We start from the raw sequence: 72,089 nt of genomic DNA, 5'->3' as shown, positions 1-72,089 counted from the left end.
ACGGGGTAACCCCTCAGCCTCACTCTAATCAGGCCCGAGTCTCGCAAGGCAGTGATTTGCACCGCCTTGTGTTACTTGGATCTATCCAGCCGTGCAGGGCCATGCAAGGTGGCCTTGCACGGCTGGATAAATTTCTGTTAGGTTTTGCATTACCCTTGACTCCCCTCGCGTAGCGCATGGGTGAGACAAAACCTTGATAAATATGCCTGGTTTTCCTTCCTTTGGGTGATCTTTTTAAAAGAAACGTAAGTGAGGTGGTACTCACTAGTTTTATTGTTTTGAAGTTTGTTAATGTTCGCTGAATTTAGTGATTGCCATATTCCTGACAATGTAGTCGCATCGATTAAGGCAATATGGGGACCACAAAAGGATGCTTGCTTCGGGTGTGCTCCATATATGAACAAAAGCATTGGATATTGGGTCAGTCAGGGTGGGAGGACCCGGACACTACAATCGTGATGTCTGTGGGCACCACACAGGGGAAGGATAGCACCCGTTTTTATATACAATCCTGCTGTCGGTCACCGGTGCTTATTTTGTAAAGGAGTACGCGCTGCTGCCCAGAGTTCTGCTGAGAAGGCAGAAGCCAGCTCTACTGAACGTCACGGGAGTGAATATCAAGACTGCACAGTCTTGAGTCCACCTGATGCCTCTTTCAACCACCACCAGACCCCCCAGCCCCTTCATCCCACTGTTTCAGGGTCTCCCTTTATCACCATTTCTGTTTGTCTCTCCTTTCTTCCCTCTTTTATTTTATTTTATTTTCAGCTCTGGAACAATGTCCGGTGAAGACAAATAAGTGCCTGTCCCCAAATATGAGTGTTTGTGGGCCCCACCTGCTACCACTGGCTCAAATTAAGCACTGCCTGCAGGGCACGAGCTAATGTGCAAACTCTGCCTTCCACCACATGCAGCGGCATCCCAGCGACTCAGCCTTTCAACGCATGTAGCAGCAGCCCAACGACTCAGACTTTCAACCCATGCCGCAGCAGCCCAGCGACTCAGCCTTTTAATGCATGCAGCACCAGCCCAGCGACTCTGCCTTCTCACCACATGCAGCACCAGCCCAGCGACTCAGCCTTTCAAACCCATGCAGCACCAGCCCAGCGACTCAGCATTTCAATGCATAAAGCAGCAACCCAGCAACTCAGCCTTTCAACGCATGCAGCAGCAGCCCAGCGACTCTGGGTTTCAAACCCATGCAGCAGCAGTCCGGTGACTCAGCCTTTCCACCCATGCAGCAGCAGCCCAGTGACTCAGGCTTTCAACGTATGCAAGAGCAGCCCAGCCACTCAGCCTTTCAACGCATGCAGCAGCACACAGTGGTGGCAGCTGCGCTGTGTTTTCATGGTGCGCTGTCTGCGGCACAATCACAGTATTTTCTCGATAGATAGAGCCTGCAATGTAAGAGCATGGCTGCACTTCTCCGACGTCAGTGCAGCGCTGTGCACAGGGTGTGAAGCGCCCCAGGTGTGTGCCGCATGCTACTGGTTGAAAGGCGGATAATGGCACCGTGGTCCAGTGGTTCATCTACCTGCAGCAGAGATCACAAAACACCTCAAAATAAGGGGAAACTCATCAACAAATCACTTCACAGATTTTAAGTGGTATCCACAATTCGAACCATACCTAGACAATATTCCTGACATTCTAGGCAAAAGCTTATACGCCAGATTCCGTTTTGGGTCGTTGCCGCTGAAGTCATTGGTGTGTAGATGGGGTACAAAAAAAGATACAGATATATGTCCAGCTTGTGGTGCAAAATCCGAAACAGCCGAACATTTTATGTTCTTTTGCCCTGCTTACTCCCTTCCCAGGTCTAAGTGGATCCGTAATATCTGTCGCGAAATGGGGATACGAGATTGTGCCTCTGCTTTGAGGATTTTAAAAAGCCACCACTCCACGGTTTTAATACATGCTGTTAGTAAATATTTATTAGTAGCATGGCGTATACGCAATTCCATTGCTAGGACTGTGTTTTAACTATAAGTGCCCTACATTTTTACTCCTTATAGAACTGCAGGAGGGGGGTTGCAGTCGTATTATGTGTACTGAGAATTTTAACTGAATCATGTTCTTAGGTATTTATGTTTTATATTTTATATATTATTATTATTACTATTATCATTATTGGTTTTATTCTTCTATCACTATTGTATATTCGCTTTGATGATAGATTGATCGAATAAAGCATGTGTTAAATCAAATCTAGGGGAAACTCAATAACGCAAACGAAATGTGTACTGCTCTGAGATATCACCACACACCATGATATAAGGCTTATATCGCATATTAAAGCACTGTCAAGCAGACAGTGTAAAATATGTGCAAGATCTAATATTACAAATAGAAATGATAAACAGTGAATTTTACCCATTCAAAAGGCACTAACTTGTTAGTCCCAAATATTGAAACAAAGAATATAAAATGACAATGGCATTAAAGTAAAGTTTTCATCTATTTTCTTAGCCTTCTCAAAGTTCTTGTTGCCATGACATCCCACCATTAAGAGGCCAACTGTTTTGATTTCCTTATTGATACATGTTATAAAAGTGAGCTTATTGTGCCTTTCGTCTCTGTGCGTTAAAACATCTTTCACACGTGGTCTCCAGGACCACAACAGACGCGCCACTAAAATCCCTGCTGTGTAACTTCACCTGGACCGAGGGAACCACAGAGCTAACGCATGAAAAGCAGCAGAGGTTTGTATGAAGCTGTTCTGCAGGACACGTGTTGCCCCCAGGTAAACACTTCCCGGTGCCCCCCGTTGTGCGTTCTCCACCTGACCTCCCCCAGGTGATCTGTGCGGAGACGGGGAGGGCGCCGGGACCTGCCGCCCCACTGGTTCCAGAGCAGCTGTCTCTGAACACAAAACAACTGTTTATCCACCTCATATAGACCTTCATCAGCTCTGCCTCTCAGCAGTTACCTGGTGCAGTAACACCCCAGGGGTCTTCACCAGGGGTCTTCACCGTCAGGGTACACACCGGCCGGGAGCGTCACCAGCACAGAGAGTCTTCACTCCACCACTTACAATCCCTGTCAAGGTTACATGCCCCAGGGGTCTGACGCTCAGATTAGGAGAGATCCCTTTAAACCGAAGGTCCATGGTGACTGCCGCCCCGTCGCCATGATTCCTGCATGGTCAGTGCTGGACAGAGTGAATCACGCCTAAGGCACCCAGAGTCCTCCGCCCTTAGCCTCAGTCATCCCAGGCGTGTCACGATAGCCTGGACCTAGTTCACACAGGAGGCTGGGACGGCTCCAAGGCCTGACATTGCACAGAGCTGTCAGTGGCCGCCATAATGGCCTCATTGACAGCAGCACTTACTGGGGAGCCCCAGGGGAATCATGGACAACGGGGTCCACATATCAATGCTAGATAAAACCCATAGGAGCAAGAAACCGATGGTCTGCATGAACACTGAACCTGAGATTCTGCTATATGCATAAAAACTAGGCAAGGTACCGCCTCATTACTTTGTTCGCGCATTTTGTAAAGCCGGACACTGAACATTGCAAGCACAATGCGCCCCATCTCGCAGTTCAGCGACACACTGCCTGCTGCCAAGAAGCCTACTCCAGGGATGTAACGGACGCCCCTGAACCCCCTGTGGTGCAGGGTGGTCACAAAACCTTTAGGGGTCTTCTCAGCTCTTCAGGAGGGCCCCGTTCAGCCCAAGGCCGATGAATATTGGTGAGATATGGCAGACTCAAGGCCCCACCTCACACTGTCCACTGGGGACTCATTATTTTGCATTACACCCAGTGCTTAATTTGAGCCGGTTGCTGCCCGTGTGAGTCAATGTCACTCACGTTTGGGAAATCAAAGTGTAACGCCAAAGAAGCGAAAGACGGAAAAGCGACACAAAGAGCGAGAGCAGGCGCTCTCAATGGTGCTACAACGAGCATCTGGTGATGGAAGGCAGAAGGGTGGGGTGAACCTAAGGGCACGCACTCTTAGCATGCTGCACCCCGACATTTTATTTAACTGGCTTTGGGCTTCTGAGCAGAGCTTCGGGTATCTGCACTCCTTCTTTGACAAACCAAGCACTGATTGTGCCTTGGCTCCTACAAGTGAAAATCAAATGAAAAGCAGAATTAGAAAAAAGTCATGTAAAATGTACAAAACTCACGGGGATGTTCACAAGATTATGCACACATAAGTAGATTTCAGGCATGCCTCAAACAGTACAACTACAGTAACGGAATTCGCAGCACCCCTGACTGTTAACTGACATCCCACTGGAATGAAGAAACGTGCATGACGACAGTCATCCTGCAGGGGACCCCTGGCGGCGAGCATTAGGGCCTCTCTGAGCTCAGCTCCTTGGGTGAGCTGCCCTCTCTGGACCCTGCACCAATGATGCTGCGTAACCCCGAGAGCAGCGGGGAGGATAACTGCATATATGAGCAGTGCTTAATTTGTGAAATACTTGGTACACCCCAAAGCCTCTCTCAGAAGCCCACGGCGGGCGCTTTTGTATGTTGGGGTGTAAAATACCAGGGCCTTGTAGTTTCTACAACACCGCATGCGTCCTCCATCGTTCGGTCTTTCTCTTCCTTCTTTGCCCTTTTTGTGTTTTTCTCTCTCTTGTTCGGGATCAAAGTCAGTTGAGGAAAGTAAGTTCTGAGTGCCGGTGGGCCCCACCCAGAGCACCGGGTCAAATTAAGCTATGGGACTGGGATGTCCATTGTCTGACCCTCACACCCCACTTCATTCAGACTGTGACCTACATCTGTGAGATCCTGCAGATTGGTGCCAGCACCCCGAGGAGCCCTGGGCTAACTGCCAAAGAGGGTTCAGGGTATACCCACCCCATCCCTACCCAGTGTTCATTCTTTGGGATTGGGGTGCAGAGGAGACCAGCGGACATTGGAAGACCCCCACATACCAGAGGCGACAGTGCATCATTGAGCACTGTGGGGGACTGGAGAGGAATTTTTGGTCTCCGCACTCTTTTCTCAATCTTTTGTCTCAGAGAGCTGTCTCTTATGTCTGGGCTGTGTCTACCGGAGTCTGTCAGACACCCTCGATTAATTCAGACACCAGAGACCGCTGTCTCCATATCCTGATGCTGATAATATGTGCTCTTACAAGTGGCGTTTCATCAATGATCAATACACTTGTCCAGTCACTGGTGCTGTCAGGGATTTACGTTTCCATCTCTGTCCTGATGCCTCCAGCCCTCTGACAGCAGAGCGCCACCCGCAGGACGGGCTATTTCTGGCATCAAAGGGCCACATCCCAGCGCCAGAGCTCACGCGTTCATTTACGTCCTCTGGAGGAACAGCACTTCAGTTTTATCACACCTGCTTTTCCTCGATGGGGAAGATTCCGAGCAGATTTTTTTGGCCGGTAAAACTCTTAGATAAATCGCATGAGGCTTTGGCTGCAGCAGCAACCAGGTCTCATGTTTTTCTAATGACGCTTCTCTCCGCTAGATAAATGTTTCCCCTTCTCTCGAGGCCACGCGCACCCCCACAGCTCCCGGCCGCCGAGGTAAGGGATTGCATCAGAGCTTCACACGGAGCCTCTTGAACCCCTGGCTTCCAAGCAGGACCACGCCACGGCGCAAGCCTTTCCTGCAGGGGCCCTAACGCAAGCTGTGATTAAACCACGGCCACGGGCGTCATGCAGCCGCCCTCCTGCCCCTGGGCACCAGTGCCACAGACCATCCTGCACTAATGAAAGCTAAACCCCCACTTGAGGGTCTCCACGTTCCTCATTCGACCACCCTGCCCACCTCCAACCTATCCCACTCCCACGGTCCACCCGCTCTCCTCTCACTGCCTGCCCTTCCCGGCCTCCAGATCTGCTCCTCATATCAGCCACTCGCACAATCATTTCATTCTTTTCTTTTTCATGTTTTCTCCTCTCTTTGTTTCCTTTTTCACCTTCTTTACCATTTCTTCTCAGTCCCATATTCTTCACCCTCCGCGTACTCTTCTGTCCTATTGCTCTCCTTCAGTCTTCCTCTAATCTCCCTGCCCTCTCGTTCCTTGTGAGAAAACAGGGCTGATTGCAGAGGCCCCCTAACCTTTGCCCCCATTTTCCACTTTTTGCTGGTGTTTTCCTGACTCTGATGGTGCCCTGGGTACTGCTAACCAGCCCCAGGGCCTGTGCTCTGTGTAAAATCAGTAAGCAAATTAGGCTAATTATAATTGGCTAAGTTAACCTACCTATAAGTCCCTAGTATATGGTAGGGCATGTAGGTTTAGGGACCACAGCATAGGTAGTGCACCCATAGGTGCACTGCTGAGGTGCCCAGTGTCATTTTAAAGGCAGGCCTGCCTTGCTGGCTGCTTTTAAATTAAAGTTATATGCAAATTAGACTTTGGAATTAAAAGTGGTTCCAAAGTCTTAAACGACCTTATTTTTACATATAAGTCAACCCTAAGTTGTGCACTATGTACCCCGAGGGCTGGGTGCCATGTAACTACAAGCAGGAACCTTATAAAATAGTTTTATAAGCCCTGGTGAGGTACAACAGCCACATTTGTTTTTCCCTCATTGTAGTGAATGGCCTCCATAGGCTAGAATGGGGAGACTCTATTTGAATTTTAAAAGTCCCCTTAAGTAACAGATAACAGAAGTTTTGTATCAAATTAATTGTTATAATAAATTCCACAACTTCCAGTTGTTGGATTTAATATAACTTGTTCAGGTAAAGAGTTTTAAACTTTACCTGAAAAGTTACCAATTTCAGCCCTACATTGTTTTTGCTGCTGTGCTCTGATTGGCCAGCCTCTGGCAGCCTAGCCAGGCTGCCTTGATGAGGTGTGAAGTGGCCTGGCTTCACACAAAGAGATGTGCCTGGGGGAGGAGATCTCCCCTCAGCAGATGGTGAAGCAGGAAGGGGGAGGGCTGCCAAACTGGTCTTCAAAGGCAGAGAAGGACATTTGGAGCAACCCAGCAACACCCTCACATCCTGCAAACACAGACAATTAGATGCCCCCTTGATTAGATTAGGATTGTTTAGGATTTTTAGCCACACCAGTGGGTGGGCTGAACCAGATGTAACCTCCAAAAATCACTTTCAGCCATGATGGATTTTTGAGGAATGTTGCTCCCTGGGATTGATTTTTGCCACACTTCCCAGGAAGTGGTCATCCCAGGGGGAAGGACCCTGCACCTGATTGGAGAACCAGGACCCCCTGTGTTTCACCCAGGAGCAAGGATAAAACTGGCAGACCTGCACCCACACCTCAGATCCCTATCAGATTTCTACAAGGAAGATCTACAGGAGAAGAAGGACTGCCCTGCTGGACCCCTGACCTGCACCTGGGCACTGCACTCTGGAGGACTGTACCAGCTGCACACTTGGGCTTCACCACTAAAAGGACTTTACCTGTCTTCTATTGCTTCAAGGAGGGACTCCCTGTTTGCTACAGGTACAAAGGAGCTGCCCAGAGTCCCCTGCATCAAGTCCTGCAAGGAGAGCCCAGCTGACCAGCGTCCAGTGGCCATTTGAGGATTCTGACCAGGTGCATTCTGGGAATTGTAGTCCCAACTCCCAAGGAGCAAATCAGAGCTTCTGGAACCTTGGATCAAGTTGTGGACACTTCAAGGACACAAAAAGGACCTCTGGAAGAAGATCCAGAAGTTTGGAAATGTTTGGAGCAACTCCATAAGTTGAAGAGGTGCATTGTGGGAGTTGTAGTCCCAGGCCCCAATAGGCACACCAGAGCGTCTGAACCTTGGCTGGTGCTGTGGACCACTTTCCTGAATCAAACACTTCTGAAAGTAAGTGTGACAGTGTTACCTCGTGGTTGGCCTGAACTCTGGACTTTATTCCTTTCCAGTGTGACCTTTTTTAACCCTTTGAGCGCTAGTTGCTTCTATTCGCTAGAAAGCATTAATTCTTTAAAAAATCATATCTCCGGTTCCCCTTCTCTGATTGTATTTGTTTTGGTGTCATTTTAAAGATAAAGATATAATCTATTTTTATAAATCGATTTTGGATTTTTAAACCATTTCCTGTGTTTTATTTAATTACTGTTTTGTGATATTTGAATGCTTTACGCTTTGTCTCCTAAGTTAAGCCTTGTCGCTCGTTGCCAAGCTACCAAGGGTTGAGCTAGGTTTAATTTACTGAGACCTAACTGGACCTAAGTGGAGCGTGGAAAACTAACTCCCGTAACAAATGCACTGACCACTAACTCCAGGCTCCCGGGTTGTGTGGTACTTGCCATAAAGCACTTCAACGCCTCGGCAAGGATAGTAATTACTATAGTAATACAGTGTAAATATTTGAATAATCATTTAAGCATGGGGTCAATCCTTTTCCAGTCCGTGTTTTTTTTTCTAAACTTTCATGCAGTCTATGCACTGACAAAGTATAAAAATTCAAGCCATGAGTGTCACCACTCCTGTCATTTTTTCCTTGGTCACTTAGAGATTCCTGGGGAATCTTAGCTTTATTTTAGAAACCCTTAATACATCCCTTCACTCCTTCCTGCTATCTGCGACAGCATTGTTTGTCACTAACAGCTTCTACTTTAACTGCTTGGACAAACTCGGCATAACCATTTGGTACTTTAGTTTGGTACTTGATCCTGACCCAGTCACCTACCTTTAGTTTAGATATACAGTTTCTCACATTGTTCTTAACATTAAACATTTATGTAGAATTAGTTTGATATTCTTCTACTTGTGGTCTTATTTCATGTTCAATATTTTTCTCATGACATAGTCTCAAACCACTTTTTTCCATCCATGCAGGACACATCTGGAATGAAGCTATTCACCCTTATACTTCCTTATTTAGACTACATAAATCAATGCACACTCCTGAAGATCCTTTTTTGTGCAATAACAAGTGGTGATAAACACAAACATGTTTCTGTTGGCACAATAACTCCCAGTTCACACATCTTTCTGTTCTCCTCTGCTAAATGTTCTCTGATACTAAACAGGATATTTCTTAACTTTTTTTTAACTAGGCTACCAAATGCCGGTATAATAGCTATAAGTAATAAATGTGTGCTTGCCAAGGAGCCTGTAGAGTACTTGGGTCATATAATTTCTTAAGATAGAGTGGGACTGCATCCTGGTTTAGTTGATGCTATTTTTCAAGCACTCACTCCTTACGACAGGATCATGTGGCCCCATTTTTTAAAGTTTGCAAATTTTACTCCAAATTTACTCAGAATTTCACAGCAAAGTATGAACTTTTGAGATCATTATTAAAAAAAAGAGACTTTTGAATACAATGAAATGTATGAAAGAGAATTTCAATAACTAAAAGAAAAACCTTCACAAAAATGTCTCTCTCCATTGTATCCCACCAGTGAATATACAGTGACCACTGAAGCGAGCCTGAGTGGTTTTGATGCCTTTTTAACTCAAATGTGCAATAAGTTTTGTATCCAGAGCTCTACTACTCTGAGAAAAATACTCAGATATAGAGAAAGGACTCCTTACACACTGCTGTGCAATTGAAAGTTTTAAGAGTTTTTTATGCTGCAGGAGTTTTTCACACTTAACTCATGACAAGCCCTTTGTGTATGTATTGAATACATGCCCAATTAGAATTGCTAGATTAAGTTCAAAATTACTTTATCATAATTTCAAAGTGTATTAGAAAATTGGAATGTTGAGCGCTGCATCACAGTCAATGGAGTCGCTCCAAGAAAATCATGAATGATGTAAGCCCGGAGCTCCAATATTTCAATGTTTGCCTTCATGTTTTTCCCTTTTTCATTTAGAGCATTCTACCTCTAGTGAGTAGAATGTTCTAATAGCCTTAACGTCCTTGTGTCTCAGGCTATACTGGTTGTTAAAGGCCTTTGCCTGTGACTTGAGACTATATCTCGGGCTCTGGGCCTTTAACAACTTGCATAGCCATCAACATACCTGGAAGAAAGAGCATCAGAGTGGAGTAATTGTCAAGATCCCCACCAACAAGTATTCCAGAGTATCACACTGATATAGAAGATGAAGAAGAATGAAAAATAAATGCCTAATACCTGAAGAAGTGTGCCAATTAACTGTCTAATACCTGCAGTGGACGCATGTCTTATAGGAGGTTTCATGGGGAATAGTGGTTCTCTGGATTGAGAAATGATGAAGGTCATTCCACTCTATCCAATGCTCCGGAGAGAGGCAACTCTTTCTCTCGAGGTCCAGCCATTTATCAAAACTTCTGATGAATTGTCACTAGAGAAAGACAACATGGTAATGTATGGAAATAAATTAATTCTCCCATTGACGTCTAAGGCCAAGTATTATTGAATTAGGAGATGGGAGGCATTTAGGTCAAACAATCACTAGAAGGGTCCATGGTGATTTTTGGTGGCCATCTATGGATTCAAAAATTGCTTAAACAGTCAAAGAATGCATCGTTTGATCTAATAGTGGCAAAATCATGAGAACCTCTGCTTTCCTCATGCAGTCTGTGGAATTGACAGATGGTCATGGGATGAAATTAGCCATGGATGTTGTAGGCCATTAAATACGTTATCTGTAGTTATAGTAAATGATGTGAGTTGAGTTCATGGCTGAGTCTAATAGAGTGTCATATAGGATTGTGTGTGCCTGAGCCAGAGCCCAAAGAGTCTCAAGCTGTTTATCAAACAGTGTTTAGTATTCAAATTGTTGTTGTTTCCATGTTTCCATTGCACACATGTAGCCAAAATTGCAGTGTTGTTTAACTCAAGTACACAGCGGAAGGACTGAAGAGCACCATGATTGTTCCACAGTTGTGCAGCTCTCCACCGTTTACTGAATCAGACCCCCTGGCAACATCAACATCCAAGATAGAACCCTAATGATGAGAATGCAGAAGAGCAGTGGAGCAACACATTTGTATATTCTTTTATTCTGTCAGTAAGATGCATGTCTTGCAAGAAGTATGCATAGTATGCAAATGGCACATGGGCATTCCTTTGCATTGAAATAGTTTGATGATATACCCTTATGCATAAAGGGCAGTTCAAGATACCATTTCATGTTATTGTTTATATGCTATAAGAAGTCATGCAACAAACATTGGTACCATGATAATTGGGACTTTCACAAGATTATGCACTGTCATACTGTGGGTAGTCTCGCACATCCCCACGTATAACCACACACTGTCTGCTTGCGTCACCATTGCAGGATCTGGGTTGCCAGCTACTGCCACTAGTGCCATTCTGGTTGCCATTCCTGTGGTGTCATGTTAGTCCTCTCATACAGGATGGATGACCGAGCCAGGTAAGTACCATTCCCCAAGTGTAAGAGAACTGCAATGCATGTCTTGGCTAGCACACCATCACCTGCATGTGCTCCTCAATCTGTACTGACAATGCATTAGCAGATGCAATTCATATCTCACAGAATGTTGGTGCTCACATAAGTGGCATCCCTACATTGTTCTCACAACACACCTACCTGTCAATTTTGTCATAATCCACAGTGGTCTCACCACACCGTAGGCGTGAAATTAAGAAATGGTGAGTATTCATATTTCTTAAAATTCCACCTGACATAAAATTACACTTGGAGTGTAAGGTGTAGGTATATCCTGACATAGTAACAATGTGTCACTCAGGCTCTATAATGCTTTACTGCCCCCACCCTCTATGGGGGCGAGGTGGGATGGCGGTAATGCCAAGTGCTTGATTACGGACCTTGCACCCCGACCTTCCCCAAGCACAGCCTCTGTGATATGCTAATTCATCCTCTGTCTTAGTGTTGTTGAGTGGTGTTGATTGGCTCCAACTGAGCCTTTTATTGACAGATTTTAGATCTAGTGTTTCCACTACCCCTGTCACATGTCAACTTCATAGCAGTCAGTGATTTCAACAGATGGGTGGATCATCAGTTAGACCCTCGGCCAATAAATGCATTAGTGACATGTACCTCTGGAGCTCCATCTGAAACTTCAGAGACCTCCTAGCTCTAAAGGCCAACTGTTGGAATGAATTGTTTGGGTCAAAGGATTCGACACACTGTTTAAAAATGCATCCTTTGTAGAGGTTGGATTATTATTTTGTCCTACTCGTTAGCTCTACTGTCCTCCAAGCATGCCTCTGAGGCTGTGCAGAAGTGTGGATTGCTACCGAAGACTCTAAAGAAATGCCCCAGGTCTAATCCATCCATCCTGGATTTTGCCAGTAGATTGAGGGCTACATTACTCTGGGTAATGCAGATGAATAAAAGAGTTACAACCAAGGGTTGAGTCAGCAATTGATGGAGTGGTACCCCTCAAGGAATCTAATAGTAAGGGGGCGGAACCCTCTATCTCGTAGTGTATGAGGCTTCTATCATCAGTCAGTCAGGTATGTCTGTAGGTCCAGGGATCAATAGCACTCTGTGACCTCATTCTGTGCACCTTCAACTAACAACAACACGTGTCACTAATCTTCATCGAGAAGTCGCATCAGTCATGGTAGGGACCCATGTGTTCACATCAATGTCAGAAATATCAGTTCTAAAAGATTGTTTTCTGCTCTCCAGCCTCCATGTTTTTGTACTTTTCATTATAATAGATGCTTCCTCCAAGTCCACATGTATCCAACCATGAGCCCGGGCATCTAGCCTTTACCACTCATCTTTTTATAATCAGGGCGCTACCACACCGGTAAGTACAGGGTGTACGTGTCTAGCTTTACCATGCATCTTTTACCAGCCAGTACTTTACCACCCAGAACATTACCACGCAAGTATGTTTTTTTTCTTTAAACATAATAATGTCTAAAGCAACATAAAGAATGGGATAAAGGTGCGGGTCGAGGTAAAAAGAGGTAAGGGTAATTTTAGGGTTTAGGGATGTGTTGAGGTAAAAAGAGGTATGGGTAAATTTAGGGTTTAGGGATGAGTAATAATAAAGGTAGGTATGGCCAGCTCCACTGGTAGTTATAGTTAGGACCTAGTTATAATAGGAAATGGATTTGGTTTGCTAATTACTTTGGCGCAGTTTGACAAATTTTTCACAAAACTTCCTAAAAAAAAGATCAACTACTTTGCCTCTTTCCCTAAAAGTTTTGGGATGATCCATCAAGTGGAGGCCAAAAAAATGGGAGGGTCCCAGGATTTAGTTTCCCCATGCTGCTTCTATGCGGATCTTTGAACAGGGTCACAGTCAAATTGGATGCATGGAATTACACCTACTTTGGCAGAAAGCTAGCTCTTTATCCTGAAAGCATGATTCTGTGTGATTTGGTGTAAATCTCTCTATTTTTTATAAAAGTCAAGGTTCAAATATTTGTCTATCTTGACAGTTGGGTTTATGGGACACTCGTGAGAGTCCTGTGTGCATGCATCTTCAAATTATAGGGCAATCTGATTGGCTGAGGGAGCTTTTTTGTCCTGTTGGCCGACTTGCTCCGAGAGTGCAGCTGCAACTCATACTCCACTTTTTGCTGAATTGGTTGGCCTTAGGACTCTGTGCATTTTACCACTGCTAACCAGCATTACAATGATTGTGCTCACTCCCCTAAACCTGATGTCATTGGCATATACCTAATTGGCATATTTCATTTATTTGTAAGTCCCTTGTAGAGTGCTATGCCATGTACCCAGGGCCTGTAAATTAAATGCTACCAGTCGGCCTGCAGCACCTAATGTGCCATGCACCTAAGTAGCCCTCTAAAACTTGTCCTAGGCCTGCCATTGCAGTCTGAATACAGTGTCACACTGCAATGTCGGCTTGATAAACCCCTTTGCCAAGCCTTAAACGTCCCTTATATTACATATAAGTAAGGTAGGCCTTAGTGTAGGAAGGTGGCTTTCTTCTAGCATGGTTAACCCCATTTTTTTTTCAGTGTTTTTACTGTTTCACTGGGATCGTGCTAGTCAGGACACCAGTGCTCATAGTTTGTTGCCTATATGTGTTGTCAGTATGCTTAACTGTGTCACTTGAGTTCTGCTAACCAGAACTCCAGTGCTTATGCTCTCTCTGTTTACCAAATTTGTCACTATAGTTTAGTGACTCCATATTCCAATTCAGATTGGCATACTGGAACCACCTTATAAGTCCCTAGTATATGATACCTAGGTACCCAGGGCATTGGGGTTCCAGGAGATCCTGATGGGCTGCAGCATTTCTTTTGCCACCCGTAAGGAACCCATACAAACACTTCTTCAGGACTGTCATTTCAGTCTGAGTGAAATAGTGCACACACAATTTCACAGCCATTTTTCACTGCACCAGGTAACTTTATATAGTCACCTATATGTCTAACCTTCAGTTATTGAAGGCTAGGTGCAAAGTTACTGTGAGTGAGGGCACCCTTGCACTAGCAAAGGTGCCCCCACATTGTCAAAGACCAATTTCCCAGACTTCGTGAGTGCGGGGACACCATTATAAATGTGCACAACATATATGTTTTTACATGTAGCTTCACAATGGTAACTCCGAATATAGCAATGTGAGGTGTCTAAGATTGAGAAATTGAACACCCAATCCAATACTGGTATTAGGGGGCCAATTCCATGCACCCTGGGGGCTCCACCATGGACCCCCCAGTACTGCCAAACCAGCTCTCTGAGGTTTCCACTGCAGACCCAGCTGCTGCCACCTCACAGACAGGTTTCTGCCCTCCTGGGGGGATTGAGCAGCTCAATTCCAGGAAGGGAGAACAATGCATTTCCTTTAGGAGAGGGGTGTTACACCCTCTCCCATTGGAAATAGGTGTTTCAGGCATGGGAGGGGTATCCTCTAAGAGCCTTTGGAAATGCTTTAAAGGGCACAAACGGTGCCCTCCTTATATAATCCAGTCTACACCAGTTCAGGGATCCCCAGTCCCTGCTCTGGCGCGAAACCGGAGAAAGGAAAGGGGAGTGACAACTCCCCTGCCCATCACCACCCCAGGGGTGGTGCCCAGAGCTCTTCTAGAGTGTCCCTGGCATTAGCCATCTTGGATTCCAAGGTGTGGGGACCCTCTGGGAGCATCTGAGTGGCCAGTGCCAGCAGGTGATGTCAGACACCCCTCCTGAGAGGTCCTTACTTGGGTAGGTAGCCAATCCCCGTCTCAGGGCTATTTAGGGTCTCTCTTCTGGGTGTTTCCTCAGATTGGGTTTGCAAGACCCCAGCAGGAATCCTCTGCATCCTCTGTTTCAGGTTCTGACCACCGGATCAACGGCGGACTGCTCTAGGAACTTCTGTAACTACAACAATGTATCCAGAAAGGGTACTGTATCCCTGCAACTTCAGCTCCAGCTAGCAATTGCAACAATTTCCAGGTTGTACCCCTGTGCACCGCATCTTTTGCAGCTTCTAGGGCTTCTGTGCACTACTTCCAAAAGTTCTTCATGCATGGCACAGCTCAGGTCCCCAGCACTCTATCCTGTGATGCACAGCTTCTTGTGCTGTTCTCCAGTGGTATGAGATCCCTTTGTGTAGTGCTGCGATGACTGCACTTTGCAACTTCTTTGTCCCCGTGTCTGGGACTCCTGTGGATGCTGCTTGGTCTTCCGAGGGCTATCTAAAGTGCTGAGAGCCCCTTCTGTCTCCTCAGTCTGAGTCAAGACCCCCAGGTTCCTCTTTGGCCCGGGCAGCTACCCTTTGACACAAAACGCGTTATTGCGTGAACCAAGGCTTGTTGTTGGAATCCACTGATGGAAACAGCCTGCATCCAATGACTCAGCATGGGATATCTCTTGCACTAAGCAAGAACCCTGACCTGTCCTCTTTGGTGCATCTCTGTACTTTTGTTCTAACCAGAGAATCCACTTTTGCACCTTCATCCAGGTTGGCAGGGGCTCCTGTTCCTCATTGACTCTTCATCGACTTCTGGACTTGGTTTCCTCTCTCCACAGGTCGTCAGGTTCGGGAATCCATTGTTGGTTTCTTGCAGTCTTGCTTGGTTCTTGTACAATCCTTTACTACGACTTCTATTGTGTTCTGAGGAAACTTGCAGTACTTTACTCCTGTTTCCCTGGGCTGGGGGGTGGGGTATTTCACTTATCTTTGTTTTTTTCTTACACTCCCAGCGCCCCTCTGCACACTACTCTTGCCTAGGGGGGAAACCAACATTTGCATTCCACTATTTTAGTATATGTTTTGTGTTGCCCCTAGGCCTACTGCTATCTATTGTTTTTCCCTGCACTATTCTATGACTGTTTACTTACCTGATTTTGGTTACTAGTGTATATATTGTGCATAATACTTACCTCCAGTAGGAGTATTGCCTCTAAGATATTTTTGGTAACACTGAGTATTGTCTTTTATTGTGTATAAGTACTGTGTGACTATAATGGTATTGCAAGAGCTTTGCATGTCTCCTAGTTCAGCCTTGTCTGCTCTGCTACAGCCACCCCTAGACAGCCTAAGCTGCTAGACACCGCCTACATTTCACTAAGGTGGATCACTGGACCTGGTATAAGGTGTAAGAACCTCTGGTACCCACTACAAACCAGGCCAGCTTCTCACACTTAGGTAGCCCATATGGCAGGGTGCTGTGCAATTAAAAGGTGGGGCATGTGCTTTTTAAATTTTATTTGTCCATGTAGAAAAACACTCCCAAATGTGTTTTTCACTACTGTGATACCTACTCCCCGGATAATATTAGGGATTCCTTCTAACATTTAATAAGCTGTAGAGAGGAGGTAGGTATGTAAAGTTTGGTACATATGGAATTGAAATGATAAACACCCATTAATGGTAATGTTGGATTTTCATTACAAAGTTGAAAGTTACCATTTTTCTGCCCTTTGTGCCTGCAGCCAGTCTTGGGTCACATGAGTGGGTGCCGCAGACAGATTTTGTGAGGTCTTACAAGACAATAGATAGATTAAGCATGCCTCAACAGGCCATCAACTGGCAGGATGAGGGGGGGGTGTCGCGATTCACCCTGGGCTTACCGTCGAGGTTGATGAGAGGTGGTGAACAGCCCCGGTTCCAGCAGGTCCTGCTTTGGCCGAGGTAGGGGCGACCCCTTCCGGTAGCCACAATGCTGTTTGACAATAGTAAGCCACTACAGTCTGTGCCCTCCAGAAGGAGTCCCAGAGGAAAAACCCCAAAAGGGTAAAAAACCTCCAATAGGAACTCCCTGAAACAGAAGGAGGACACAGGGACGTTAGGACTGAAGATTCTGGAGTTCAGGAATACTGGAGATGGAAGACAGGTCATGAATACCTGGCTCCACAAGAGGAAACCAGCCGGAGCGTGACTACCACCACAGGAGTGTTGCAACGCAATGAGAAAGAAGCTAGATTCCCCTTATATACCCCTAGACAGGAAGTGAAAAACAGGAAGTAGTAATACCACCATCTTGGATTGGGGAAAAGGTCATGACTAATAATAGAGAACATGCGTCTGAAAAAGAGAAACAATGCATGCAGGGAAGAGAGGAAGTGAACAGCATGCTGGGAAAGGGAAAAGCATGCATAAAAGCTAAGCATGTGCAGGCATCCGGCTTTTTGCCGTGTAACAGGTGAGTGATGGCAATGAGGGTTCCCTGGGGAATCCCAAACATGTGTTGGTTAGTTATGTGTTGCGTGCGCTGAACGCGCTATGCGCGGCAAGGTTTGAGACCCGACTTGGTGTCTCTTCCCCTGCCGCGCCTGCCCTGGAACCGGCGGTCTGAAAAAGGGGGCGCGGAGAGTGCCGCGACCTCTGACTCAAGCCGCGGCTGTCCCAGAGTGCTGCGCCACGGTGTCCCGTGCTCGCGGCCGCGGAGCGACAGTAGGTCCCCCCCGAGGCCACAGGTTTGTGATGGAAAAGCCAGAAAAAGCGGCGGACCAAAAGAGTGGCATTAACTGAAGGGGCATCTTCCCAGGAACACTCACTCATAGGGTAACCTTTCCAATGAACAAGATATTGAAGGCGCCCATGGAAAAACCGAGAGTCACAGATTTCCTGGACCTCGTATTCGGGTACATTATCAATCAGCAGAGGGGGAGGACAGGAAAATTGCCTGTGATAAGGATCAGGAAGGTAAGGTTTAAGTTGTGAGACATGGAACACAGAATGCATCTTCCAAGTCTGGGGCAGACGAAGACGCACAGAGACTGGATTAATCTTCTGGAGAATCAGGAATGGACCATAATAACAAGGTTTAAATTTGTTCTGGGTAAGTCGGAGAGGTAAAAATCTAGAGGAAAGCCAAACCTTATCGTGGACCTGATATTGTGGAGCCTCACAACGTCTTTTATCAGCTATTCTTTTCATGCGTGACTTAGTGGCCACAAGGTTAGAATGGATAACACGTTGGACACCCGGTAGCTGCCAAACATAGGAGGAGATGGCAGGAAGATTGGAAACATCTTTCAGGGGAGTTGGGAAGGCCTTAGGATGGAAACCGTAAGATCCATAGAAAGGGGAGACTTTCGAGGCACTGTGTATTGAGTTGTTGTAGGAGAACTCTGCAAGTGGTAAATAGGTATACCAATTACTCTGTGTAGCATTGCAGAAGCTGCGTAAATATTGTTCGAGGCCTTGATTTAGTCGTTCTGTCTGTCCATTAGTTTGAGGATGGAACCCTGATGATAAGGCCACTTCTATTCCCAGAGTCTTACAGAATTGTTTCCAGAATCGGGAGATATATTGGGGAACCCGACCTGAGATAATGACCTGAGGTAATCCATGAAGTCAAAAGATTTCTTGTGTAAAGATTTGGCTTAATTCCTTTGCCGTTGTTAATTTTCTTAACGTCGTGAAATGAGCCATTTTAGTGAAGGAGTCAACGGTTACCATAATTACTTGATTTCCCACTGAACATGGTAAAGAGCACATAAAATCAGTGGAGATAGTGTGCCATGGACCTGGGGGAACAGTTAATGGGCGAAGTAATCCTACTGGTTTAGCACGGGGTGTCTTGGCTTGTGCACATATGGGACAGGACGATACATAGTCTTCAGTATCAGCCTTGAGATTTGGCCACCAGAAGGAACGAAGCAGAAGTTCTTGGGTAGCTTTCATTCCGCGATGACCTGCGATGGGGGAATCGTGGCACATACGTAAGGCTTCTGTCTGGACTAACTTAGTGGGTAAGAACAGGGCCTTGTTATGGTAATAGTATCCTTGATCTATATGAAGTTGCGGGCGCAACTTATTCATCTTTGTAGTTTCTAGACGGGAATATTCGGACTTGACCTGGTCTAGAAATGTCTGTACTAAACCAATGATCTTGCTACTTTCAAATAGGTTCTGTACAGGAGAATCGCTACACACAGGGTTACGCCGAGACAAAGCATCGGCCAGGATATTCTGAGATCCAGGGATGTAAGTGATGTAAAAGTCATATTGACTGAACAAGAAAGCCCATCGAGCCTGTCGGCTATTCTGACACTGAAAGTTTCTTTGATGGAAGAGGGAGATAGCCAATCCAGTATAGCTTGAACTTTATCTGAATCCATGGCAACCCTAGTTTGGTTAATGCAATATCCCAAATATTTTACCTCTGCTAGATCAAACTCGCATTTTTCTGGTTTGCAAAATAAATGGTGTTGTCTGAGTCTCTCTAGGACTTGGAGAACATGTTTAGTGTGTTGTTCTGGGTGGACAGAAAATATTAAAATGTCGTCTAGATAAACAACCACTGTTTGCTGTAGAAGATTGGAAAAAATAGAGTCCATGAATCTTTGAAAAATGGAGGGGGCATTGGTGAGCCCAAATGGCATTACTCGGTATTCATAGGGACCAAACGGTGTTCTGAAAGCGGTCTTCCACTCATCCCCTTCCTTTATCCTTAAAAGATGGTATGCTCCTCGAAGATCCAACTTGGTGAATCTCTTTGCCCCTCTGACAGCTTCTAAGATGTCCTTAATAAGAGGAAGTGGGTACCGATCCTTAGTAGTGATCTTGTTTAATCCTCTAAAATCTATACAGGGACGCAAGTCTTTCGTCTTCTTAGGCACAAAGAAGAGAGGAGCCCCGGCAGGTGAAGAGGAGGGAGCAATCAATCTACTCTGTATGTTCTCCTCCAGGTATTCCTTAAGGATCTGCTTCTCAGGTTCTGTTAGAGAGTACATTCGCCCAAAAGGAACCACAGCATCTGGTTCCAAAGGAATGGCGCAATCGTATTCTCTATGGGGTGGCAGTTCAGGTCTTTCTGGTTTTTGGAATACATCGGCATATTCTTGATAATGTCTGGGTACCCCCTGTAGGACGTTAATAGAACATCCCACCTTAGGGGGTGTTGTTAAGAGACTCTTTGGGGACCAATAGTCTCCTGCTAGGTAACAGTGGTGTTGGCAGAAGTGAGAGGATAAGGAAATGGTTCTTGTTTCCCAGTTAATGTAAGGGTTATGCCGTGCGAGCCATGGAATTCCCAGGATCATAACGTGATGTGGTGAAGAAATTAAATCGAAAGAAAGGTTTTCTTGATATTTACCGAATTGGAGACATAAGGTAGGGGTGGTATACTGTACGGGTCCTGAAGCCAAGAGTGATCCATCCACCGTGTGGACTTGTTCTGATACTTCCTTAGGTATTTGCAAAATCTGTCTTTCCCTGGCCCATGCTTCATCTAGGTAGATACCACTGGCTCCACAGTCCAACAAGGCCAGAGCTCTTTCTTCCCGGCCATCAGTTAAGTGGAGGATAATGGGTAAAAGGAAAAGAGCAGTTCCTTCCTCCCTAGAGGAACAAATGGAAGGTATTTCGCAATATCCCGTCCTCACCCTTCTCACTAAGGACGGGAATTGGCGTTTCCCAAAGGCTTGGCTGGACGGACAGGACATGTGCGAATTAGATGACCAGCCGCACCACAATACAGACAAAGGGGGTCATTCCGACCCTGGCGGTAAAATCCGCCAGGGCCGGGGACCGCGGGAGCACCGCCAACAGGCTGGCGGTGCTCCCATGGGCATTCTGACCGCGGCGGTACAGCCGCGGTCAGAAACGGGAAACCGGCGGTGTACCGCCGGTTTCCCGCTGCCCTGGGGAATCCTCCACGGGGATTCCGACCCTCTTACCGCCATCCGGAGCCGCCAGGAACAGGATGGCGGTAACGGGTGTCGTGGGGCCCCTGGGGGCCCGTGCAGTGCCCATGCCACTGGCATGGGCACTGCAGGGGCCCCCATAACAGGGCCCCACCAAGATTTTCAGTGTCTGCCATGCAGACACTGAAAATCGCGACGGGTGCAACTGCATCCGTCTCACCCTTTCCACACCGCCGGCTCCATTCGGAGCCGGCATCCTCGTGGAAGGGGGTTTCCCGCTGGGCTGGCGGGCGGCCTTCTGGCGGTCCCCCGCCAGCCCAGCGGGAAACTCAGAATAACCGCGGCGGTCTTCTGACCGCGCAGCGGTATTCTGATGGCGGGACTTTGGCGGGCGGCCTCCGCCACCCGCCAAAGTCCGAATGACCCCCAAAGTCCCTTCCTTCGTCTATTTTCTCATTCACTAGACGATAATGGCCCTCGAGCTGTATCGATTTGCATAGGCTCTTCCTCGGTAGCACCCTTAGTTTCAGGACGAACCTCTTCGGCAAGATGAGGAAGGGTGCGAGATGTCACTGTATGTGATGGTAAGCGACTCTTCTTTCTCTCCATTCTTCGCTCATTTAACCGATATTCTATCATCAAGGTCTGATCCATCAACCCTTTAAGATTCTCTATTCTGGCAGAGTGCACCAGTTCATCCTTGTTGGAAAATGGGTTATTGGTAAGGGCAGTTAGGTACCTACACTTAGCAATAGGCCACTAACCCCCACTAAGGTCCAGTTAGGTCTCAGTAAATTAACCCTAGTTCAACCCTTGGTAGCTTGGCAACGAGCGTCAAGGCTTAACTTAGGAGACAGAGTGTAAAGCATTCAAATATCAAAAAACAGAAATTAAATAAAACACAGGAAACAGTTTAAAACTCCAAAACCAATTTATAAACATAGATTATATTTTTATCTTTAAAATGACACCAAAACGAATAAAATCAGATAAGGGGAACCGGAGATATGAATTTTTAAAGAATTATAATTTTTTTAGCGCCTAGAAACAAAAAGCGCCAATCGGGTCATCTGGTTGCACCTCGACCGGGACAAAGTCAAAGTTTCAGGCTGACTGATATGGAGCCCTGTTCGGCTACAGGCCGCGGGAGGCCTCGGTTAAAATGTTACCTTCACACTTAGGAAACCAGCCGGAGCGTGACTACCACCACAGGAGTGTTGCAACGCAATGAGAAAGAAGCTAGATTCCCCTTATATACCCCTAGACAGGAAGTGAAAAACAGGAAGTAGTAATACCACCATCTTGGATTGGGGAAAAGGTCATGACTAATAATAGAGAACATGCGTCTGAAAAAGAGAAACAATGCATGCAGGGAAGAGAGGAAGTGAACAGCATGCTGGGAAAGGGAAAAGCGTGCATAAAAGCTAAGCATGTGCAGGCATCTGGCTTTTTGCCTTGTAACAGGTGAGTGATGGCAATGAGGGTTCCCCGGGGAATCCCAAACATGTGTTGGTTAGTTATGTGTTGCGCGAGCTGAACGCGCTATGCGCGGCAAGGTTTGAGACCTGACTCGGTGTCTCTTCCCCTACCGCGCCTGCCCTGGAACCGGCGGTCTGAGAAAGGGGGCGCGGCGAGTGCCGCGACCTCTGACTAGAGCCGCTGCTTCCCCCGCGGGCCGCGCGGTCCCAGAGTGCTGCGCCGCCGCGGCCCGTGCTCGCGGCTGCGGCGCGACAGGTGGAGCTGAGCATAGCCAAACTTGCGCCTGAACACATAGTGTCCTGTCTCCATACAAAAGGCCTAATGACTATTTATAATGACATTGTAGCCAGCTTGAAGCCAGAGCAGGGTAGTCAGGAAATTCCATGAACTTCAAAGAACCTTTCCGGAAGCATCGCCCACCTTCCAGTAGAAGGGCACCAAGGATAAAACAATAGGAACTTCAGATCCAATCTTCAGTTCACTACTGGACCTGCAGATGGACTTTTAGAGGACTGCCTGTCACTCTGACCTGTCGTGCACTTTGCCAGACTGCTGCTGTGCCTGGAAGGGCTGGTTTGCTGCTTGTAGCCTGCTTGAACCTTCAGAGGCAAGCCCTGCTGTTGAGCCGTGCATCTGCACCCAGGACTAGCAGAAGTGACTTCAACGGCTAGTTTCCTGGCCCCCTGTTCAGGGCCAGGGATATAACAGACGCCCAACATCTCAGCCTGAGTGAGTCCTGATCCCCAAGAGGTCTCCATCCACTCTTGGACCTTTATTTGTGGTGCTAAACGTGTCCCGCTGGCCAATTTCCAAAACTGAGGACTTTGACAAGTTTGGCTCAAAAGTGGTCTGAGAACCTGGAGGAGACTGGGACCAACCTGTTTGCCTATCTTCTCGTGGTTCATCACCGGTTGGATTGAGTTTGTGGTTTTACCTGTTACGTTCTTTTCCGCAGCAGCAAAACCTTTTCAGTAGTTCTTTGCCAAAGGGGTATCCAAGCTTGTGGAACTGTCTTCAACTACAGCCCTCTGCTTTGTCCTGCAGGAGATTTTCCACATCTCTTTCAGCGAGTAAGTCTGAAAATAAATATCTTCATTCCACGGTCATCAGACGATGCACTCTCTCCTTGGACACTCCTGAAGCCTTGCTCCGCTGAACTTCTACCTTCTGAGGCATTTTTCTTCAGTATTTTTTCTAATTTTGAATGTAAGCACAGACCGGGTCCAATCCACTTCTAGTATCCGAACCATGCTCCATTTCAGTCAGCCTTCACTTTGATCTTGGACATGGTCTTATGTGATTAGATTCTGCTGTTGGTGTTTTCATCTTGTAAGCACTGGGTTTCACTGAAAACTTTAAAAACTCATAGCTCCGGTTTCACTGAATGGATTTTTGTAGCTTTGGTGTTAATGATTTATTAAAATTTACTCTATTTTTCTAATTTTGGGATTTTTCTTGTGGTATGTTTTCACCTTATTGTGGTTGTGTGCTGCACACATACTTTACACATTGCCTCTAAGTTTAGCCTGACTGATTTGTGCCAAGCTACCCTGGGTTAATCACAGGTTAATGGTGTAACTTCTTGTGGTTCACCCTGCAAGGGATTGTGGCTGAGACTTGAGTAGGGCTTGCACCCTTGTCAATGAACAACCCACTTTCTCACTATATGTATGTATATAGTTTTTTTACAGTGCAGAACTTGACAAAAGGCAGGGGAGCTATTTACAGGATCACTGTAAAGAAATGGCTCCCTGTTGCAGTTACCACCCACTTTGTGCCTGATACTGATGCTGACTTGACTGAGAAGTGTGCTGGGACCCTGCTAACCAGGCCCCAGCACCAGTGTTATTTCACCTACAATGTACCATTGTTTCCACAATTGGCACAACCCTGGCACCCAGGTAAGTCCCTTGTAACTGGTACCCCTGGTACCAAGGGCCCTGATGCCAGGGAAGGTCTCTAAGGGCTGTAGCATGTCTTATGCCACCCTAGGGACCCCTCACTCAGCACAGACACACTGCTTGCCAGCTTGTGTGTGCTGGTGGGGAGAAAATGACTAAGTCGACATGGCACTCCCCTCAGGGTGCCATGCCAACCTTACACTGCCTGTGGCATAGGTAAGTCACCCCTCTAGCAGGCCTTACAGCCCTAAGGCAGGGTGCACTATACCACAGGTGAGGGCATAGGTGCATGAGCACTATGCCCCTACAGTGTCTAAGCAAAACCTTAGACATTGTAAGTGCAGGGTAGCCATAAGAGTAGATGGTCTGGGAGTCTGTCAAAAACGAACTCCACAGCTCCATAATGGCTACACTGAATACTGGGAAGTTTAGTATCAAACTTCTCAGAATAATAAACCCACACTGATGCCAGTGTTGGATTTATTAAAACATGCACACAGAGTGCATCTTAGAGATGCCCCCTGTATTTTACCCAATTGTTCAGTGCAGGACTGACTAGTCTGTGCCAGCCTGCTGATGAAAGACGAGTTTCTGACCCCATGTGGCGAGAGCCTTTGTGCTCTCTGGGGACAGAAACAAAAGCATGCTCTGGGTGGAGGTGCTTCACACCTCCCCCTGCAAGAACTGTAACACCTAGCATTGAGCCTCAAAGGCTCAGGCTTCGTGTTACAATGCCCCACGGCACTCCAGCTAGTGGAGATGCCCGCCCCCTGAACACAGCCCCCACTTTTGGCGACAAGTCCAGGAGAGATAATGAGAAAAACAAGGAGGAGTCACTGGCCAGTCAGGACAGCCCCTAAGGTGCCCTGAGCTGAAGTGACTCTGACTTTTAGAAATCCTCCATCTTGCAGATGGAGGATTCCCCCAATAGGGATAGGAATGTGCCCCCCTCCTCTCAGGGAGGAGGCACAAAGAGGGTGTAGCCACCCTCAAGGACAGTAGCCATTGGTTACTGCCCTCCCAGACCTAAACACACCCTACAATTTAGTATTTAGGGGGTCCCCAGAACCTAGGAACTCAGATTCCTGCAACCTAAGAAGAAGAGGACTGCTAAGCTGAAAAACCCTGCAGAGAAGACGGAGACACCAACTGCTTTGGCCCCAGCTCTACCGGCCTGTCTCCCCACTTCTAAAAGACACTGCTCCAGCGACGCTCTCCCCAGGACCAGTGACCTCTGAATCCTCAGAAGACTGCCCTGCTCTAGAAGGACCAAGAAACTCCTGAGGACAGCAGCTCTGTTCATCCAAGACTGCAACTTTGTTTCCAAAGGAGCAACTTTAAAACGACTGCGTTTCCCGCCGGAAGCGTGAGACTTGCTACTCTGCACCCGACGCCCCCGGCTCGACTTGTGGAGAACCAACACGTCAGGGAGGACTCCCTGGCGACTACGAGACCGTGAGTAGCCAGAGTTGCCACCCCAAGCCCCCACAGCGACGCCTGCAGAGGGAATCCCAAGGCTCCCCCTGACCGCGACTGCCTGACTCCCAGATCCCGACGCCTGGAAAAGACTCTGCACCTGCAGCCCCCAGGACCTGAAAGATAGGAACTCCAGTGCAGGAGTGACCCCCAGGAGGCCCTCTCCCTTGCCCAGGTGGTGGCTACCCCCGAGGAGCCCCCCCCTTGCCTGCCTGCATCGCTGAAGAGACCCCTTGGTCTCCCATTGATTTCAACTACAAACCTGACGCATGTTTGCACACTGCACCCGGCCGCCCCGTGCTGCTGAGGGTGTACTTTCTGTGCTAACTTGTGTCCCCCCCAGTGCCCTACAAAACCCCCCTGGTCTGCCCTCCGAAGACGCGGGTACTTACCTGCTGGCAGACTGGAACCGGGGCACCCCCTTCTCCATTGAAGCCTATGCGTTTTGAGCACCTCTTTGACCTATGCACCTGACCGGCCCTGAGCTGCTGGTGTGGTAACTTTGGGGTTGCTCTGAACCCCCAACGGTGGGCTACCTTGGACCCAAACTTGAACCCCGTAGGTGGTTTACTTACCTGCAAGAACTAACAAACTCTTACTCCCCCTAGGAACTGTGAAAATTGCACTGTCTAGTTTTAAAATAGCTATATGTGATTTATTTGAAAAGTATATATGCTATTGTGATTATTCAAAGATCCTAAAGTACTTACCTGCAATACCTTTCATTTGAAGTATTACATGTAAAATTTGAGCCTGTGGTTCTTAAAATAAACCAAGGAAAGATATTTTTCTATACAAAAACCTATTGGCCTGGAATTGTCTTTGAGTGTGTGTTCCTCGTTTATTGCTTGTGTGTGTACAACAAATGCTTAACACTACTCCTTTGATAAGCCTACTGCTCGACCACACTACCACAAAATAGAGCATTAGTATTATCTCTTTTTGCCACTATCTTACCTCTAAGGGGAACCCTTGGACTCTGTGCATACTATTCCTTACTTTGAAATAGTGCATACAGAGCCAACTTCCTACAATCACAATCAAGATACAATGCGATTGGAGGCAGTATGCATTTTGAGAGTGAAGTGCAACTTTACTTTGTTGCAGTGCAGTGTTCTTTAAAGAGGCATGTCTTCAATTTTTTTCTAAATAGGAATGCTGTTTCATGTCCTTGGGCGTTAGAAGCGAAGGCCTTTTGGTTTGTTTTTTCTTTTCATCTAATGGCGTCCTAGCTGAAGAAGTGCTAAGAACCTTCAGGTATAGCAAACTTGTCAGCCTAACAGATGATGCAGCTAGTTTTGAACATGGCACAGGTGTAGTATTCTGTGTAGATTAATTCACGAAATCCATTCTTCAGTTCTTCCAAAAGGATAAGTTTATTAAGACATAAATCAGGAAAAAGACCTCAGCCACCGGCGCTACCAACCAACACTCTCCAACTCTCCTCTCCCTTCTCCACGCACGTCCCCCGACCGTTCTATAAAGGAATCTACTAAGATTCCATTCTAAACTCAAGACACTACACCACCTCCCTCACTTCACTATTAAATAGATGTACAACATATGTATAAACTTAACTTTACAAGATAACATTATAATTTTTTTTTTATGTATGCGTATGCAACGTGTGTATATAATACTAATAACATTACAAGACATAGGCGGTCATTCTGACCCTGGCGGTCAAAGACCGCCAGGGCGGAGGACCGCGGGAGCACCGCCGACAGGCCGGCGGTGCTCCAATGGGGATTCCGACCGCGGCGGTAAAGCCGCGGTCGGACCGGCAACACTGGCGGTCTCCCGCCAGTGTACCGCCGCCCCATTGAATCCTCCAAGGCGGCGCAGCTTGCTGCGCCGCCGAGGGGATTCCGACCCCCCCTACCGCCATCCGGACCGCCGGGAACCGGATGGCGGTAAGGGGGGTCGCGGGGCCCCTGGGGGCCCCTGCAGTGCCCATGCCACTGGCATGGGCATTGCAGGGGCCCCCGTAAGAGGGCCCCTAAATGTATTTCACTGTCTGCTGCGCAGACAGTGAAATACGCGACGGGTGCAACTGCACCCGTCGCACAGCTTCCACTCCGCCGGCTCGATTCCGAGCCGGCTTCATCGTGGAAGCCTCTTTCCCGCTGGGCTGGCGGGCGGCCTGAAGGCGACCGCCCGCCAGCCCAGCGGGAAAGTCAGAATTACCGCCGCGGTCTTTCGACCGCGGAACGGTGACCTGATGGCGGGACTTTGGCGGGCGGCCTCCGCCGCCCGCCAAGGTCAGAATGAGGGCCATAATCTTTCATGTAAGAAGGACGTTTCTGAACACGTTGAGATTTGTATCCTTGTACCGATTCACTGCTTGAGAAGCTATTTTCTATGCTCCTCCCCACCAACTCACTTTTTTTATGGGAATGAACTTAGCTACTCTATTAAGGTTCCACACCCTATGATCATCAAGTTTCACAGCATTCCTAAATACCTTGATCACCTTAAAAGGTTGACTAAAACCAGATGAACCTAACTTCTTAGGAGACTTTATTTTAACCCAGTCTCCCACTCCCACTACTGTCTCCTTAACAGCATTTCTCTCATCAAACACCACCTTCCTACTCAACATTTTCTCTTTCTCTCTCTCTCTCTCTCTCCATTCCCCAGTATTGTTAACTTGATTGTCAACCAATGTTCTTTTCTCAGAAACCCAGAAAGGCATGATGTGAGTATTAGGTCTCCTTCTCTAAACAATTTGAACGGTGAAACCCCAGTGGACGAATGCGGGGTAAAACGGTACTCCCTCACTTTTTTATTTACAACACTTTCTCAATTACTGCCCGTCGATACTGCTAACTGTATACTTTCTTTCAACACCTTAATAAACCTTTCCACAACGCCATTACTTTCAGGATGGTATAAAGCAGCCCTTTTATGTCTTACCCCTCTTTCCTGAAGAAATTTCTCAATCTCATTGGAGACAAATTGTACACCATTGTCAGATAAAATTGAAGAAGGAAACCCTTCTTTCTCAAATAAGCTTTCTAAGAATCCCATGACAACTTTAGACTCTACTGAATTCACAATTTTTACTTCTGGCCAACGTGAAAACATGTCAATACATACTAAAACATATCTGTCACAAGAATTAATTTTTATGGGCCCCAAAATGTCAATTGAAATATCAGACCATGGGCCACTAGCTTGTTCTCTCACAACCATGGGTTGTGTCCTACACTTCAAACCCTTATCACACTGAGAGCATTCAACACAGTTTCTAACCAGTCTTTCAATTTCTATGTCCATGGCAGGCCACCAGTATCCTTCCCTTACTCTTTCTTTCGTTTTGGCTCTGCCCATATGACTAGCGTGAACATGTTTTATCAACACATTCCTCACAGCAGCAGGTGGAATTAATTTTGCGCCCCTCATGAGTAGTCCATCCAACACAGATAATTCATTCCTGATTTGCCAAAAGCCTCTCATACCTTCTTCACATTTATTTTTTTCACACCAAGTATTACATACATCAAACATAAGCTTTATTAAAACATCATCCTTCTTCAACTCATCTTTCCATTGTTCCTCAGAAATAATTCCTTCCCAAATCTCACACACTCTGATTTTCTCCTCGGAATCCTCACAATCATCCTCCAGCTCGCATCCAATCTCCACAAATCTTGAAAGACAATCAGCCAAGACATTGTCCACACCAAGGATATTTGTCACCTCGAAGTTAAATTCCTGTAATGCCACAACCCACTTACGTATCCTATGAGACACTAGGCCAATCCCTTTCTTACCAAATACTTCCTTCAGTGGTTTGTGGTCAGTTTTAACCAAAAACTTCCTTCCCCACAAAAACTTCCTTAGTTTGCGTACCGACCAATACACAGCAAGCGCCTCCTTTTAAACCACAGAATAGTTATACTCAGCTCCTCTCAATGCACATGAAATAAATAAAATTGTCCGTTCTAGTCCATTCTTCCTTTGCATTAGCACTGCTCCTAAACCTTTGGAACTGGCATCAGTCACAACCCAAGTCTCATCTCTACAGTCAAAGCTACCTAGATTTGGAGCTGAATTCAAACATTGCTTCAAAAAACAAAATTCTTTTTCACAATGTTCTGTCCAACGGAACTCCTTCTCTTTACGCAAAAGTTCTCTTATGGCTGTAGTATTTTGAGCCATATTGTGAATGAACTTACTATAAAACTCAGTCATAGCCAAATATTTCAATACTTCCTCCTTAGTTTGAGGAGATCTCATACTGTTGATGGTATTGACTAAGTCATTTTTTGGTCTAATTCCAGTGCTGCTTATGATATGACCCAAATACTCAATTTCTGCAACATTAAATTTACATTTTGACTTCAGAGTCAAACCCGCATCCTTCAGCTTTGACAATACTGCTCTCACCCGCACATCATGTTCTTTTTCAGACGAAGCCACAATTAATACATCATCCTGGTAAACTCTGACTCCTTCTAAACCCTTCAGAATATGTTCCATGCTTCTTTGAATCACAGCAGCAGCTGAAATCAACCCAAACGGCATTCTTGTGTATTTGAATGTACCAAATGGTGTAACAAAAGTAGTTAAATCCTGACAGTCTGGATGTAACTTTATCTGATGATAGGCGGATGCCAAATCTAGTGACGAAAAATGCTTGGCACCATCTAAGAAGCACAACAACTCACATATATTGGGCAGAGGGTAGTGATCCACTACCACCGTTTTGTTCAACTCCCTCAAATCTACACATAATCTCACCTCCCCATTACCCTTGCAAGCCATAACTACTGGAGACAACCACTCCGTAAGGACCCCTCTAACTTTAGCTATTTTTGGATTAGCATTGGATTTCAACTTTATTAAGTGCAAATAATTCTTAAGACATCCAATCTTTTTGTTAAATATTTCTCGGAATTCTTTCATCCAAGACATACTACTTTCTTACTCACTACTTGATGAATTTTCCCCTTGCACATTAACAGAACCAACAGACAGAGAGCTAGCAATACTCTTCCTACTACACACAGGGAAGTCAGCATTTGGATCTAAAATTACGTTTAGATCTCGCTGGTGTAACCAGCTTATTAGAGAATCACCCTTCATAGAAATATATATCTTTCCAGGAATAATTATGTCACTAAACTCAATGGTTCCCCAAAAATATCCCAGAAGAGGTATTGGAACATCCCATAACCTCTAGGTTTGATGTCCGGTTTGAATATTTGAACATGCCCAGCCAATTTATGATCATAAAATGTCTTTGGAATCAAAGTTATCTTGGCTCCTGAATCAAACAGCATTTTAACAATATTCCAGTTGTCTTTGACTTCTTCTATTGGGCCATTTGGAGAAAAACCTTTAACTTGAAAAATATTGTAACTTTCCTTCGGATTTCCTTCACTTAAATCAATTTCTTGAACCTTCTTCAAGCTTCTTGTAGATCTGCAACATCTGGTGAAGTGTCCCTTCTTCCCACAGGATTTACACATAGCTTTCCACCCAGGACATCCTTTATTGTTTGCGAAATGGCCTTCATTGCCACATCTGAAGCACTTCCCTTGGTGAAATCCACTGACAGTCTTACTAGACTCAATATTTTTGTTGGCAACTTTAGATTTTTGTATGGTATGTATAAAGTCTCCCTTTCCAGTTTCAAACCCACTCGAAGTCGAAGGCAACTCCTTCCTTAAAACTTCCGTACAGGCTTTCGCATGTTCAATATTCTTAGCAGCCAACACCACGTCTTGTAAAGAAGGATTGTCTTTATGCCACATGCTCTACCTTGCTTTTTCATAAGAACTACCTAACATTAACTGATCTCTTAGCCTCTCCTCTAAGGAAGATCCAAAATTACATGTAGAAGCTAACTTGCGTAATTCTGTTATATATTGTTCAATTGTTTCCCCTGAATGTTGAGTGTGTCGCCCAAAATGAAATCTCTCAAGAACGGTACTGATTTTGGGTAGATAGTGCAAGCCCAATTTTTTAATACAAATCTCAAATTCATTCAGGTTAGTGGCCTCTTGGTCTTGAAGTTCTGGAAGATGTTCAAAAATGTCTTGCCCTTCTGACCCTAAGCAATGCATTAGAAGGGAGATTCTTCTTTCAGCACTTAAAGACGTACCCCACACTCTAGCATAATGTGAGAATACTTTTTTCCATTTCAACCATGGAATTGGTGGTTCACCTGGGGATGATAAAAAAAAATGGTGGAGCAGGTACATTCTGCATTATCAATTTTCGATGAAAAGACAAAAAAAAAATAGAAGAGAATAAACACAAGAAGATGTATTATAGTTGATTTCCAATAGTAATAAGAAATCACTATATCCTTCTCTTTATTAAAAAAAAAAAAAATGGCAGGCAAAAGAATCCACAGAAGTTGCAGGTTAGCGTACTAGACTCTAGTAAAAGAAATATAGGGGGTCATTCTGACTGCGGCGGACGGCGGTCGCCGCCCGCCACGCGGTTCCCGCCGAAAGGCCGCGGCGGTCATTCTGGCTTTCCCACTGGGCTGGCGGGCGACCGCCGAAAGTCCGCCCGCCAGCCCAGCGGGAAACACCCTTCCCACGAGGACGCCGGCTCAGAATTGAGCCGGCGGTGTGGGAAGGTGCGACGGGTGCAGTTGCACCCGTCGCGAATTTCAGTGTCTGCTAGGCAGACACTGAAATTCTTTTTGGGGCCCTCTTATGGGGGCCCCTGCAGTGCCCATGCCATTGGCATGGGCACTGCAGGGGCCCCCAGGGGCCCCGCGGCACCCCCTACCGCCATCCTGTTCCCGGCGGGAGAACCGCCAGGAACTGGATGGTGGTAGGGGGTGTCAGAATCCCCATGGCGGCGGAGCGCGCTCCGCCACCATGGAGGATTCTCAAGGGCAGCGGAAAGTCGGCGGGACACCGCCGACTTTCCGTTTCTGGCCGCGGCTGAACCGCCGCGGTCAGAACGCCAGCGGTGCACCGCCAGCCTGTTGGCGGTGCTACCGCCGACCTCCGCCATGGCGGTAATTACCGCCAGGGTCAGAATGACCCCCATAGTCTCTTGTCTATTTCCATGTTGCTCGTGTTGAGTTGAGGAGTTAGGACAAAAAAAAAAACACGAGAGAGAGAGGATGGCACGCGCGCTTGCTTGACTGAAAAGCGTCACAAGACCACTATCGGTGAGCGCGAGGTATATGCAAGCAGGTCAGCTTGTTAAACAGGTGATTACAAATTTAGTAATGTTTGAAAACAAAGGAATTCCCACTAAACGAGAGACTCACAGCTTCAACATAACGGTAGAAATTCCACGCTGCATATCTTGATGTTGAGGTCTTAATTGTAGAGTTCGATCGTAAAACGCTTGTCGCCAAGTGTAGTATTCTGTGTAGATTAATTCACAAAATCCATTCTTCAGTTCTTCCAAAAGGATGTTTATTAAGACATAAATCAGGAAAAAGACCTCAGCCACCGGCGCTACCAACCGACACTCTCCAACTCTCCTCTCCCTTCTCCCCACACGTCCCCCGACCGTTCTATAAAGGAATCTACTAAGATTCCATTCTAAACTCAAGACACTACAACAGGCTTGCCAAGGAAGTCGGCGGAGGTCCACTAAGAAGGATCATATTTTTTCAAGCCTTTCTTGAGGCACATGTCTGCATGTATGATCTTCTTAAAGGGAGCTTCTTGTACTTATGGAGAAATTTGGCTAGCTGATGGGGACACATGAAGAATCTTAAAAGATCCATATGGAAGCTGAGGTGAGATGTGAAGGTAGGAGTTTAAGTATTTGATTAAGTTCACACACTTAATGACTGCTCATCAACATGGGCTTCAGGGTGCATCCCTGTCACATGTAGGATGGCTCTTTCCAGTCGCTAAGCTGCTAAATATTTCATTTAGCAGTGTTCATGGAAAATCAACCTTTCATGTTTTAGGAGCACTAGCAGAGTTCAGGTCAGCCCTCTCAGCGTCCCCAGGCTCTTGATGACAAGAGGACCCAAGCTGAGGTGGCTGAGGCATATTCCTTTCACGGACTGCTGTTTAAAAACACAGCATTTGATAGGTGGATGTCTCGATTATGCATTACTATAGGGCATATTTTGAGTATGATTACATCACTCAGGCAAAATCCATTTATTTGTCGGACATAGTGTGCATGCATGTATCTGCTAAAATGGGTCTGCCAGAACACACCTCAGTGCATCCCTATGCCCAAAAGATAGACATAAAGAGCAGCAGAGAGAATCTCAAGCCTCATCCCAGCTGCTGTCAGGACTGTGCTTCTAGCTTTAACCCAAGTGGTAATGGGCATTAATCCTGGTCCTGCTGCTTTTTCTGGCTCCTCGTTTCGAGGACAGGGATCATGTCATGTTGGCACCTCTGTCCAGGACTGGATTTCTGCTCTGTTCCTACTAAGGAGGAATTGCTCTTGAAAAAAAACATGGAATTCTCTCTTGGGTTGAGTTTCAGGCAGGTGCTGGACCCATATGTGTGCATGATGTGCAAACAGTGTTTGAGCCACTGGATGAATGAAGTAGAGGTAGAGCTGTTTATACCAGCATTTTGGTGACTCTGGATGCATTTCTCTGTGAGTAGAGCACCAAGCGACCAAGTGATAGGGATCTTTTGTAACCTGGACATGCACATTTGAGTAAACTTGTGTCGAATGGAAAGCTAGGAGAACCAGTGAAAGGACATTGCTGGTGAATCCCATTCAAGAATTCAGTTTGCCTATAGGGGTGAGATGGTTGACTGTGTTGAAGGCAACTGAGAGCACCAGCAATATTAGGAGGCAGGGGTAATCTTCATCTGTGGTAAAGATGACACTGTCTATAATGTGTAAGGCAGCAGTTGCCGTGCCACAGTGTGATCTGAAGCCGGACTGATACTTGTGCAGGAGATAGTTAGCACTGAAGACGTCTCAGAGTTGAACATAGATGGCTTTTCCAATGATCTTCCCACTGAATGGTAGGTTAGTGATAGGCCGGTAGTTAACAAGGTCATTAGCATCTAGTAGGGATGTTTAGGAGTGAGAGTAACTTGTCTGTTTTGATGTCTTGAGTTAGCAAGGCATTAACAATGGCAACTAGGGGTAAAAGGGCATTTCCCGAGAGATCTTTGAAGAAGGATGAAGGTAAGACATCATCTTCATCAGAAGTGGCTTTGATGGTGTTGAGTATGTCAGCAAGATCTGGAAGAGGTAGGACTTGGAAGGCTGATCATTGCAGAATGCTACAGGAGGGGTCGCATGAGTAATAGAGAAGGCTTGGAATCACTGATGTGCTGTTGGATCTTCTTTGATTTTTCTAAGAAGAAGATGATGGCATTTCTCTTCTCTGTAGAGTGAGGAATTGGTGGGTCTGGCAGGAGTTAATGCAGTGCTTCATTTACATGAATAGTGTTCTGCATTTTTAGTGGCTTCATTGGTGGTGTTGATATAGATCTTTGCTTTGGCTGATGTGATGAGCCATCTGCATGTTGAGCGACGTACTTCTTTAGCAAGAGATCCCTTGGAGATTTCCCCATTTTCTTTCCTGTCTAAGGATTGATCATTCATTGTCAGCAAGGTCTCTGGAGTACCAGGGTGCTAAAAGCTTTGGTTTGCACTTGCCTATTGTAACTGAAGTATGAATGTTAACATAGCTTTCCAAAAAATGTTGAAGATGTTCAGAAGGGTATTGGTGTTGAAACTGGCATTATTAAAGTGAGAGATGAGTTCAAGCATTAGGTTGTCCATGGAACTCTTCTTTGAAGAATCAGAAAGTTTGTTTTTCTCTTTTGTGTTGACCTTGGTTTGTTGTAGGTTGCTAAGTATGGAGATAGGGACGGCAAAGTTGTCAGTCCAGTAAAGGGATATGGGTGACTTTCAGTGCATTGTTAGTGATGTTGAGAAGACAAGGCTAAGGATATGGCCTTTGGTGTGTGTTGGTTGTGTGACATGATGTGCCACAGTGAGTATATCTATGAGGTTGACAAGGGTGTCTTGTTTTGTTTTTTTGAAGTTGTGAAATCCACAAAGAGGGTGGTGTGGGCTTGTTGGATAGACGAGGTGGTGAGGAGATATGAGAATTAATCAATTAATTCCTTGCTCTGCCTGGGAGGTCTGTAGAAGAGATGGAAGGTGGTGATCTGTGTTGATGAGAGATGTACATGGCATGTTAGCTGCTCCATGGAGTTAAAAGCAGGGTCATGGAGCTTATGGATGAAAGCAAGGCTTCCTTCCTTCTTATGTGTGCCTTCCACATAACAAAATGCTATAGCCTGTGTGAATATGTAAGGGTGACCCATATTTCTGGGATAATGATGGTGTCAAGCTTGTGGGTAGGTGATGAGGTCTGTGATTTACGGTGCAGTGAGTACTGCATAGCAGTAGCTGATGAGCATGAGCTGGAATGTCTTTTCTGTACTTTTTGAGTGTGTGGTACGTAGGTGGGATGTGTACAAGGTTGGGTCTATGTGTTGTCTGAATGAAATGTGGGTATCTACATATAGAGGTGATTGTGGAGATTGGCAATATGTGGTGCTGGGTGAGGCACACAATTATATCTTACCAAGGTTCTGGCCCTAAAAGTCTGTCAGCTTGTACCCTCATCTGTGCTTCCCTTTTGCTGGGAATGTGTGGGTTAACAGATGTCATTAAGACTTGCCTGAAGTAAGGAGAATATATTTAGAACAGATGGTCTATGTGATAGAGACACTCAGGGGTGTGGAATTCCTATAGCACATCACACAAGACATATTGTTTGGGGTTAAGGAGAACAAGCTTTCATGTTTATTTTGTTTTTGGGACAAGTAGGCCCAACCACCTGCAGCATAAATAATTTGGTTGCCACCATACAGTACCACATTATAGAGAACGGAAGGCAATTGTTTGGAATTGAGGTAATATAGATAAATGACTGCAAAAGTTTAGGTACCATTTCTTTGAAGAATCTATTAGTAAAATGTGTTAATGCATGCTAGTGTTTCCAAAAGATATTCATAATGAAAAATCGGTGTAACCAGTTTCAACATGATTATAGTAAAAACTAAAATAAACATGCACTGGTAAAGCCAATAGTTCCAACCTTAGAGGTCAGCCTTTTGGTTTTGTGAATGTGTGTCTTGTTTTGACAAGACGTTTGTTGCACTTTATTGTTGTGGGCTCTGTCAGGTCCTCACCATTGTAACAAACATTAGTAAAAGGCAAAAATATTTTTGATCTAAAAAAGCACACATTGCCAAGAACAGAACAAAACTACTTTGTATGCAGATATGCTGCATGTGAAAGAGCCAATTATTAACACTCACTGTGAAGCCAGCCAACAGATGGACAGAGACATATAACCTTAAAAAAAATAAACAGGTTTGTGTAATGCCAGACCTCATTAGGGGCCCATTTCGTAAAGTCACAAAAGAGGTCCCATGGTATATGTCTTTGCATTAGTGCAGATTTACGTATTTCTTGAATTCACAAGAATTTACAGAAGTAGACCAGCCAATCAGACACCTAAAAAATATTTGAGAGCTATATTTTACCACAAGCAATTATCCATGCATAGATTTGCTCATGCAAAAAGCTGTTGAGCGTTTACAAGTCCACTTTTCCCACCAACCACTTTTTCCCTATCCATGGAAGAAGTACATTTCCAGCCTTTCGCAGTATCAGAAAGGATTAGAGAAAAGCTGGCGGAAACCCTTAAAATATGTAACTCAGTAAGTTGCACAGACTCAGAAGGGCATTTCAACCCTGGAACTATTGCTTACCACTGTCTTCATCCACAGTATGTAGCTCTGCAGAAAGGTGGCACAATAAGGAGATTGCTAGTATTCAAGCCTTACTATAGTATTAGCCCTGGCATAATCAGAGAGGATGGGGCCAGAGCTTTTATATAATGAGATTGTTGCCATAATTGGTCTCTGCAATGTATGGCAGCAAAAGAACAAGTAGATTTCTTTACAGGGCAAGTATATTTATGAAGCAAACTGTCCCACGGACAAGCAGATATTTTATTAAATTACACACCCCTGGAGACTAAAAAGTCAATGTTAAATATTCTTTATATTCTTAAAAAAAAAAAAGAAAAGATAAAAAAAAACAAAGGCAATCAGATACTTTGCATAAGTGCAACATTCACTCCTTCAGAGAAAAAAGTGCTTGGCGCTCATATGTGCTCACACAGTGGTAACAACACAAAAAAATTAAATGTGTACAAAAACAATGTGGGAGTAGAACAAATCAAAAAGGACAGTAATGACAAATGAGCAGATGGGTGATAGGGAACTCAAGTCCTCTTGCTTGGCTTCTTGTTTTAAAGTCCTTTTGAGTGGCAAACCAATGATGCCACTTCCTGTTCAGATGGATGATGGGAAATGCCTTGATGTCACATTCCATGCAGTTGAATGATGGGATACTGTGATGGAACTTCCTCTGCAGATGGATGATGTGAAATTCAGTGGTCACTTACTGAGCAGATGGATGATGAGAATAGTGAATATGTGAGTTAGAGTTTGTTTGTCAGTGTGTGACTATAAGTTACTGAGAGTAAGAGGGGATCTGTGAGCGTATTAGAGCAAGTGGGAGTGGATATGAGTGGACGTAGGGAGGTGAGGGAGTGTGGGAATGGGGGATGGGGCAGTTGGCTGCTAGTAATACATCTTTTATAACACATTATTGTATCTTATGTTTCCTCTGCAGTGTGATTGTAAAGCACCAATGGATGGGTCAAACATGACTCTAGGAAGTGGATTCCTTCTCTTTGGCTTCTCAGATGCATCACCCCAGCTGCAGCTGCTTCTCTCTGTCATGTTTATCCTCACATATCTGATAACTCTCCTTGGAAACCTACTTATCTTTGTCATCCTCACCCTGGAAGCAGCCCTCCACATGCCCATGTACTTTTTCCTGAGACACCTGTCTCTGGTGGACATCTTCTACATCAGTACAACTGTCCCTAAAACACTGAGCGGGCTGCTACTCAAGGACCGACACATCTCCTTCAGTGGCTGTGTGACACAAATGTTCTTGTTTGCCATGTTTGGCATCACAGACAGTATTCTACTGACAGTCATGTCTCTTGATCGCTAAATAGCCATCTGCATCCCTCTTCGGTACACAACCATCATGAGAAGTTCAATATGCATCCTGCTTGCGTCAGGCTCCTGGATCATGGGGCTAGCCTGCTCCCTTACCTTGACCTCCGTGACCTTTAGCTTACCCTTCTGCAGGTCTCATGAAATACACCACTTGTTTTGTGATCTTCCATCACTCATGAAGCTAGGTTGTGGGGACACATTTATTGCAGAAGTTGTGAATTTTGCAATGAGTGTCTTGGTCATAGTGGTGCCCTTAATGCTCATTGTTATCAGTTACACATTCATTATCTCAAACATTTTGAAAATACAGTCCAGTGAGGGCCGAAAGACTGCTGCTTCCACGTGTGTTTCTCACATAATTTCTGTTGCGTTGCTTTATGGTACCACTATTCTTACATATGCTCAACCCAAGCACTCCCTGGGAAGGGTATTTTCTGTCTGCTATGCTTGTTTAATCCCCATGTTGAACCCTCTGATTTACAGTTTAAGGAATAAGGAGGTGAAGGGCGCTCTTAAAAAGCAAAAGATTATGAATATAATTTCATTCATGATGTGAAGAACTAATTCAGCATAATTAGTGGTGTGCTGCACTCTCATGTATTCCGTCATTCAGCAAGAATTCATTTATTGATTCATTCATTGAATTGCCAGCTAATGTATTCATCCATCTGTTTATCTGTTCTCAGCTGGCTAATGCTGACCGTGTTCACCTATCACATAGTTATTATATGTGTATGAGTAGGTTGATTCTTGCATATCACCAGAGATATACGGAGCAGATATCATCAAATGCATTTTAAGCCCATAATACTGCCATGCAAGGCATGGTAGCTAAAACATTATATCAAAATAATGTGCTGTTTATTATCTTATAAATCCACATCATTGCAATCAGCGGACTGCTTGGTCCAAGCAAGCCTTGGTTGTTTATCCTCAGATATGAAGGGGTACTCGGTGAGGTAGCTCAGTGTCTGCACTATACACTGTATATTAGTACCATGACGTGAATCCACACCTGTGCACTCTCATCTATGAATCTGGTCTGCAGTGGACATCTGCCTAATCAACACCACCATCACTGCCAACCATGGGAGATGTGTTACTGTCCATGGACAGGCATATCCCCTTCAGCGGCTGTGCAACATAAATGTTCTGCTCCACCCGTCTGGGTTCACAGGTGGCATGCTATTGACAGTCATGCCTCTCAGTCGCTCTACAGTCATTGCCTCCCTCTTCTCTATCCTCACTGCTTTCATGAGTAGCTCAATCTGCGCCCAGCTGACCCTAGGCACCTGCATCACAGGGTAACTGTTCCCTCAGCTTAATCCCTACGACCTTCAGCCTGCACTTCTGCAAGTCTCATTAAATACTTCAATTGTGTGACACTGTGGCATAACTCACGATGTTAGTGTGTGAGGGCACCTTCATCTCAGATGTTGTGACTACTGCAGTAAGTGTCTTTGGCTTACTGGTGCCCTAAATCCTCCTTGTAGTCACTAATATATTCTTTATCTCAAAAAGCATGAAGATACAATCACCTGTGGATTCCTGTTGTGTGTTCTGTGGCATAACTATTCTTACACATGACCAAGCCCAGTCACTGCCTGGGTGCAGTAGTTTATGTCTGCTGTGATTAGTCAACCCCCATGAAATAAAGAAGTGAAACTAACACATTTTCCTGTTAAGTAAGGTTTGAATAATGGCCCAAAATGCACAACTATGCAATTGAGTTAACACCATATGTCTGTGTATGTGCATTAAATAAAAATTAAATACTATAGGAATACCAAGTACCGTAGGTTGAAGAGACAGAAAAAAACAAATGAATGATTTAACGGTAAGCTAAGAAGGGGGACAACTTAGAAGGAGAGAACAGTTTTGCATAAAAAATTGATGTATGCTGAATTTTAACATATGTTAATGTCTGGTATAGTAATATCAGGAAAGCTACATGACCTGATTTTTCTGTTTTAATATTTAGTACCAGTCAACTGCACATGTATGTCCAGGTGCCCTGCAGGTTTTTAAAGTATGATGTTAAATAGAGTTATTATAGCGCAAACAAAAATCTTTATACTAAACATTGCTTGTTTGGTGTATGCGTCAATCATGTTGATGGAGCCATACGTCTAGGTGACAATGGATTTCAAAAAGCTCAAAAAAAGGATACTGGGATATGTTCAAAACAGCCTTTGGTCTACAGGCGATCGTTAATCTCTTTAAGCAAAAAAAAGGCCTATAATACTTAAGTTAAATGTAACAAAATGCAACAATGAGGGAACCATAATTACAATTGGAATTATGTTTGCATTGTGTAACCAAACAACACCCCGACCTTTGAAATGGGGAAGTACGAGACATGTTTTAAAAATAAACATACCTGTGATTCTCTTGCCAACCTTGTGGCTTATCATCGATATCAAGCAATAGGTAAACAAAGCCTTGCAGCATCAGATTCATAGTGAACGAGTGATTTGGTAATGTAGTGATTCTGTTTTATTTTCTTTTATTGGTTGAAGACTGCGTGGAGGGTTAGCCACGATGGATGCATTGACTGTACACAAGGTTTGAACTGGGAGGGAGATGTGTAGCCGAGCTACCTCCATCAGCCGGCTTTAGCGCAACATTCCTTCAACAGAGTGCTCTGGGAGTGGCGGAGATGCAGGAGTGTGATGGAGTTTTATCCAATATACCGCCAACAGTCACAGTGGCAGATGGGCACACTATGACCGTCTCAAGACTGCCACACTCGCGATGGCGGTCGGACCACCGCAGACACCCCTGGCAAAGGGCTAAGCTTCTGCCCCATGACCTTTGGCGGAGATATAATGTGTCTCCCTGCGACCAGGACCACTTTCTGTGGGACTTCCCTGCTCTCTCCACCTTTTGGGTTCAGGTGAAGGACCTACTTAGGTGCTGCAATGTGACACCGATTCTGCTTTACCCACATCTTGCTCTTCTCCATCACATTTCCGACCTCACTGACCTGACTGCACATGAACATAGATGGTTAGCTGTATCCTATGCCACTGGTGTCAACCTATCTTGCCTTCTAATGCTGAATGGCAGCTTGAGCTCCACTGAGTCGCTGGGTGTGAATCAATCACATATAACCTTAACAATCAGTTGCCCAAGTTTGAGGCGGTCTAGGTCCTCTTCCTTACCATGGATGCAGCGACCCCAGTTTCACCCACCAGGGTAGTACCACAACCCCTCCTTAGCCACCTTAATCCCTCCAGACTGGACCACTGCGGCCCCTCCTAGGGTCTTAGCATGTCTGTATCCTGGTGAATGCCAGTGGCAGTTCTGAAATCCTGCTGCACTTCACAAACGTGACCTTGAAGGTCTGTAACCCGAAGAGAAGACTTTGAGAATAGGTCAGAGACATCTTGTTTTTTGCTAATTATTTATTTGTGGTGTTTGAGGTGTTAAGCCTCTCTTAAAATCCCTCTTTTTCTCATGTCAGTGGAGCCAGAAATAATATTAACATAAAATAGTATTTCCAGGCCTCCTTCCACTCTGCTGGCTCAATGGCCACAATTATTTAACAAACAAACCAGGTCCTTAAGTAACAGCACTTCAAGGAGATTTAGGCGAAGTGTAGCAAGGCTTCGGAGAAAATGCTGTGTCTTACACTGTTTAATCTCCACTGTCCACTTTAAAATACCACTGACCTGGTCAGTGAGGTGCTCTGCCTCCCGTGGCTCCACCTGGTGAGTAAAGCCCTCATCCCTCACTCCTCTGAACTCCTGACCCCTGCCAGGAGTTCGAGGTCTTCCTCCACCCGCAGGCTTCTGCCTGCACCTCATCCCTGGTGTCTAGTGGGAGAACTCTGCTTTCCTGCTAGGCTGCCTCTCTCCTCCTTTTTCTCTACTCCTCTCTCCGTGTGCTCTCTCTCTGTGTCTGCCCCCCCCCCTGTGCCCCTGCTGCGGTTCGCTCTCCTTTGTGCCCTTTCTGACTTGCTTTCACTTTTGCCTTTTACTCTTTTCTGAACTTTTGCTTCACTTCTGCTTTCTCCTCCACTCTCGCTCTCACCCTCCTGCTTCTCTCTCTCCCCCGCAGCTGCTGCCCCTGCGGCCCCACCCCCTGCTTCCTCGTGCTGCTCTCCCACCACTGCTACCCCGCGGCCCCACCCCCTTTTTTATGCCATTTTCGCCCGCTCCTGCCTCCCAGCTGTCTTCTCCCCCTCCCTACTTAATGGCGGTCACGCGCAGCGGGTGCACCGCTGGCGCGCTAAAGGCAAGCCCATCGGCACCCATCCGCACCTGGATCGCGCCCATCGCCGGAACCCCAGGCTCTCGTCCCCCCCCACCGCTAACATGCACGTCTTCGTTACGACACCGAGTCCCTCCATGCCCTCAACACCAGCCACTCTCCTGCCTGCCTTCAAGCCACTCACAGATCACCCGAAGACTCTTCTCCTGCCGGAACTGCACCTTCACCAGCCTCCATGCCAACGACCCACCCACCAAGGCAGCATGCAACAATCTCAGATGTATCCTTCTCAACACCCGCTCCGTCTACAAGCACGCAGTAGAAGTATGGAATCTTATCGACTCAGCTTCCCCAGACATTGCCTTCCTGACCAAGACCTGGATGAAGCCCTCCTCAATGCCTGTCATCGCCATAGCCATCCCGGGGTACAAGATCACCCACAGGGACCGCTCCAACAAACAAGGAGGAGGCATCGCCATCGTCCACAAGAACACACTCAGGATCACGACTAGCACCGAAGACACACCGACCCAAATACCTCCCTCCGAGGGACCCTCGTCTACAGGCCCCCGGCCTCCGACAGCAGTTCAGCGACTCCATCACTGACGTCAACAGCATGCACGCTCTCGCATCCACTGACTACATACTCATTGGGGACTTAAACTTCCACCTATAGAACACCAACGACTACAACACCACCACCTTGCTCGACAATCTCTCCAACCTCGGCCTCAAACAGCTCGTCACGACACCGACCCACTCCACCGGACACACACTCGACCCTGTTTTCTCCACCAGCAAACACGTCTCCTTCAGCCACACCACCGAACTCCACTGGACAGATCACCACTGCATCCACTTCTCCTTCAAGAAAACCACAACACACCATCACCCACAACAGATTCCCCACCGCAGATGGAACAAAGTCACTGAAGACCAACTAATCACTACCCTCTCCCAGAACCCACCCATCAACACCACCAACATTGACACAGCTGCCCGCAACTTCAGGCAATGGATCGACACTAGTGCCAACACTCTTGCCCGATCAAAAATCCCTCCAACAGATGCACCAACAGAAAGGCCTTCTGGTTTACATCCAACCTCCATGAATCTAAGCAGATATGCCAAAGACCCGAAAAGAAGTTGCACCATATTCAGACAATGGAGAACAACACAGCCTTCAAAAACGCCATCTGCAGACACTACCAACTCATCCGCACCGCCAAGAGAACTGCCTTCAAAGAACATATCAACAACAACACACACAGCCACAAGGGGCTCTTTAACATCGTGAAGGAACTCTCCAACTCCTGCTCCAATGCCGACGACATCCTACCATCACAAGACCTCTGGGTACTCCCTAGCCTCCTACTTCCACCGCAAGATCGCAGACATCCACAACAGCTCAGCACTCAGTCTCCACACCCGGCAACCACCAACACCACAGACTCCCCACCGACCAGCCTCCTGCTCTCCTGGTCCCCCGTCAATGACAACAACACCATCGAAATCATGAGCACCATCCACTCCGGGTCACCATCCGCCCCCTGCCCTCACCACATCCTCAAAAAAGCAAGCTCCGTCATCGCACCCCAACTCCGGAAGATCATCAACAGCTCCTTTGAGTCTGCCACATTCCCGGAGAGCTGGAAACACACCGAGATCAACGCGCTCCTTAAAAAACCCAAGGCGGACCCAAAGGACCTCAAGAACTCCCGGCCCATCTCCCTGCTCCTCTTCCCGGCAAATGTCATCGAGAAGGCTTTCAACAGACAACTGACCCGCTTGCTGAGGAGAACAGCACTCTGGACCCTTCCCAATCCAGATTCCACAGCAACCACTGCACCGAAACTGCCTTCATCGCCGCCACTGTCGACCTCAGAAGCATACTGGACAATGGCAAAACCATGGCCCTCATCCTCCTGGACCTCTCAGCCGCATTCAACACCGTCTACCACCACACCCTACGCACACGCCTCAGCAATGCAAGGATCTGCGACAGAGCCCTGGACTGGGTCCCCTCCTTTCTCACCGGCAGAACTCAGAGTCCACCTCCCTCCATTCCGCTCTGAAGCCACCAAAATCATCTGTGGCGTACCCCAGTGTTCGTCCCTCAGCCGGACCTTCTTCAACATCTACATAACTCTGCTCTCTAACATCGCCCAATCTCACAACCTCAACATCATTTTATACGTCGGCAACATCCAGCTGATCCTCTCCCTCACCAAGGACTCTACCAAGACCAACCTCCACAAAGGAATGAAGGCCATCGCCGAATGGATGAAGAACAGCTGCCTCAAACTCAATTCCGACAAGACTGAGGTCCTCATCTTCGGCTCCACCCCCTCCACATGGAATGACTCCTGATAGCCTGCCAGTCTCGGATCCGCTCCGACTCCCACTGACCACGCACGCAACCTAGGATTCATCCTGGTCTCCTCACTATCCATGACACAGCAAGTCAACGCCATCTCCTCCTCCTGCTTCAACACTCTCCAAATGCTCCAAAAGATCTACAAATGGATCCCCACGGAAACACAGTCACCCAAGCCCTCCTAAGTAGCAAACTGGACTACGGCAATACCCTCTAAGCAGGAACCATGGCCAAACTCCAGAAAAAGCTGCAACACATCCAGAACACCTCAGCACGCCTCATCCTGGACATCCTCCGCCACTGCCCCATCACAGGCCACCTGAGAGACCTGCCCTGGCCACGTCAACAAGAGAATCACCTTCAAACTCCTCACCCATGCTCACAAAGCACTGCACAACACCGGACCTCAACAGACCGCTATCCTTTTACACCCCGACCCGATAACTCTGCTCCGCTGACCTCGCAACCGTCCCATGCATTCGCAGAACTCCAAGATCATTCTCGTACCTCACCGCCAAGACGTGGTCACTCTTCCCACCCACCTGCATCATACCAAGGACCTCCTTACCTCTTCAGGAGACTTCTCAAGACTTGGCTGTTCGAGCAGTAACAGCGCACCCCCTCAACCCCTGCCCCCCAGCGCCCTAAGGATGAGTAGTGCACTTTACAAATTCCTTGATTGATTGATTGATTGAAAATCAAGGTTGGGGGATATGTCACCTGCGTCTCCTCACTCTAAATTCTGAGGGGTATAAATCCTCCTGTCCCAAACAGTTCCTGTACCTATGCAGCGGGAGTAGGACATAGGGGGTGATTCCAACCCCGGCGGGCGGCGGTCGCCGCCCGCCTGGCTGGAACCGCCATATGGCCGCTCCGCGGTCAAAAGACCGTGGAGGCCATTCTGACTTTCCCGTTGGGCCGGCGGGCGCCCCCCAAGGGAGCGCCCGCCCGGCCCAGCGGGAAAGGGCCTGCAACACGGAAACCGGCTCCGAATGGAGCCGGCGGTGTTGCAGGTGTGCGACGGGTGCAGTAGCACCCGTCGCGCTTTTCACTGTCTGCTATGCAGACAGTGAAAAGCAGGCTGGGGCCCTGTTAGGGGCCCCCTGCACTGCCCATGCCAGTGGCATGGGCAGTGCAGGGGCCCCCAGGGGCCCCAGGACACCCGTTCCTGCCAGCCTGTTCCTGGCGGTAAAAACCGCCAGAAACAGGCTGGCGGGAAGGGGGTCGGAATCCCCATGGCGGCGCTGCTTACAGCGCCGCCATGGAGGATTCGCCCAGCCGGGGCTAATCCGTCGGGAAGCCGCCGGACCCGGTTTTCCGACCGCGGCTGTCGGAATGGGCAGGGAAGCACCGCCAGCCTGTTGGCGGTGCTTCTGTCATTTTAGCCCTGGCGGTCGCGGACCGCCAGGGTTAGAATGACCCCCATAATGTTTCTGTTTTACATGAGAGAGTCGGGGGTAATGCCACCACTGGTGGTACCTACTGCAGTTATTACGGGGTCTGTGGTATATCAATTGCGAATGGCAGCCTGCCAGAAATCTGGCTATGTATGTATTGATGTAAAGTGAGTACTGTATGCAGTTTTGGGCTAGGAGGCGGGTTTATAGGCACAAATTCTGTATTTCAATCTCATTTACTGTGTTTGATTTTACCTTGGATTCTTAATACAGAGATCCATGTTTGTTTAACCGAAATATAATTGTGTATACCATGATAAAACAAGTAAAACAATATCCAGTCTAAACTGAGTTCCTGAGGCCCTCTCGGTGTGTGCATCAGAGCGAGATTAAGAGTGCACCTGGGGAAAAGGGAAAATTGGCTGTGAGCATTCATTAAAAACCTACCCAGACATGCAGGAATCTCTGGTCTCAAGGGGCATTAAAGAACCTTTATAGTGCCCTCTGCTCACCATGTGTGTGCTAACAGCAGAGGTGAAGCCCTACTCTGAAGTAAGTGAGAGCTTTCCGAGAATGCCTCAGTCTGTGCTATATCTTGGGCCCCTATTCTTCTTTCCCTTGATTTTGTAATATCTCTTTTTTACTTGTGACATTTCATCTATGTTATGCATTCACCCTCCACATAGGTGTAGGTTACCACAATATTTTGATCGCTTAAACACTAGGAATGTTTCCTAAAACTCTTTTGTAAGAAGTCAAAGATATGGTACTCTAGGTTTCTAATGATGTTTGCAGTAACGGTGAGGGTACAAGTTATAGTATGTTAGTAAATTAGTATATAGTAAATACTAAATTTTTGTAAATTGTTAATATTTGTTTTCATAAAATAGCACATTGCACTTTACATGAAACCTATTTTATTTAAACTAATAACGACTCAGGGTCTGATTTAAAGAATGACAAGTAGGCCACCATCTGTCAGGGTGGCAGAGGTCATTACCTCCATCACCCTGGCTGGACATCCAACAACCATAATTTGAGATCACCACCAGCCTGTTGTGATCTCACTCAGTGGCTTCATAGGAGCCACCACCACAGCAACTTATATGAAGGCACTGAACGTTTGGTGAGCGCCTTTGATGTTTCATGCTGCTGGTCAACAAACGTTTTTTTTCAAAAACAAGGGAATTTGTTTTAGAAAAACAAAATACTAACAACCCAACACCTTGGGAGGTTATTCCTGGCAAAGGCAAACAGAAAATGAAAAACAAATCAGAATGCCCACTCTCAATAGAGTGGGTGGTCTGATGTTCTCACATCAATGGCTCCAGCGTCATCAGACTGTTGAATTCATTGATTTGGATGGCTAAGCAAGGGGACACTGCTGCCTGAAACTTGATATGCCTCGCAATTCACTAAAGGTAGAGCTGACTCATTTTGGCAGACAGGGTACGCTGGCACAGACGTGGTGGTGTAGCCTATCCATCAAATTCATAATCAGGCTCTCAGTTCTCCAGTTGCAACTGTGAATGGTCACGATAAGTGATGTAAAGTTACATAGGCATGATATTTTAACATCATTCCCAAATACAATCAATCAAAAATGTTTTTGGTGACGTATTTCCAGACATCAATGTCAATATCCACCTCAAACTAAATGTATGTACTCATTTAAAAAAAAAAATAATTGCTCCACAGAAAACATTCTTGCCTACTTAGTTACCTACTGCCCGTTATGTCGACTGGTGTGTAGGGCAGCATCGAAGGACCTCCCCCTTTGTTTGTCTTTGGTAAGTTTCTGTACGGTACACCAGCTGTGTTTCAGGGTCTTCAGTTCTGTTTGCACAGTTCACCTAAAGGTGTTCTGTGGCTTGCCTCTCTTCCATTTGCCTTCTAGGGTGAGGTGGAAGGCTGTTCTTGTGATAGATTCTTGTCCTCTTCTGATGGTGTGTTTGATCCATCTCCACCTTTTGTCTCATATTGATTGTGTCTGTGCTCTCTTGGTTTGCATCTGGGGAGAAGTTCCTGGATGGAGATGGTTCACTGCCAGAAAAAGCACAAGATTTTCCTCAGGTCACTGGCGTGGGAAGCTGACAGTCTGTATTTTGTAGATGTTACTTTTAATCATCCGCCAACATTCTGATCCATACAAGAGCGTTGACAGAGCCCAGCTCTAGTAAAGCCCCAGCTTGGTTTTGAGGCTGAACTACGATGACCCCCACACATTGTCCAGAATCATGAAAAATTCCCGGTCTTGTCTACTCTATAGTTTTATGAGCATATAATCTATGAGACATAATTTGTTCTATTATTACATATTTTTTCTAAGTTCTTAAAAAGATTAAATAGGATTTTTTAAGAGCGACATCAAATGAACGGTTGGAGGCTGGGGTGACGGGAAAGGGGTGTTTTTCTGACGTGCACAGTGGGTTCAGACAAGGCATTGGGACTGTGGGACAATGCCTCGATCTCCACTTGATTATATCTAAATACGCAGTGGCAAAGAGCGGTACCATACATTTAGGTTTTATGGACTTATCCTCAGCATTTGACTGGGTGGCTAGAAATCTTTGGGTAAAAATGCTCAGTATGGGCATGGAACCTGTAATCCTACACTTCTTAACCAAGATGCACAGGGGTGTGACAGGGCATGTAAGATATGGGATAAATGGAGAACTTACCGATCCAAACTTTATGAAATGTGGCGTGAGGCAAGGCTGTGTACTGGCCCCTTTATTGTTCTGCCTATATATAAATGACCTTGAGGAACATCTGAAATCAGGGGAGGCAGATACACAGAGGGTTGGGACCAGAAGATTTACTGTACGCAAATGACTGTGATTTAATATCTAAAACGGGTGTCGGCCTACAAATATTGCTGCATAGATTTAATTTATTTATGAATAATTTAGGTTTAAAAACCAAATACTGCCAAATTGCATGTAATGGTAGTTTGGAAGCTCGATTCTATTTAAAAATACACCTTATTAATGGAGATAAACTCCTACAAGTTCCAACTTTCTCCTACCACTGGACACTTTTCGACCAGCAAGGCACATGGTCACACCTGATTAAGATTAGAAAGTCAAGATTTGATCCACTTACTGTGGCCATTTTTAGATTTACCAAGAAGTAGGGGTCAAAGCCTTCAGATGCCGTGGTTAATGCCTACACAGTACACAGTGCCTCCATGGTTGTATATGTAGCCAGTGTATGGGTTACTGTGATGTGTCTAACCTTCAGGTCTCTTAACATTCAGTCCTGAGAATATGTTTGTCAGTCCCAGTCAGTCTCCCTGCAAGCCTGTGTCATAAGGAGTTAGGCCTGGTGCCCTTAGAGGATTGAATTACACTCACACTGCTAATGCTGTGGAGTGCAATTTGGCCCAAAAAGGCAACTTTTCTAAATCGAACCATAACAAATGATTGCATGATTGCACGCACAGAGCATGACCTGGATGAGATATATAAAGCAGCTGCTTGCCTTGCTCTGGAGAGATGACCACTAACAGAATCTTCTGCTAATGGCCACTACCTCCAAAGGGCAACTAAAACAAGATTTCCTAATTGCATGCAAACAACAACGCCAACAGACAGAAATGGGTAAGAAGAGGGTAAGGCAATACCCCCCTACTTGTCACCACCGAACATCTGGACCCGTACCTCACCTTCCAATCTCCCACACACAGAGATTCTGTCTAACTAGGTTTAGGTTTAGCTTAGCCCTCCTTTTGGTCTCATACCCGCGCAATGCATACAGCGATGCTGGATTAGACCTCTGCGCTCGCGGCTCGTCCTCTAACCAGAACTATCACATTTCTCCTTCTGTAAACTATATATTGTGCCCAGGAAAGCGTTTTCAACTCTGTTACTTGAACTGTTGGACAGTAAAAGGTGCAGACCTGCTCAGTTTTATTTACAGCTTCTACAGACAGAACACATTGGTGTGATGGTTCTCAAATGTGTCTCTGCTGCTGTTCGTCTGAGAAATCTAGTCAGGAAATAAGTAAACAGCCCCCATGTAATATGCATCGAGATTGCATATTTCCCGAAACTGGGATTATGTTAGATGCACAGGGCACTTTATGATTCCTTGCTCACACAAACATAGTATGTGGTGAGAATGTAATTGATAAGATTATGCCCTTAGAAGATTATGCCCTAGGATCATATAGGCACTTTGAGAAATCTGTGTTTACATATGCACAAGGCATTTTACAATGAGAGGTATAGGCTCTTAGGCTGGACTCGCAATCTTACACTTTTGAATTGAATGCTTGGTCTGTGTTAGTTTATGGTTCCTGTTTCATATTATAGCCTTTTAGCCAACCTTAGCGTGCTATACCGGGCATTAAAGGCCTGCTCGAGCAAGCCGAAGGAAGGGCCTTTAACAAGGGAGCGGGACATTAACGCTGGTATAGCCCAGCTACGAGGGCTATAAGGCTATTAGAACATTCTGCTACTAGGGGCAGAATGTTCTAGTAAATAAAACAAAGGCTTTGTGGGGCCTTTGTTCACAGCAACACCTGTGAACCCGACAACATTTGCATGTTGGCGCTCCGGGCTTCTAGCGGTCATTAGAAGTCCGCGGGCTTCAATGTCTCCAATGAAACTCCCAGCATTCCAATGTTCTAATCATCCTTACAAAAGCAATGTTTACACTTGATTTTTTTGGACATCGCAGTATCGTGCTTTGTTTGGGTAACGATAACCGTTAACCTTTTTATACAGATATTTTTAATACTGCTTTTTATCTAATTTTAATGTATTTATCTTTTATGGCTTCTCTTCTGAAAGCAAATAAAGATTGTTTGACTTTTCATCATATAAATGTGTTTCAAATTCTTGATGCATAAGAAAGTCCGACTATACTTTTTCAGAAGATCTGAAATGAAAATTACAAATGTAAGTTGAAAAAGAATCACTCACCTCCTCCCTCTACATGACCAGCTTCTACTCTACCTTGGATGACTTTATTGCAGGATTTGTTTTTACTTCTCACATCCTCTCCCTGAGGTGTTATCTCATCCATGGGGTCATGCATGAATTACGATGGAAGCTCTCATGCACATCATCTAAGGTCCTGAAAAAACGTTTTAAGTGCTCCACATAGTGTTTGAATGTGAAGATACCACACTTACCTTATAAGTAATAGCATTCTAAATGTGGCTGCATGTCTTTGCACTTGTTTTGGATACAAGTGGCCCATCAGCAATCCTTGTTCCTTCACACCCTCCTCAGCTAAACCTTGCAGCCCATCTTCACCAGAGCCAGTCATGTCCAGGGACTGCTTCTCTGGGGTCGCAACTGAAGGTCAAACAAGCAGGATTACCAACTAGGCTTCAGACCCTGCTGCTGTACTGGGACAGCCACATCCCTAGTAGTCAACGACCCCGCTCTTTCTTTCCACAAGAAACAGCCCTGCATCAACACCCGTGGCCATATAGACCCGATCAACACCCTGAAAACACCCAGAAAAAACTCAACGGGTTGCCAGGCACTATTTTGAATTATTCACATCATACTTCACCAATCCAAGCCAGCTAGCTCCTGTTTTTATAATATCATGGACCATAAACGTCTGGTATGGAGCACCCAAAGGGTTGGGATCCCCTAAATTGAACGTGCTAGGGCAGGAGATAAACCTCGGACATGTCAAGGAGCAGCGGCATGGAGTAAACTTCCGCCGGAGCTGGGAGCTTTAAGTACCGCTGCAACGTTAAAAAAAAGATTAGGACCTGGCTATTTGTGCAAGACTAGTATCCTCTAGGCTCAGCGTCAGACCAGCTGTGCGTGATACAACTCGCTCCATCATCATCATCATTACAGAGCAAGGGAAGTGCCTTTCCCCAAACACAAGAGGAGTGCATTGCATGTTTTGGCTAGCTCACTGTCACCTTCATGTGCTCCTCAGTGTGTACTGACAATGCATTAGAAGATTCAATTCATATCTCACAGAATGTTGGTGCTCACATAAGTAGCATCTCTACATTGTCCTCACAACACACCGCCTTGTCATTTTTGGCATAATCACCGGTGGTGTCACCACACCTTAGACATGCAAACTGGAAATGGTGTGTTTCAAACTTCCATAAACATTCCATGAACTAATGTAAAATTATTGTTTCACAGTGAAATGTGATTTACAGATATGTTCATAACTGTTTTAGGCAAGTTCACACCTTCTATAAAAGTTTTGAGGATACTGGACGGAGACTAGCTCAAGCAAAAAAAGATTTTCAGGGATGCATTTTTTGCCTTAGCCAGCCTCCTGCAGCTCTCTCACAACTGTTGACGTAGAACCAATGTGTCCCTCGGGCTTCACAATACTTTACTGCCCAACCCCAATGTGTCGAGGTAGAATGGCAGTAATTAGTAATGCCAAAGGCTTCATTAGGAACCTTGGACCCCGGACATGCCACAGGCAGAGACTCTGGGATTTGCTGTTTCACCCTCTTTCTCGGTGTTGATGAGTAAGGTTGTCTGTTTTCGCTGAGCCTTTTATTGACTCATTTTACATGTTGCATGTCAACTTTATAGTAGTTTCTGATCTTAACATTTGGGTGGATCCTCAGAAAGTCCCTCACCAATAATGTATTAGTGGCATGGCCGCTCTGGAGTTCCATTAGAAACTTCAGAGTCCTACCCGCTCTAAAGGCCAAGTGTTGGACTTCACTTTTGGGTGACTAGAATCGGTGCACTGTTTGAAAATCTTGCCTTAGGTGCGGTTGGATCATTACTTAGTTGTACTCATTAGTTCTCCTCTCCTGAGGTATTCCTCTGGTCTGAATTATTGATCACGGATTTTGCCCTTAGATTGAGGGCCTCAGTATTTGGGTCATGTGTTTTCAGAAGCAGATGGTTATGAGAGATACACCCAGCATTACATGGAGGCCTACCCCTCAAGGAATCTAATACTAAGCAGGCTACACTGTCCCGTGGTGGACCCCCCTGCTAGGGAAGGCAAAGCAGGGGGCAACAACTAGAGAGAATGTGGTGAAGGGGGCATCCTGTCTCTGCCTGGCATTAAAGTAAGCCTTCAATGAATATGAAAAGCTTACTGCCTCGGCAGAGGCCACATTTTATATCAACAAAATATTGGGAGCTGACAATTCCACTAAAGAGGTTTTTCAAATAATATGGTCCTTTGCTTCTCCAAACAGTGGTGCTGGGTTAATTGAGATGTCACAGGACTTGGAACTAACCACTTTTTTTAGGATAAAATATCCGCTATATGCATCTCCCTGGCATCTTCCATAGAGGACATACCCTTTTCTGGGCCCTCTCTAACAGCCCTGTCTGCCCTGCCTCTTGAGGTGTCCTGTGCAGGGCTCCAGGCTACTGAGGTGTTTACTGAGGCCAACATACGGACCAGTGCTCCATGTTTGGGTCATTAGAGCCCCCTCCATTGCAAGCTCTTGTCTCTCTGGAGCCCCCTTGCATATGATTCTCCTGGACCATTGGAAAGCAGCCCTGGCGGATCTTTCACCTCCTTTATTTTAGGTCTGCAAGAGTTCTATAAATAGTGCCAGTGTAGCGACAGGTGGAAAAAAAACCCTGATCATCCCTTTATGGAACAAAATCATGTGTGGACCCTCCCACCTAAATATTTGATTGATATCTCTGCTGACCCGTGCGGTCAAGATTTTACAGAAGCATGTATACCAACTGATGCACATATTCTTAACTCAGATCCTAGATTCCATTCAGTCTGCATTCGACCACTGGACAGTTTGGAGACTGCTATGTTGTCTTAGGTTAACTCCAGATTGCTGCCCGATGGGACAAAGTGGGTGGCACTTGTGCAGCTGGACCTGTCCGCAGCCCTTAAAACGTATGATTCCACTACCCAGACTGCGGGAGATTGGTCTCAGCAGGAAGACTCTCCTGTGCTGCATGTCCTGCTTGGAGGACAGATTCCATGCTGCTTATCTGCTCCCATCTGTCTGAGAGTATAAGTCACTGAATCTAGGCATTCTTTATGGGTCAGCCATAAGCCCAACTCTTTTTAATATCTATGTTCATCCTCTGGCACAACTAGCAGAATAATTTGGTCTCCAGTCCATGTACTATGCAGATGACACCCAATTCATTATTGCCATGGCCCAGTTTGGGACTCAGCCCTCTGAACTTTACCTCAGCTTCACCTCAATGTATGTCTGCTGTAGCACCTGGGTTACAACTTAACTTACAAAACAGAAGTGCTTTGGATAAATCACTCACACAAACAGCCCTATCCCACTTGACTGTTGGCCTCCATCTTGAGCCATCCATTCAGACCATCTTAAGCTGGAGCTTTCATCAGAAAAGCAGGTCAGTCACCCTGCCTCCACTGTTTTCTTCATCCTAAGGGTACTAAGGAAACGTCTGCCATTCAGAATTCTGTCCATCATGTGGTGGTCTAGGCGCCCATAATGAGTTGCCTGGAATTATTGAGACTCTCTTTATTTAGGCTATACTTAGAGCTCTTATAAAGAGGCTGCAAAGGTTCAAAATGCTGCAGACCTACTGGCTCCTCGACTTCTGAGTTTTTCATTCACCTCCACTGCACAGAACTCTCTTCACTGGCTTCCGGAGAGAAGAAATGTCTTCATATTTATCCATATTGTCTGAGGAAGAAATTTACCAACTATGCACCAGCCACTCTCCCCACTGTAAGGAGGTTCTTTTACTTACCATCCTGCGGGGCAGGTGGTCTAGTTCCTGGGGACAATAATTTTTGGTACTGGCCTTGAATTTTCTTTTATCCTTCCCTCTGTAATTTATTCACCGGCTCTGGTAGCACCAAAACCTCTGAATAGGTATTTTAGCGCTTTATAAATATTATAAGAACCAGAATTGCCACCTGGGCATTTGTCAGTGGCCTAGAATGTATTTTTAAATCCAGGTTTGTATTTTTCCTTCTGAAACATAAAACTAAACCATTATGAGGTTTCTATGATCCGTTAGTCGGGTATGTCTAAAGGTCCAGGGCCCAGTAACACAGTGCGACTTCATTCTGTGTAACTTCAACTAACAAAAACACTTGTCACTGATGTTCATCAAGAATGTTGGACATGTCTCTGCTGAGGGAATTTTTCTGAAACTTTTTGTTTTTTTTCTCCCAGACTTTCCTGACTCTCTGTGCACTCTGGACACTTCCCTACCGTATGACATTGTTTAAGTGGGCACACTCATCCTTTCCATGATAGAAAGGGGCAGGTAGGGACATGGTTGAGGTGCTCTACCCAGGAGGGCCATGTTAAACAGCCATACCACGTATCCGGGCAGGTACAGCCCTGGTTGCAAGGGTGATGTGCACTGGGTGTACCACTCCCTAGATGACCTCGTTAACCATGTCCTAGTCCAATGGAATATGCCTTGGGGACACATGCACAGCTACACTCAGGGTGGTATTCCCTTTGCGGGGGCCAACCCTGTGCAGCCTTGCGCCTTCCCTGGAGAGCCCCGATGGCAGGGCTGGTGGTAGGCATAGGGAGGGCAGGTATAAAAAGGTGTACCCAGTCCGGGCAGGGGAGCACCCCCACATGGATGTCCTCTACCTAAAGAGGGGGGCTCAGCTGCATCCATAAGGGTGGGTTGGTCCTTCACTAGTGGCCGTGGGCCATGGGTACTGTCCCCTTGTATGGGAAGGGTGAAAGTGTGGGCACAAACCTGTCCCTGGAGGGGAATTGGTGCTCATCAATGTGTGTAGGCGCCCCATGGCAGGGTCCAGGGTGTGCACAGAGGCCATGGAGCCCTCAGAGGTACTGAGCCTGGTATACAAAGCCAGTGGGTGCAGACTTACACAATGGGGGATTGCATGTATGTTGCGCCTGGCACAGCTTGCCAATAGGGTCACCTTTGTCGAGGGGGGCTGGATCATAAAGGGTCCCAGGCCCAGGGGGCCTCTCCATGCCCATGTGCATGCAGGAGTGTACATATATGGTGAACATGGCATAGCTGGCCTGTAGATGCCTTCTTGCACCAGGGCGTCATATGCTTGAATGAGACTGGCACAACTTGCCAGTGAGTGTATACTTGCACATGGGTGTTGCCATGTGTAGGCCGAGACAGGTAGCAACTTGCACCCAGGTGGTTTTCCTATGTAGGTGCTGGGGCTGGCATTACGTGCAAGGGTGTGCACATTTGCACACAGTTATTCTAATGTAGGAACTTGGACTGATAGGCAGGCCAGTGTTGGCGCACGAGCACCTTTGCAGTGGCTTTAATGAAAGTGTCTGAGATACCCTGACAGGCATGGGAGTGTGCCCGGGCATATGTGCCCCAGGGAGTGCCGAAATCCCATGTGTGTTCGGACTACATACATATGAGAGCTGCGCTGCCCATAAGGTAACATGGGAGAATCAGTCTTACTACATCATGCTGCAATAGTGGATTGCAGGGGAGCAGCCTCATAAAGTTTAGTATTATTGGATTCAGCATGACAAACCCCTTGTGATGGTAAAGGTGGTTTTGTCATTGACCGCTATAAAACTTGGGCATCCGCTATAAAATTTGGGCATCCAGAACGACAGATCCCTGCCAATTGGGGAGGAGAGTTTTTTTTACACTTGGCCTCTCAGAGTCAGCTAAAGATAAAGATCTGCATTCCAGAGCCTCAGGGCAGACAGGGAGGAAATTTAGGAGAGACATTTGTGGTCCTAAGGAGAAGCCTTTGAACCACTCCCAACTTCAAAGGAACCATCTGGTATGATTAGGGGTACTCAATATCTGCAAGGGAGAGTAGCCTTTACGGTGACATGAGACGGGTGTTGCTGGACTATGTGAGCACACTGCCAGAGGAATATGTTGTGCCCAGGAGGATAACTGTCCGAGGAGGGGATCCACACTCCCCTTCATGCTTAGAGACTGGCCTGAGGCTGATTGCCTGCTGCTGTGTAGCATCCTGATGGGTAACGTTCCAAGGGCATGTTGGCTTGCCCCCTGTTCTCAGAGGAGTTCTCAGGGACATCAAAGACATCCTAAAAGGGACTTACATCGACAACCAGTAATATTTAGAGAGTGGTGCCCTCTGCTGCGTCTTTATCGTATGCTGGAGTTCACCTGGCAGCAGCGGCCTTAGCATGGCCTAAGTGTTGTCTCTGGAGACCAGAATTGCCTGGTGCAGAGCTTGCCAAGTACTGCCCGCACTTCAGGTGAGTGGCCCTTCATCTTGGGGACTGCTGCACCCTGAATCGTCTTGTTGGTGGGAGCAGGATCACTCAGTCTGGGACTCTGCAGTGCCCGCTATTGTCGAGTGTGTCACATTTTGATCATGTCTGCTTTGGCTGCATACTCATTGTGTGTGTGGTTCCCTATTCATTGGTTGCAAACCTTGGAGGTGGGGGTGCAATCTGAGTTTGGCTTCTTATGCCACGGCTGAACTTGCACAGAAGTGGGTGACCAGGGAGTCTGGTGCGACTACAAGTCATCATGTACTAGACAGAGTGCCTCATTGTAGAGATGTATGGAAACCAAATTCCAAATGTGAGCGAATAGTCTAGTGACTCAAGTCATTGTGTGCTAGACGTTATGCCTTCCAGAGGGTTGCGGGAGAGTCCGGGATTGTCTGGTGCTGTTCAAGTCATCACGCACCGGACCAGTGCCTCGTTCTGAGGAGGTCCCACATTTGGAATTGGCTTGTGAATAAACGTACAGTCAGGGAGACTCAGATCATCGATCCCCTGACATTGTGCCTCCTTTTTGTGTGGGTATGGCACTAATCACTTTTATCATGGGATTGTGACCATCTGGAGCCACTTGAGTCTTCGTGCCCCATATGTAGCATCTCCTGGTACAGGAAGTGCAGGCCTAGTAACTTGTCGTGTGCAACTGGAAGTATCGAGGGCAAGTCAAGTCAACAAGCCCCGACGGTGCCTCCCCATTCCGCAGGTGCTGAAATTGGTAACTATTTGGTAACATTGAACTGTCTGGCTGGGACCCTCAGTGTTTAATGGCGGCCCCAGTGACCCACCACCAGACCACTGAGTGAACCTCCTGTGGGGAGACTGAATGCCTCCTCCTTATTTGTTTACTGGCTGTTATCTTTCCTTTCCCCCACCTTGACCCTGGAACCCTGTGACTTAGCCACAAACGGCCTAGTAACCCGGGAAAGGTCAAAGTAATCGTTAGTTCATGGAGGGGTGGGCTAGCCAAAGCTGGTTGGTGGGTGAAGGGCAGTTTGCGACACAGTGTGCTTGCAAACTCAGTGGCATCCACTATATTGATGTCAGGACACCGCATTAGGGTGCTGGGAATGAGTGCATACGAGTGAGTGCATGTACGTGCTGACTGATACCCATGACAGCGCACAGTGTTACAGAATGGATGTGCAGGAGTGAGTGCGGGTGAATGCGAAGGCAGTACCGTGGTGCTGCTGATCACACTACATGAAAGTATTGTAAACCTTTTATGTACTCTTTGCAGCTAATGTTGGGAACCAGAGTGCACTCTGAATTTATGTGTTACACTGATTGTGGGGAATTCTAGGGTGGGTCTCGTGCTGACAATGTTTGGTACCTTATGAGGGTGTGGGAGGGAACGTACTGTTTTCCTCAAGTGTACATACAATAATTAGTGGTTAACACTGTTGGGCCTCATATAGTGACTTCCATTGCTAACTGAGGTATGGGCCCAGGTTAACATTGTAACCAAACTGTGTTGACAATGTGTGTGTTGAATACAATCTTTTTATACATACACAGTGTGTGAGTCTCCTTTGTGCCATGTACCATGGTTGTGGTGGGGATGTGCTGAACCTTTGCTTTACACACTGCCTCTGTGATAAGACTGACTGCTCTGTGCCAACCCAAGGGTGAGCACAGGTTATACAGTGAGTGTAATCACCCACCCTAGACGGGAGTGGTGGGTTCTGCCTGGCAAGGGTCTTGCCTTAGCCAACCAGAATGTGCTGCCTCCAACGGAGAAGCAACATCATTCATGTGTAGGTTCCCCCAGTGCTCACATCAATGTCAGAAATGTCTGATGTAAAAGCTTGTTTTGTGCATTCTAACCTCCATATTTCTCTATTTTTCTTCCCATCAGATGCTTCTTCCGCGTCCACAAACATCCGACCTTGTGCACAGTGATCCAGACTTTACGACGCATCATTTTCTACGCCTGGCATTACCAGGCAGGTAAGTACGGGGTATGGGTTTCTACCTTTACCATGTATCCTTTACCACCCAGTACTTTACCAGGCAGGTAATTACAGGGAATGGATTTGTACCTTTATCATGCATCCTTCACCATCTCGTACTTCCCAGTACTTTACCAGGCAGGTAAGTACAGGATATAGGTTTCTACCTTTACCATGTATCCTTTATCGCCCAGTACTTTACCAGGCAGGTAAGTACAGGGAATGGATTTGTACCTTTATCATGCATCCTTCACCATCTCGTACTTTACTGCCCAGTCCTTTACCAGGCAGGTAAGTACAGGATATAGGTTTCTACCTTTGCCATGTATCCTTTACCGCCCAGTACTTTACCAGGCAGGTAAGTACAGGGAATGGATTTGTACCTTTATCATGCATCCTTCACCATCTCGTACTTCCCAGTACTTTACCAGGCAGGTAAGTACGGGGTATGGGTTTCTACCTTTACCATGTATCCTTTACCACTCAGTACTTTACCAGGCAGGTAAGTACAGGGAATGGATTTGTACCTTTATCATGCATCCTTCACCATCTCGTACTTCCCAGTACTTTACCAGGCAGGTAAGTACAGGGTACAGGTTTGTACCTTTATCATGCATCCTTCACCATCTCGTACTTCCCAGTACTTTACCAAGCAGGTAAGTACAGGATATAGGTTTCTACCTTTACCATGTATCCTTTACCACCCAGTACTTTACCAGGCAGGTAAGTACAGGGACTGGATTTGTACCTTTATCATGCATCCTTCACCATCTCGTACTTTACCGCCCAGTACTTTACCAGGCAGGTAAGTAAAGGGTATAGGTTTTTACCTTTGCCATGTATCCTTTACAGCCCAGTACTTTACCAGGCAAGTAAGTACAGGGAATGGATTTGTACCTTTATCATGCATCCTTCACCATCTCGTACTTCCCAGTACTTTACCAGGCAGGTAAGTATGGGGTATGGGTTTCTACCTTTACCATGTATCCTTTACCACCCAGTACTTTACCAGGCAGGTAAGTACAGGGAATGGATTTGTACCTTTATCATGCATCCTTCACCATCTCGTACTTCCCAGTACTTTACCAGGCAGGTAAGTACAGGGTATAGGTTTGTACCTTTATCATGCATCCTTCACCATCTCGTACTTCCCAGTACTTTACCATGCAGGTAAGTACAGGATATAGGTTTCTACCTTTACCATGTATCCTTTACCACCCAGTACTTTACCAGGCAGGTAAGTACAGGGACTGGATTTGTACCTTTATCATGCATCCTTCACCATCTCGTACTTTACCGCCCAGTACTTTACCAGGCAGGTAAGTAAAGGGTATAGGTTTTTACCTTTGCCATGTATCCTTTACAGCCCAGTACTTTACCAGGCAAGTAAGTACAGGGAATGGATTTGAACCTTTATCATGCATCCTTCACCATCTCGTACTTCCCAGTACTTTACCAGGCAGGTAAGTATGGGGTATGGGTTTCTACCTTTACCATGTATCCTTTACCACCCAGTACTTTACCAGGCAGGTAAGTACAGGGAATGGATTTGTACCTTTATCATGCATCCTTCACCATCTCGTACTTCACAGTACTTTACCAGGCAGGTAAGTACAGGGTATAGGTTTGTACCTTTATCATGCATCCTTCACCATCTCGTACTTCCCAGTACTTTACAAGGCAGGTAAGTGCAGGGAAGGGATTTGTACCTTTATCATGTATCCTTCACCATCTAGTACTTTACCGCCCAGGTATTTTCCAGGCAGGTAAGTACAGGGAATTGATTTGTACCTTTATCATGCATCCTTCACCATCTAGTACTTTACCGCCCAGTACATTACCAGGCAGCATGGGTGTCCGTAGTCTGCTGGGAGGTATTGGGGAGGGTGATTCACCCCACCCACCCCCTTTTTTAGGTACAGCCTGGTGTGTAGGCTCACAGTGCAGCCTACCTCTATGGCCGCCGTAGTGTGTTATGCTCCCTGCACTACTATGGCCGCGTCCATCGCCCACAACAGCCCAGGATGCCACTGACTATGCCCCTGCCCTTTTTGAAATTATCAAAAAGGGTTGGAGGATGGATGACGTTAAAATTATGCCCACACCCCCCAAAGAAATTTCTGCAAACACCCATGCCGGCAGGTAAGTACATGATGTGGGTTTCTATCTTTACCATGCACCCTTTACCATCCAGTACTTTACCAGGCAGGTAAGTACAGGGAATGGTTTCTCCTTTACCGCGCAGTACTTTATTACTCGTCTATGTGGCTGATTGCTTGTACACACTGCACTTTCACACATCCTCTACCACTTCTTGAACATGCACAGCTTACAAAGAACTATACATACATTTAAATACCACACTGTGTGTCGCAATTCAGGGCCCGCTTTAGCGCTGGTGGCACCCGAAGTGCCAATCTTGTTGACACCCACCCAATAACCTTCTACAAGGATTCCCTCACTACTGTCCTCCACGAGTGCCCCCATCTCTCCACACCACGCCTCCCACATGCAGTTAATTTGTTTTATGATGCCTACTCCACACACACAGACATATAAGACATATACAATGAATCATATGTCTATAAATACGCCTAAAGGAAATCTTCTATAAGACAATGAGGTTTACAAGGTGTTCGAATCACATGTTATTCTGCAGTCAGTATATTTAACAGGTGTTTGGTCTGGAGAAGCACAAACTCAGGATTTAAAACGTACTACAGTGGTTGGGGCTGGCTTTACTAATAAGAATGCATTTCTATCCAAATAAACCCTTTTTAGCAACATTAGGGTAGAAATTAAAGTGTTGGGAAAAACATAAAATTCTATGCCATTAGCACATAGCCCTTTGATGACAACTCATAGGACACTGTCCTATATTAGGATTGTAACTTATGAACTACAAGTAACAAAAGGATGTTTGAGATTAAAGAGGTAACCACACTTATAAAAGACAGTTCAGTGATCTGAAAGGCACATGATCTTTGCGGCAAGTATATTAACACTACTTTATGATTAATCAAACTGCCACCAGACAAAACGTAGATCTCTCTCCAGCAGGAACATCAATTACCAGAGTTATCGTAACATTTTCATTGTTGCCTGAAAACTGTTTGCCACATAAGCAACTCTGCAACAGGTGTTTTTAAACCCATGAATTATTTCTAAACACAGCAGCCCCCTAGCGAGGTGCGAGGTGCGACCGCAAACACTTTGGTACCAACGTCCAGTCAAGAGAGGGAATGTTTTTTAACTTTTTTTACTGGGAAAAAAAGATGGTGGGTGAGTAAAACTGAGATGCAGTGCGAAAGTGTTCAGGGGTCTATATATAGTACACAGGTTTTAAGAAATTATACAAAATAAAAAGAGACTAATGAAAATCCAAAGTTAATGTCCAAACCAGAAATCATATGTCCAAATGCAAAATCCTAAACCAATGTAAGTGTCTTGATTAGAGCAAGTCTAACTAAATTGAATTCACTCCACTAGCCTTGATATGATGCTTTCCTAAAAGACCTGGTTTGATTGCACTGGGACCAAAATTACTTCCTGCTTGTAAGAAAATGGCTCTTTTTACAAGATTACCCCCAAAGTTTGGAACTGATGCTGCTGTTTTTTTATATTTTGAATATGCACTGATGCAGCTAACCAGCCCTCAATGCCACTGTCAGACTCTTACAAATGTATGTTTGATTGTGTTATACTCAATTGGCCTACGTTACTTATAGGCCCTAGTATATGGTACTCAGGGCCTGTGCCTTACAGTGTCTCTCATGGTCTGCAACCATTATTGTGCCACCCTCAGTTTGACCTGGTAAAACATGTATCCGAACCTGGCACTGCAGACTGGCAGAGTGGGTTTAAACTGTTAAATCAGCTTTATCATTTAACCAATGACAAAGCCCAGACCTCTATCGAGACCTAGACCAGGGTCCTACACATCAGAAAGTAGGGCTTATGTTTTTATATGTCCTAACCTTAAAAAAAAAAAATTGCATTTTTTATGTCTAATATCCATTAGCCCCTTTGTCGAGTACAGGGTTGCACGCTGACAACTTAGCTGTTTTAACGTCTGAATAGGCCTACCAAAGTTGTTCATGGTATCAAAATAGTTGTTACATTAAACCCAACTTGAGGCCCGAATCCAATTTAATATAACTTTTGAGTAAAAGCAACTTTTATAAAGTTTCCACTCTGTTGCCTGTATTTTCCAGTGGTCTTAGCAGGTGCTGGCCATAAGATAGCCTACTACCCTCCTGGGGAGAATCGTGAACTTCTCTCAGGAGCATGAACAACAGAGGCCAGCCATTGGAAGAGGTGCGACCTCTCTTTGGTAGAAGCCACGAGTGTTGGCCCAAAGGGCAAGGTTCAAAGGGGAAGCCACCTTTGGGGGGCAGATGCTGTACACACACAAGAGGGGCTACCCATTTGTTTGGGTAGAGAGGTTGGTGTGAGGGACAGAGAGGGGAAAGCACAACACTAGGGTTGGCTACATAGTTCCTAACACAAAGAGCGGGGCTCTGCCATCTTGGAAATGGGCAGAACAGTGAACTCTGGGATTGCAAGATGCTGCACACAGCAGGAAGTCATCACCAGGTGGCAAGGTACCTAATAGGCAATTAGCTATTAACTGCTGCATCCCCACAAGGTACTTTTTGGGCATAAATATGGACCCATGGCACTCAGACCTCATATCAATTCTGGACTCGAGAGGTGACTGAAGAAGGACTACCCTGCTGTTACCTGGACCTAACAAGAGAGGCTGCACCGAAGGGTGAGCTGAAACCTGCTGATCCTTGGACGAGCAAAGCAGGGATTGTGGCTTGAAGAGAAGTCACTCTGAACCCCAGACAGAACAGCTGAGTCCAAGAGTCAGTTTGCTGACTTCCTGGGCCCAGCTACAGGACCTCAGAAAGCTGAAGAAGCTTGAATGGCTAGTCAGTAAACACCAACACTTGATCACCACTGACAGATGACGTGCAGCCTGGGAGACTGGGATACGATGTCCAAAAGTTAAATCCAAGTCTGCTGGACCTGAAAGAATCATCGGAGTGCAGCTTGGTATCCCAGAAAGAACAGAACCTCCACCAAATGGTTTTGCTGTGACCTGAACCCAGTAATCCAGTGGCAACTGGACTTTTGCTGGACCTCTCAGGGACTTCGACGCCTCATACCAAAGTCACCCCACTAAGACCATGGATGGAGGAGGAGCCCTGGGAAGCCCCAAATCAATTGCACAGGATCCTACAGCATCCTCAGCATCCTGTATCCCGTACAATAGGACTCCATTGATAGTATGGCTGTTCATCCAGAGAGCCTGAAAATGGACGTGAAACTGCTTTGGTGGAATTGTAAGTGTTCTTCCAATCCTTACTGGCCCACTTGACTTGCTCCCTGCCAGGGTTGGTCATCTAAAGTGGGCAGGAATACCCAAAAACAATTTTACAAAAGTGTTACAAAGTTTCCTATAATCGTGGTAGTTGTAAGCGTTTGCTTACATTTTGACTGAAAATTAGTGATTCATGTTTTATCTAGCCTTTTGGCTTGTGTTTTCTTTTCGTCTAATGGAGTCATAGCTGCAGATGTGCTCAGGGCCTCCAGACATAGTGAACTTGTCAGCCAGGTAGGCAGGGGTGCCAGCTGTGATGGCCTTGTAGATGACGCAGATGGTCTTGAACATGGCTCAGGCTCATCAATGGACTCAGTGAAGGTCGATCATGATGGATCATATTTCTTCAAGCCTTTGTTGAGGCACATCTCTGCATGTACGATCTTCTTAAGTGGAGCTTGTTGTACTTATAGAGAAGATGCATATGGAGGCTGAGGTGAGATGTGAAGGTGGAATGTTAGATATTTGGTTAAGTTTACACTCAGTGCACGAATGCATTATCCACCTTCATGTTATTCACTGTGGTGCTAATATGTTCCTAGTATGTGAGAACACCTAATGGCCGCTCGTCAGCAGGGGTGGCAGGGTGCATCCCTGCCCCTGGAGGAATAGCTCTTGTCAGTGCCCACACTGCTAACTGTTTCATTTAGCAGTGTTTATGAAAATTCAAACTTTCATGTTTCAGGAGCACTGGCAGGGTTCAGGCCAGCCCTCTCAGCCTCTCCAGGCTCTTGATCTTGGGGGGGGCTGGCGCTGGGGTGGATGAGGCACACTCCTTTCACAGACTGCTGTTTAAAAACACAGCAGTCGGTAGGTGGGTGTCTCAATTATGCATTACTGAAGGGCATAATTTAAGTATGAGCCCTTCACTCAGGCACAATTCATTTTATTTGGCAGACCTAGTGCACGTGCTTCGGACCACATAGTGTATCTGCTAAAGCGGGCTTGCCATGCCGCACATGAATGCATCCCTGTGCCCACAGCGAGGCCACACAGAGCGGCACCGGTGGGTACTGAAGCTCCACCCCAGCTTGAGTTAGGGCTGTGCTTCCGGTCTAACACAAACTGTCAGTGGTCATTATTTCTGGCGCTGCTGCTTTTTCTGGCTCCTCGTTTCCAACACAGGGATGATGTTGTGCTGGCTCCTCTGTCCAGCACCAGATCTGTTCTGTTTTCACCCGGGAGGAATCACCACCAGTGATTAGATGTTCTTCAAAAACACTGTTGCTGCTCTGTTTACATGAGATGGAGAGTGAGTGGGATATTTCTATAGGGCAAACCCAGTCGAAAGGCAGTGGTCATAAAGTCAACGAGAAGGAGAAGATAGAGCAGGGTTGAGGATGGGTAATTAATTGTGTCCATTACAGAGGTGAGTCTTCAAGTTGGTCCTAAATTGAGCAGCACTGGGTCAGTCGTGGTGGATATGGGGATGTTGTTGCAGATCCTGGGTGCATGGATGGAAAAGGCCTGCTGTTTTATTTTCACATTTCTTAGTCTGCAGTTTAATGGCGCCTTGGCAGTGGGTGTGCTGAGGGCCACCAGAGCTGGTGAGCTTGTCTGCAAGATAAGTGAGGGTGCTGGCCATAATAGCTTTGTAAATGATGCAGTTGATTTTAAAGATGGTGCGTGCTGGCAAGTGGAGCCTCCCACACAAAAGTTGCTCTAGGCTGTAGAAAGAAGGACATCTTGAATGTGCGAAGATATGTGGGTGAGCCATGCTTCTGTGATCATGAGTTTATACATTTTTTGGTAGGAGAATAGGTCTGTGAAATCTGGTGCATGGAGTACCTCATAGTAAGGGCTGAGAAGCATGAGCTTCAATGTGTGTTCTGTGGTGTGAGAGTGTGTGGTACTTAGGTGGGATGTGTACAAGGCTTGGCCTATGAGTTGTGAGTATCTACTTCTGGGTGTGATTGTAGGGATTGCCAGTATAGGTTGCTGGGTGAGGCACATAATTATTTCAGTGGAACTGCAGTTCTGGCCCTAAAACGCCCACAGGGTATACCCTGCTCTGTGAAATGTTTGCTGGGGATGACATGGGAGGCCATGATGAGTAGAATGAGGTAAGGAAAATATATTTTCCTGACGTTGACTGAAGTAAGGAAAATATATTTAGAACACGTGATCCATTTAGTAGGGAGGCCAATAAATCTGTGTTAAATATTCGTTACATTCAATAATAAATTAGACAACATTAGGAAAATAGAAGAAAGCCATACACTTGGTAAATGTGTAACATGTAATGCTTAAATAAAAGTGCTCAGTGCTCACACAGTGATAACTGTTCAAAGGTGCAAAATGTGCATAAAAACAATAGAACAAATCAAACAGGTAAGTAGTGAGAAACGTGCAGATGAGTGATGGGGAAATGAAGTTCTCTTGCTTGGCCTCGTCTTTTACAGGCAGTTTTGGTGGGAAACCAGTAATGTCACTTCCTGTGCAGATGGGAAATACGGCAATTTCACGTTCTTTGCAGTTGGATGATGCAAAAAGTGATGTCACTTCCTGTGCAGTTGAATGATGGGAAAAGTGAGTCAGTGAGTGAGAGTGTGTTTTGTGAGTGTTTTTCTATGCGTGAGGAAGAGTAAAAGAGAACCAGCAAGAGTATGAGTGAGTTACAGTGATCATGAGTGTGAGAAGGGAGGTGAGGGAATGTGAGATTGAGAGTGGGGGAGTGGGGCAGTTGGTTGTTGGCAAAGTACCTTTAACAGTACATAATTGTTTGTTGTATTTCCTCTGCAGTGTGATTGTAAAGCACCAATGGATGGGTCAAACCTGACTCTGGGAAGTGGATTCCTTCTCTTGGGCTTCTCAGATGCATCACCGCAGCTGCAGCTGCTTCTCTCTGTCATGTTTATCCTCACATATCTGATAACTCTCCTTGGAAACCTACTTATCTTTGTCATCCTCACCCTGGAAGCAGCCCTCCACATGCCCATGTACTTTTTCCTGAGACATCTGTCTCTGGTGGACATCTTCTACATCAGTACAACTGTCCCTAAAACACTGAGCGGGCTGCTAATCAAGGACCGACACATTTCCTTCAGTGGCTGTGTGACACAAATGTTCTTGTTTGCCATGTTTGGCATCACAGAGTGCATACTACTGACAGTCATGTCTCTTGATCGCTACGTAGCCATCTGCATCCCTCTTCGGTACACCACCATCATGAGAAGTTCAATATGCATCCAGCTTGCGTCAGGCTCCTGGATCATGGGGCTAGCCTGTTCCCTTACCTTGACCTCCGTGACCTTTAGCTTACCCTTCTGCAGGTCTCATGAAATACCTCACTTGTTTTGTGATCTTCCATCACTCATGAAGCTGGCTTGTGGGGACATATTTATTGCAGAAGTTGTTAATGCTGCAATGAGTGTCTTGGTCATGGTGGTGCCCTTAATGCTCATTGTTATCAGTTACACATTCATTATCTCAAAAATCTTGAAAATACGGTCCACTGAGGGCCGAAAGACTGCTGCTTCTACATGTGTTTCTCACATAGCCTCTGTTGTGTTGTTTTATGGTACCACTATTCTTACATATGGTCAACCCAAGCACTCCCTAGGCAGGGTATTTTCTGTTTGCTATGCTTGTTTAATCCCAATGTTGAACCCTATGATCTATAGCTTTAGAAATAAGGAGGTGAAGGGAGCCCTTAAAAAACAAAGGTTGGTGAACATGTTTTTGAGATGATATGAAGAACAGATTCAGTATTATTAGTGATGTGCTGTACTGTCATTGGTTCTGTCGTTCATTAAGAATTCATTTATTGATTCATTCATTGAATTGGTAGGTAATGTTTTCATACATCTTGTTAGAAATTGGATCTTTGATTGGCAGTCAGGTTACCCCCTGTCCAAGCAAGGACCCTGACTCTAGTCAGGGTAAAAGAGAATTACCCTCCGCTAACCCCTTCTTACCCCCTTGGTAGCTTGGCACGAGCAGTAGGCTTAACTTCAGAGTGCTAGGTGTAAAGAATTTGTACCAACACACACAGTAACTTAATGAAAACACTACAAAATGACACAACACAGGTTTAGTAAAATAGAAAATATTTACCTAAACAAAACAAGACCAAAACGACAAAAATCCACAATACACAAGTCAAGTTATCACTAAGAATTCAAAAAGAGTCTTCATGTAATTTTAAACACAACGCTAACGCTGTTACCGTGAAAATGTACCTTGGGTGCGTCAAAACTAACTCCACACAGGCAAGTGTGCGTCAAAAAGGGCTTGCGATGCGTCGATTTCACTCACGAGCGAGACCTTGCGTCATTTCTCCTTCAGTCGGGTGGCATGCGTTGTTTCTTCTCTCCGCAGGAGAGGGATGCTTCAATCCAGTCAGCACTCTCGGGTCCGGGCAGGCCTTGCATTGTTTTTACACGCCCAGCAATGTTTGCCTAAGAAATTCAGCAGCACGATGGTCTGAAAACCAGGCAGTGCAGGTTGCGATCTCAACAGCCTCCATCGGCGATGCAGCGCGTCGTTTCTCCAGCCGCGGGCGTCGATCTTCCGGCTGCGTTGCAGGCGAGCGTCAATTTTTTCACCCACAGATCGGAGTCGCGTTGATCTTTTCCCCGCACAGCGGTTTGTGTGTGGATTTCTCCCTCTTGGGCTGCCAGCTTCTCTTCACAGGGTCCCAGGAACTGGATGGGCACCACTTGGCAGAGTAGGAGTCTCTCCAGAGGCTCCAGGTGCTGACAGAGAGAAGTCTTTGCTGTCCCTGAGACTTCAAACAACAGAAGGCAAGCTCTAAATCAAGCCCCTTGAGATTTTCACAAGAAGGAAGGCAACACAAAGTCCAGTCTTTGTCCTCTAGCACAGGCACAAGGAGCAACTGCAGGATAGCTCCACAAAGCACAGTCACAGGCAGAGCAGCTCTTCTTTCTCAGCTCTTCTCCAGGCAGAGGTTACCCTTGGTATCCAGAAGTGTTCTAAAGTCTGTGTTTTTGGGTGCCATTCTTATACCCATTTTGCCCTTTGAGGTAGGCATACTTCAAAGGAAAGTTTCTTTTGATTGTGAAATCCTGTCTTGCCCAGGCCAGGCCCCAGACACACACCAGGGGGTTGGAGACTGCATTGTCTGAGGGCAGGCATAGCCCTTTCAAGTGTGAGTGACCACTCCTCCCCTCCCTCCGAGCACAGATAGCTCATCAGGAAATGCAGACTACACCCCAGCTCCCTTTGTGTCACTGTGAGAGATGCAACCAGCCCAACTGTCAAACTGACCCAGACAGGGAATCCACAAATTGGCAGAGTCACAGAAATGGTTTAAGAAAGAAAATGCTCACTTTTTAAAAGTGGCATTTTCAAACACACAATCTTAAAATCAACTTTACTAAAAGATGTATTTTTAAATTGTGAACTCAGAGACCCCAAACTCCACATATCTATCTGCTCCCAAAGGGAATCTACACTTTAATCAGATTTAAAGGCAGCCTCCATGTTAACCTATGAGAGGGACATGTCAGGACATATAAAACACATTACAATATGTCCTACCTTAACCATACACTGCACCCTGCCCTTGGGGCTACCTAGGGCCTACTTAGAGGTGCCTTACATGTAAGAAAAGGGAAGGTTTAGGCTTGGCAAGTGGGTACACTTTCCAAGTCGAATTTACAGTTTAAAATTGCACACACAGACACTGCAGTGGCACGTCTGAGACATGATTACAGAGCTACTTAGGTGGGTGGCACAACCAGTGCTGCAATCCCACTAGTAGCATTTGGTCCCTGGGCACCTCTAGTGCACTCTACAAGGGACTTACTAGTAAATCAAATATGCCAATCATGGATCAACCAATTACATACACATTTTGTATCGAAACACTTGCACTTTAGCACTGGTTAGCAGTGGTAAAGTGCCCAGAGTAACAAAAACAGCAAAAACAGAGTCCAGCACACATCCACAACCTGGGAATCAGAGGCAAAAAGTTAAGGGAGACCATGCCAAGGATGAAAAGTCTAACACATCTGTTGAGCTTTTCTCAGCTAGCGAATCCTGACCGTGTTCCCCTATCACATAGTTATTATATTTTGATGAGTAGGTAAATTCATGGATATTGCTATAGATATACAGAGCAGATATCATTAAATGCATTTTACGTCTTTAATACCGCCATGAAGGGCATAGAAGTTAAAGCATTATGTTATTGTAATATGCTGTTTATTATCTTATAAATTCTGATCTTTGCAGCCAAAAGATTGCTTGTTTCAAGCAAACCCTTACTTACTTATCCTCAGATATGAATGTTTATAGTAGATCAGTAGCTTCACTATACGTTCTATACAAGTACCTTGTTGTGCATTCACATCTATGCACTCTTTTCTATGAATCTGGTCTGTAGTGGACTGCTTAATCAACACAACCATCACTGCCAACCATGGGTAGTGTGCTGCTGTCCGTGGACCGGCATATCTCCTTCAGTGGCTGTGCAACATAAATGTTCTGCTTCACCCTGTTTGCGATCAAAGGTGACATGCTATTGAGAGTCATGTTTCTGGATCGCTCTGCAGTCATCTGAATCCTCTTCACTACACAACTGTTATGAGTAGGCTTAAGAAATCTGGAATAAAGCAACGCAGTGCAAGTCACTGCGTTGCGTTACTCTGCCCTGGGAAGGCGTTCCATCGGCATTGTGTGGGTTCCCACGCAGCTCTCGTGGATTTTGACGCAGTCCAATACTTAACAGAACTAGTAAACTTGAGAAAGCTCCTGAGTGCTGCACCCTTCCGGGAGGAGAAAGATCTTTATTTCTCCTTGGTACTTCCGTTTCTATGTTTGCTGCATTCTTCCGCTCACATAGATAGAGGAATATGCCTCAGGGGATTGCTTTTGTGTATGAAGGTGTCCCTCCCTGCATAAAAACATTCCTG

General features: G+C 46.0%; 1 protein-coding gene across 1 annotated transcript; it reads left to right on the top strand.

Moving 5' to 3' along the window:
* Positions 1-44,093: 44,093 nt before the first annotated feature.
* On the top strand, positions 44,094-68,901 carry LOC138267302 (olfactory receptor 2A7-like). The gene is made up of 4 exons (XM_069216159.1): positions 44,094-44,464; positions 59,729-59,820; positions 60,675-60,694; positions 67,954-68,901. The coding sequence occupies exons 1-4, from the start codon at positions 44,094-44,096 to the stop codon at positions 68,899-68,901; spliced, it is 1,431 nt and encodes a 476-aa protein (XP_069072260.1).
* Positions 68,902-72,089: the final 3,188 nt, after the last annotated feature.

Source organism: Pleurodeles waltl, chromosome 12 (genome assembly GCF_031143425.1).
Source record: "Pleurodeles waltl isolate 20211129_DDA chromosome 12, aPleWal1.hap1.20221129, whole genome shotgun sequence".
Taxonomy (NCBI): Eukaryota; Metazoa; Chordata; class Amphibia; order Caudata; family Salamandridae; genus Pleurodeles; species Pleurodeles waltl.
Note: the sequence above shows the minus strand (reverse complement) of the source record. Positions and strands in the feature narration are given on the sequence as shown.

Bases quoted from the DNA above. Each gene is read 5' to 3' on its own strand.
- LOC138267302 (XM_069216159.1), top strand. From the start codon at position 44,094: ATGGAGAACAACACAGCCTTCAAAAACGCCATCTGCAGACACTACCAA. The intron at 59,821-60,674 runs GTAAGTACGGGG...TATCCTTTACAG, and splicing joins CGCCTGGCATTACCAGGCAG to CCCAGTACTTTACCAGGCAA. The intron at 60,695-67,953 runs GTAAGTACAGGG...TTTCCTCTGCAG, and splicing joins CCCAGTACTTTACCAGGCAA to TGTGATTGTAAAGCACCAAT.